Source organism: Myodes glareolus, chromosome 12 (assembly GCF_982192425.1).
Source record: "Myodes glareolus chromosome 12, mMyoGla1.1, whole genome shotgun sequence".
Lineage (NCBI taxonomy): Eukaryota > Metazoa > Chordata > Mammalia > Rodentia > Cricetidae > Myodes > Myodes glareolus.
Genome location: NC_142037.1, coordinates 81,071,927 through 81,144,015, shown reverse-complemented (window position 1 = coordinate 81,144,015; position 72,089 = coordinate 81,071,927). Strand labels below are relative to the sequence as shown.

At 42.9% G+C, this 72,089-nt stretch overlaps 1 protein-coding gene across 3 annotated transcripts; it reads left to right on the top strand.

The window, feature by feature from the left end:
* Positions 1-18,497: 18,497 nt before the first annotated feature.
* On the top strand, positions 18,498-40,306 carry Oxgr1 (oxoglutarate receptor 1). 3 transcript variants are annotated; one of them, XM_085698185.2, is made up of 4 exons: positions 18,498-18,657; positions 30,208-30,328; positions 36,122-36,206; positions 37,357-40,306. In XM_085698185.2, exon 4 carries the CDS (start codon positions 37,415-37,417, stop codon positions 38,441-38,443), a length of 1,029 nt encoding a protein of 342 aa, XP_085554311.1. In that variant the 5' UTR covers positions 18,498-18,657; positions 30,208-30,328; positions 36,122-36,206; positions 37,357-37,414; the 3' UTR covers positions 38,444-40,306. The 3 variants fall into 3 exon arrangements, with proteins under 3 accessions (XP_085554311.1, XP_048278073.1, XP_085554313.1); XM_048422116.3 differs by lacking the exon at positions 30,208-30,328; XM_085698187.2 differs by lacking the exons at positions 30,208-30,328; positions 36,122-36,206.
* Positions 40,307-72,089: the final 31,783 nt, after the last annotated feature.

The following is a 72,089-nucleotide window of genomic DNA, read 5'->3' as shown; positions in this document are numbered from 1 at the left end:
CTCTATTCTGAGCAGAGTTTTCAGGATTGTGCCAAGGCACAATCTCCTTTGGAAATGCTTGTATATGCTGGAGCATGACATTCATGATCTCATGAAGCCGGAGTCAGGACTACTCAGGTCAAGTCCTTTTGGCATTCGCCTCAAAATATCTTTCAGCATAATCTGGCTGAACTCAATGTATGACTAGTAACCAAAGACAGGTAAGGATTAAATGGGAGCAGGCTCTGACCTAAGACAGAAAGGTATTTTGACCTAAAATACTTTTTCCACGACGGGTAAAGAGTCTGCCTGGCCATCACCACCTAAGACAAGGTGCTAATCATCATATTTTATATAAAAGGGGGACTTGTGGGAACCTGTCCTCCCTGATCCTTGAGGCCAAAATACTGAATGCAAATAATGTTTACGCTAACCAGCTAAGCTTCCTGCTAGTTCTGTCCTTGGTTCTGCTACAGCCTGGTACATTAGCCTGAGGGATCTATTTTACTTTAAAATGGTAATTTCTCAACCTGCCTCAAAGAAGCTCAGGCGCCAAGGCCCATCTAACCTGTCTGACATTGCCTTAAACCCTCGACCACCTGCCTGGGGAAAAACTCCCACAGAGGCCAGTTTCCCCAGCCCCCTCTGGGTGGGAGGAGTTTTCCTTTACTGGGGCCAAAGGTATTTTAACCCTGGAGTTAGTTGAATAAAGGGGCATTCTCTTCTTGAGGATGACTGGAACTCTGTATCTGTGTGTGTGCATCTTATGCTTTAACCCCTAGGACAATATGGAACTCAATATGGGATGTGGGTGGCGTGGAAGGACGACCCCTACAAGGGACTCCAATTATAATTGTTGTACCAGATATGGTGTTCTTACGTGTAACCAGAGGTTTCTCTCCTGCCTGACAGTTTCTGAATAACCACTCTGCAGTTCAACGTTTATTGCAAACTGTTCAGTCTATTAGCTCAGGCTTATTATTAACTAGCTCTTACAACTTAAATTAACTCATGTCTATTCTATATTTTACCATGATGCTCTATATTTTATATTCTATATTTTACCATGATACATGGACTGTTATTTCACATCTTGCTTCCCTGGTGACTTCTGACATCTCACTAGTTCTGCCTTCTTTCTCCCTGTATCTTTTCTTGGATTTCCCACCTGGCTCTATTCTGTCTTGCTATTGGACAAATTAGTTTCTTTATTAACCAATGGTATTCAAACATTCACAGCATATAGAGGCGTATCCCACATCACTTACTTGAGCAGATTAATATATCTCCTGACACACGGCATGTAGCTATTGATTTAGCAAAAGCCTTTTTCCTGATATCTGTCTATAAGGAACACCAGAAGCAATTCATATTCAGTTGGAAAGGCCAACAGTATATCTGTAAAGCTTTACCTCAAGATTATATTATCTCTCTATCCCTCTGCCATAATAGTGGGAACAGATCTTGGTAATTTGTTTCGTCCACAAAATATCATATTGCTTCATTCCACTATAGCAATAGCACTATGATGGTTGGATCAAGTGAGAAGGAGGTGGCAGCCACTTTGGACTTGTTGGTAACACACATGTGCATCAGAGGACAGGAAATAAGTCTAACCAAAATTTAAGGGCCTTCTACTTCAGTGTAATTCTTAGTGTCATCCAGTGTTATGGTACATAAAGAGATATTCCTTCTGAAATGAAGAATAAGTTATTGCACCTTGCCCCTCCCACTACCAAGAAAGAAAATTGATGTTTAGTGGGTCTATTTGGATTCTAGAGACAGTACAATCCTATTTTGGGTGTGTTGCTCCCTCCCACATACCCAGTAACTCAGGAAACTTTGTGTGGGGCCTGGAACAGGAGAAAGCTCTTCAACGGATCCAAGACACTGTGTAGGTTGCTCTATCACTTGGACCATATGATTCAGCAGACCCAATGGTACTTGTGGTGTCAGTGGCAGATAGGGATGCTCTTTGGAGCCATTGTGAGTCTCTGATAGGTGAATCACGGAAGAAACCTTTGGAGCAAGGCTCTGTCATCATCTGCAGAGAGCTATTTTCCCTTGGAAAGATAGCTCTTGGCTTGATGTTGGACCTTAGTGGAAACTGAACAATTGACAATGGGTCACTAAGTTACCATGAGACCTGAACTGTCTCCTCAAGTGCTATATTTATTCTACATATATTATGTACGTTTATTTATATTATATATTCATATAATATAAACATATATACAATATACATACACATAAACATATATCTAATTGTAAGTAAATAAAATATAATTCCCAATGACTTTTTCAAATATTCTTAGCAATACTTATCCCTTATCCATATCTTTCCCTTTGTGTTTCCTTCCATCCCATAATCTTTTTAAATGAAAGGTAAATGATTGCTTTGCCATGCATACCATAAAGAGAAAAATCTGAAGGAAAACCTAGCTGGGTGGTGATTGTGCATGTCTTTATCCCAGCATTTGGGAGGCAGAGACAGGCAGATCTCTGTAAGTTCAAGGCCAGCCTGGTCTACAGAGCAAGTCTCAGGACAGGCACCAAAGGTACAGAGTAACCCTGGTCACACACACAAAAAAATCAAACAAAAAAAAGGAAAGAAAAGAAAAAGAAAACCTTTGTAGATATTGGCTAAGCATCTCTAGGAAGAAGAGAACGTACTCGAATTTTTATATTTATCAAAAGGAGGCAAGGATGAAACTATCAAGAAACAATTTTTAAGTGGGGGAGTCGTACATTTGTTTTATATTACATGATTTAAAAACCTTCATTTGATTGACTGTGTTAGAAAGTAGGCTTGTGACACTTTTAGAGAAAATTCTTGAACCACAGAATAATCTTGTATCCAAATTTCCACACTGCACAGAAGTTATTTAATGTTTTACATCATTTCTTCTGTGTTATGCCCTGTTATTGCCTTCTGTCTTAAAACTCATTTTCATGCTTATTTTCTAGGTCAGGTTGATACCTCTCTAAAGGTCACTGTTAAAGAGGCATCTAAAACTACTTCCCATCATAAAGGCAGGCGATAATGAGTATAAAATTTCAGACAGTGAGTTGGAACTATAGCTAAGCAGTGTAGCATTTCCCTAGCATTTGTGAAGTCCCAAGGCATTTTTAGTACCTCAAAACAAAGCAAAGAATAAACAAAAAACAAAAGCAAAACAAGCAAAACCCAGACATTAATAAGGAGGAAAGTGATGCTTTACATGTAATGAAAAGAGTAGCGGTCCAGTCTTGGTGACTGACACACTGTCTCACCATAGTTCCATCAAAAGTGTATGTGCCCAGGCCTAACTGGGAACTCTATATTATACCTCTTCCCAAAGGTCAGGGGGATATCATAGATAATGGAGCAGAAAAATTTAAGAGCCAGAGGATCAAGGGAATTGCCAAGAAACAATGCTTTCTTGGTGTGCCAGGGTCTTTGTGGTCATAAGCCACAGCAGCTGTTGTTGCCTGCAAAAGGCCTGCTCAAGAGTCAGCCAGTCAGTGCTCAAGCATGGTTGGGGTGGGGCTTACCGTCAAGCATGGTTGGGGTGGGGGCTCATCGTCAAGCATGGTTGGGGTAGGAACTAAGTGGGTCCTGTGACACAAGACCGAACTTTAGCTGAGCCGTTATTGGCAGTTGTTGGCTGCTGGAGGGAGAAAGTAAGTTTTATTTAGGCCCCATTACACTCGATTTACATAGGCCCACTCTCATGCACATAACGGTAGCACTAATTAGACCTCATCCATTAAAACAGAAGAGGCCTGAAGTTGGGGAAAACATATGTTGTGGAGGTTCTGGGAGAAATTAGAAGTGATAGTATGATTTCTGTGTGTGTGTGTGTGTGTGTGTGTGTGTGTGTGTGTGTGTGTGTGTGCATACATACACTTTAAAAGGAACACAGAAAAAAATACTATTAAAAATATCCAAAACTTGGGGGAAAAGTTATTTCTGCCAGAATTACAAGACAGCCACAAGGGGGCAGGCAAAGCTTATTTTGCAACTGAACCTTCTGGAACCAGGATTTGTGCTTCAGGTTTTATAGACAGATCTATTAATGGAGCAGAAATAAACCCCCAAACTAACTAAGCAAATAGCAAAAACCCCAATGGCAAAAAAGTCTTCCCTTACCAAAAAACTTCTTAAAATAAGAGCAAGAGAAGAAGAAAAGATTAAGGTCACCATGCAGTTGAGATTCATTCAGTAAAAAACACTGGGCTGTTGACCATTCTTTTATGTATGCAGGGAACAAAACACCCCACCAGAAGTCACATGTTGCCTGGAAATTCCAGCTGAAATAAAGAAGGTGTAATCCCTGACCTTCCAGATGTTACGTACTGGAGAAGGTGACCAGTGAGGACAGAACAATAATACTTTACATAAAAGCATTAAATGTCCATGCATAAATGTAGCTGTCTCTGCAAGGTGGGGTGATTCTATGTGTATGTAATACATGTGTTTAATGTTTAACCTATTTAAATATGTAACTACTCTACTTGCTATGAGTTGTATGCTAGTAATTACATTCAAAAGTTGGAAATCCCCTCCATCACGCTGTGTTGCGTTTATCTAGCCTCCTGTGTATTGTAGAGTATATATTGCTTCCCACTGTGATGCAGTAGCAGACTGTAGGCTGCAGCTTGTTCCCATTGCCTGGCCCGATGAAAGCGTAAGTTATCAGACATCACTAGTCTGGGAATGATTAAGCTTCGTAACCTGAAATCTTGTTTCTATTCAACATGTTCTGCTTCACACTGCCATAAAACACAGATCACAAATAAGACCATTCATAGACAATGTTGCAATAGTTAGCCAGGCTGAAGGGACTGGCAAGGGGGGCATGTCTGGGTATTTATGTCACAACCTCACTGCTCTGCTCCTTGATCAAGCCTCACCTGCTACGAGGGATGGAACCCCATGGAACTGGGAACTAGAATAAATCTTTCTCCTCTTAAGCCGTCTCTGTCGGATATTTTGTCACAATGACAACACAAACATCTATACTGGCAGTTTCCCCACTTAATAGCCCTCAGGAATTATTCATTGGTCTCTATATGTCCAAACTGTCAAACATCGGTAGGGTAATATACTGGATTAGGTTTCATTCTGGCATGGTTTGCAACCTGATAGTAGGGGAAGAGAATGAAACAGTTACATACACACATGTATATTTGCATGTATGTAAACATGTGTGCTTATATAACTCAGATTACTGTGAACAAAATGAGCAAGACACAGTGGGTAGAGAATAATTGGAGAGAAATGCTCTATGTAGTGCAGGAGGGAAGGGCTTTTTGACAGACTTACCTTGTTCCTACCCCGAAGAAAAGGACAGGAGACACCTGAAGGACACTCCGTCGACATGGAGAGGCACCCTGAAGCTGGTGTGGCCAAGACAGTGTCCAGGGACAGAGTACTCATGTAGGCCTGGGGATATTGTCCAAGTCAAATCTAATGGGGTCTTATCATCCAGTGTTACTAACGTTGAAATTCCCATTTTTCCTTCCTGATGCATGGGTGATTTGGTGAGCCTCAGGACACTCCTTTGAGAAAGAGCAGCACAGCATTGGTAATGTGAATGGGAGATCTCTCTGTGGCTGCTGTGGGAGTGAGCAGCCACGGAGCTAGAGAGATGGCTCAGTGGTTAAGAGTGTTGTGCCCCTTCTGAGGACCGGAGTCTGGCACTGGTGTCTGGCAGTTAATGACCACCTGCGACTTCACTGCTAAGGGATCTGGTGCCCCTCTGGCATGTGTATGCACACAGATACTTAAGTGAGAGAGTGAACAGCAGCAAAAAGGAATAAGAAATCTGGTGTAATTATGCTACACCAGTCATAGTCAGACAGTCATCAAGACGGTTGTCATGGCTGCACAGCACACGGACCAGCACCGATGATGTCATCAGCCTACCGAGGTAAGCAAACTTGTGGACTTAAATACCAGATCTTCCAGATGCATAAAGTGAACAGGGCAGGTGATAGGTAATATGAATTCAATAATTAGCAGTACTTTGTTGGAATTTGACAGAACCAGATAAAAAAGTTAGTAAGAAACTTTTAACAACATTGGCCACCTACCCTCACACCCACAGCTTTATCACGGTGGGCCATTTCAGGGTATCAGGATGGAGATGTGAGGGCTGCAGCCTGGCAGCTGAACCTTCTTCTGGTTTGATCCCCAGTGCTGAAAAATCAATACTATAAAATGCTCAACAAACCATATTCAGGTCCTTTGAGTAGTTTCAATGTATTTCAAAAAATTTCATCATACATTTTCTGACTACAATATAATACAATTATAAACCAACAGTAATAATATAAGGAAAGGAAAGGAAAAAAAGCCCTCAGGATTTGGAATCTTCTGATCTTAGAGGAGATCCCAGGAAAAAAAATTATCACAACTGGAAAATAACAGTTTAGAACATCAAAAATTAATAACATAGCCAAAGTCATGCCGAGTTACATTGGGAAAGAAAGATGATGGATTTAAAACCAGGAATTCTGACAGAAGTAGAAACAGAACATATCTAATTCATATTAAGTATAAGAAATGAAAGAGTCAAAAAGCAGAAACCAGTAAAAGGTGAAAATATTAATTGTCTATTTGTTGAAATAAAATAGCTGAGAAAAGTATCTTAAAACAGAAAGGATCTTGTTGGCTTAGATCAAAGGTATGGCTCACCACCATGGGGTGTTGTGGCAACCAGCACTCAACTACTCACATTGGCTTGCTCTTGCAGGTAGGACCGAGCATTACTGTCCAGACATCATTCTGCTTCTGACTCAGTCAGGTCCTCTGAGTGCCCCAGCCCATAGAACAGGCAACACGCACAATTAAGGTCATCCCAACTAATACTAGCCTAATGTAGGGAATCCCTGCAGATCACGTCCAGAGATTCACCTCAATGGTGATTATAGATCCTGTTAGATTGACAAGCAATATTAATCAGCACAGGCAACAACAGAGAAAATTCAAGTCAAAAACCAAACAATGATTTTGTGTGTGTGTGTACACAAACATATTTCGGCATGCATGCATGCATGCATGCATACATGTGGAGTTCAGAGGAAAACTTTTAGGAGTCTCTTCTTCCTTTTCACCATGAATTCTAGGAGGTCATCCCTCCACCACCTCTCCTTTTCTCAACTTTTAAACAGTGCCAGGATTTACTGATTATGTTCCTTATCACTCTTTTAAGGAGAACCTTTTAGTTGCTGCTCTGTTGTTATGAGGAGATACCATGACCAAGGCAACTTATAAAGAAAAACATTTAATTAGGCGTTTGTTTAAAGGTTTGGAGAGTTAGTCCACTACTATCATGATAGGGAGCCCTATCCTGCAGTCAACAGGTGAAGAACGAGAGATGGAAGGCAGGGGGGAGAGAGAGAGAGAGAGAGAGAGAGAGAGAGAGAGAGAGAGAGAATTGAGCCTAGAATTTAAAACCTTAAATCCCACCCTCAGAGAAACACCTCCTCCAACTAGGCCACACCTCCTAATCCTTCTCAAACAGTTCCACTAACAGGGAACTAAGCATTCACAATGCCCTTTGGGGGCCATTCTCATTCAAATCACTACAAGCAGCATAGAGATTTTATCACTTATAGGTCCTTAAGTCTTGTGGCTACACAGAAAGATCAGAAAGATTCCAGAGAGAGTGTGATAGAGAAGAGGAGGGAAGGGGAGAGTGAGAAAGAGATGGGAAAGGCAAGGAGGAGAAGAAGACAGAGACTTGGGTGGGAGGCGTGGCCTCCTAACAAGGCATTTTATTTGTTGCATTCAAGTGGGCACACAGGAGTTGTGCCCTACATCACACCCTCCTCCGTCATGTACTCTGAAGATAATACTTCTCTTTTGTGAAAATATCCAACTGGTATGACCCAGATAACCTAGAATGGTCTTTTTATCTCTGTAAGGAGACATATCTGTGGTCTGTCTGGCTACATGAGGTAGTTAATCCAGAGCTCTTTACAATCAGAACAGTAACATCTTGGGGGATGTTCCTATTCTATTGACCACAGTTTTTGGGGGGGGATTATATGCTACCTGTTTCCTTTTTTAAAATTATTTTTGTCCCTTTATTTTAAACTTTTTATTTCATTTTGTCCCAAGTATGCCTTCGTCATGCTGGTCTTTTAAAATTATTATTCTTTTAAAAGGTTCATTTAGAATTTTTCCCCAAGTAGATAAATTTAATGGCTTTCCAGATTGATTATTTTTAAAGTCATTGTATAGAAATGCCCTTTTCTCTCTAGACAAAGTCTTTCTATTATCATCTTGATTTTCCTAACCTGTTTTCTTCTCTTGGGATTCATGGAAAAGTTCAAGTAGAGAAAATTATAATTTGAAAAAGCATTATCACTTTCTTTTCAGAAAAGGACTAAGTATTTGATAGTTCCCAGGAAATCAGACTCTCTTTTCAGACACCAGATTTTATTTAATCAGACCCTAGATCTGTTTTCTTGTTTATTTTTATAAATATTTCTAAGTGATTCTTTGAGAAGTTCATACATGTATATAATATATTTTGATCATATCTACCTCTCCAATAGCTCCCAGACCCCTCTAAATGTAGCTCATCCCCTTCTTCATGTCCTGTTCTGAGCTTTTCATACCCCACCGTGACTAGTTAGTGCTATGTACATGCTGATGAGTTTAGGGACATCCAGGGGAGTGTGGACAACCTACCAGTGGCCACACCCCCAACAAAAAATTGACTATCTTTTAGCACACAGAAACTGCAAATGGCTCCATGGCTAGAGGTGGGGCCTCCCATACTATTTCCTCTCTATGCTTGTAAGTTTTCTGTCTTAATCTTGTCCAGTCTGGTACAGCTATGTTAGTGTGGCAGTGTGTATGGGAACAACCACCAGAAACTTACGTATTTCAATACATAGTCACCAGGGAATGGAACTGTTTGGGAACAATCAGGGGGCATGAACTTGTTGGAGGGGGTATGCCACTGGGAGTGGGATCTGAGGTTTGAAAAGACCATACCAGGCCTGGTTGTTGTGTTCTCTCTCTCTCTCTCTCTCTCTCTCTCTCCTTCCTACTTTTAGATAAGGATGTAAAGTTCTCAGCTACTGCACCAGCTCCGTGCTTGTGTGTTTCCCACCATGATGGTCACGGACTGACCCTCTGAAACTGTAAACGAGTCTTCAATTGAAGGCTTCCTTATATAAGAGCTGCCATGGTCATGGTGACCTTTCTAGCAGTCGAACAGCAATAATTAAGACAGAAGTTGACGTTAGGAACCGCGGTAATGTTGTGATAGGCCTGAGATCATGATGTTTCTGCTTTTGGAGGACTCTGGAAGACTTTAGGCTTTTTGACCACAAGAGCAATTGATCAGCTTAAGGAGGACTTAGCGGGCCAACCCCAGTGGCAGCATGAATGGCACAGTGCTGAGGGCAGCGTGGACAGCACGGGCCTGGCTCCAGAGGTTTCAGGGTCGAAGAGTATTAGCAGCTCGTGTAGACACCACTTTGTGGTATTTTGGCAAAGAATGTAGCTGGGTTTTTTTGCCCTTGTTCTAAAAATCTTCCAGAGACTAAATTGAAGAGATTTTTGATTAATGGCATTGGCAGAGGAGATTTGATGACAACCTAGAACTGTTTCCTGGGGTTATGAATGGTCTTCTCTTATGTCGATCTGCAAAAAAGGGAGCAAGCAGGGCAAAAGAAATACGAAACGTTCAGTCTGAGGAGAGAAAGAACACCAGGAAATGTAGTGTTGGAACCAAGTCCTGTGCTCAATGAGATAAGAAGTTTAAGAAAAGGCCTGACTTAAAACGTGTCCTCAGGGCAAGACCCCACTCAGCTAAGCTTCCGACTTGTGAAAGGGAAGGATAGGAGAGCTTCAGCGACAAAGGAGCCACGGAAGAACTACAGGCGAGCTGTCAATCAAACACCTTGTCCTATGCGTCCCATGTTGTCTTTCTGCTGCCGTTGAGCAGTGGCTAAGATACTGAATTCCTAAGAACAGCAGGCTTGTCACAGCCACACCACAGCACTCCCAGCAACCCTCCCCATCCTTTGGCTCTAAGTCTCTCTGTTTCCTCTCCAGAGGGAAGGGGCTGATGGATACACATGCCCAGTTAGGGCTGAGCAGTTGTCCACTGCCCAACAGAAACTTCTCCACCCCATGTCGAGACCAGCACCAACCTATGGACAGAGGCATAAATGTGTAAAAGGTAGTTTAACAAACTGATTTTTTTTTTTAAAGAAAAACAACAAAAGCGGATTCCCCATATGTAGTAAGGCTGACGACCTCCCCATCCATGGGCTTTGGGCCAGGTCCCCAGTACCAGACATGAATTTCATACTGTCAGTCAGGTCTGGGATTGAATCAGAAAGTGGCTGGTTACCTGTTTAACTTGACTTTGTTTTTGATACCTTAGGTGTAAACTTTACAAGATACCTGATGAAACTGGCTATCTACTTGAAAAACAAGTAAAACGTGTATAATATAAACTTTCTATATTTGCGAGCGATTTAGAAAGTCATGGGTTCATGCCTAGATAGCATTCAGGGTCATAATACTAGCTGTATTGTCTGTGAGGATGCAGCCTTGGATATGACTGCTTCTCGCACTCAAAGTTCCTTCTCTGAAGGCAGAGAGATGACTCAGTACCTAGAGGTGTTTACTATGTAATCATGAGAACTAGGGTCTGGACCCCTGCATCCACATAGCAAGTCGGTGTCCCATAGACACCAGTAACCACAGTTCTGAGTGGAGCAGAGGTGAGGTGACCTGGAACACAGACAAAATTAATCTCTGTATTGTAACAAAACTTGTCCTTAGATTGCTCTACTCCCACTGATATTGTGTTTTGAATTATTCCATCTTTGTACACAAATTCCCATTGTAACAGGTATATAACTGCTGATTTATATAGTGTCTTTGTAAGTCACACAGTAAAAAGAAGAATTGAAAGAGTTAAGAATAAATGTATACTATGCTATTTATTTATCTGTGCATGTAAGTGAGTATTGATTGGTTAATTCTATTTCCACTTGAATCCAAATTATAGGCATGATAGTTCTAAGCAATATGATAGATCATAATATTGGTTCTGCTTTTTCCCATAGCATTTATGTGAATAATTCATTGATAAGCTGTGTATATACTATATCAAAGAACCATGCATTGGCATCCTGCAAATAGATATTGATGCTCACCCTGGGCATGGAATATTCAGATGCAAACTCTGTGATCAAAGCAGTAACCTGCAGGGAAGAAACCAACAAGCCAGGAAATCCCAGTGTTGTGTGCTAAGCGAATATTTAGGGGTAGAGACAATGCACCATGGGAGCAGACTAACAGCTCTAAATTGTCAGAGACGACTTCCCAGAGAGGGTCCGGAGGGAGAAGAAGGCAGTAAGAGAGAAGCCATTTTCAAAATGATCACCTTGGGAGCTGGGGAGATTGCTCAGTGGTTAAAGTGGTTGCAATGTAGACATGTGGATCAGGGTTTGGACCCCAGAACCCACATCAATGCTGGGTGGGCACACCTTGGAAGTCAGAGATGGGGATCCCCAGAGCCAGGTGTCTAGCAAGACTAGTCATAAACTAGAGCTCTCTGGGTTTGGCTGAGGGGCCTTGCATCTTGAAGACATTGGAAGAGTGAGTGACAGAAATGATTCCCAACATCAGTCTTCATACACACTCATGCACACTCACTCACACACTCACACACTCACACACAAACTCACATGCATACATATTCACATACACATAGACTCACACACACACATTCACATAATACATACTCACACACACAAAGCATATATCCACATATTAATATATATATCCGCACATATACATACATGCACGTACCACACACAAAACATGTATATGCACATTCATATACATGTCACATATATAAACAAAACACATATAAACACACACAAACTGTACATGAAAAATAAGTATATACACACATATATGTATATATCACATAATCACACACAGAGAAATGTAAAAAGCAAAATAAAGCAGACCACTTTGGGTATAAATAGAAACCGGTGCCAAAAATCTAGGTAGGAGAAGGTAGGGAGATGTTCGAATGTTATCCCTGTGGTAGTTGGCAGGAAGATGTTAGCATGCTGTACCTGAGACATGAGGGGAGAGCAAGTGCAGAGACAAAGATGTAGGCAAACACTAGACTGCTCAGACAACAGAAATGCCAGGAGCAACCCTACACGGTGATTGGAGATAGGCAGCAGGAGCCATCAAGAGCAAGGTCTACCAGATGTCTGTCCTGGGCAGGACATGAAGAATACTATCCTCTTTGAGAGAGGTGACTCAGAAGGAGGAACAAACGGAGACATGACAGGGATCATGGTGCAGAATCTGGAGAAGAAGAACAAGCTGTGATGGGCCCACTGCTAATCTGTGGGGCGAGTGGACCGTGTGCCTAGAGGCTTTCATATCGTGCCCTTGTGGTAAAGACGTGTATGTAATTTCCCATGTGTCAGGCTCCCTGGATAGACCCAAAGAACACCAAAGATTCGCTAAGTGTGATTCTTTCCCCTGAGGAATTTAATAGGAAGGGAAAAGCTTTTTAATTTAACCCCAATGACAAACAGACATGATGATAAAACGTATTAAGTGGACTGGGCATATTAAATCCCAGGAAATTTGCTCTTGGGCAGAGGTTTAAATCAAACTGAGTTTTTAAGGAAGCAAGGACTTTCCTTCCTGTCCTTTTGACAAATGAACTTCCAGAATGACAAGACCAACTTAGACAAGTATATTAAAGTGCATTTAAGATGAAAGGGAAGAGGGTTGGGGTGTGAGACCTGCTCCACGTGGTTGGTATTGAAACAGGGTCAAACTACATCTCCAGGGAAGCAGTAGACCCCACAGGAGAAGCTATTGATGGTTTGCTAAGTGGTCATGCTGTCAAAGTGCCTTATAAATATTTATGTTTTCATCCATCGGTTTGTGCTGCTCTCAACTTCGATTATAGAAAGTTCTTAACACAGAGAGAGATGTTCGGTGCACAGACCCATAACCAACCAAGGTGCCGAGAATAGAGAGTGTGGGCACTCAGGCATGGATGAAGCATCTTCATCAACCCTCTCCCCGACATGCCGCAGGGAGTGGATGGGAGGAAGAGGGAGCTGGGGAGTGGGGAAGAGTCATGTGACATGCTGTCTTTGGGATATGACACGGCTCTTGCATACATGAGCTCATATGACATGGCTCTTGCATACATGAGCTCATTGGTTTGTTCACTGGAGTGGTTCAGACCATCGGGGAAAATCATGCTGACATATTAAAGAGCTGTGGAGAAGGGAAGAAAGCGATGCAGTTCTGCACCTCCCTGCCTTCACATTGACTTCAGGACGAAAGGAGGCAGCCTGCCAAAAAGCACCTGCCCTGTCAGGAAAGCCTCAATACATCTGAATGAGCTCCAAGGACACAACTGGATGAGTACCTGATATGTTGGAGTTTGCTCAGCCTTTGCAATATTTCAGACAATGCATGGAAACACAGAGCTTAGTACTTTGCTGTCTTTGTTTCTGTGAGGGGTTTTGTTATTTTTGTCTGCTTTCAATACAAAATATTGTGATTGCATTTGCAAAGTATTTTACAGTAACATACTGAGATCTGTTAGTCTGTGATTTGTTTCTAACGAGACACTCTCAAACGGGGACAAGGAGGCAGAGAGCTGCAGAGAGACCAGCAGCAAATGCTGCCTAGAAAGTTCAGTGGTTGCTGCTTCATCCAGCAGAAACTCTCTTCATTTTGTAGGATGTTAAGTGGCTGATAAACGTTGATCAGTTTATGAAAACATTTTCTATAGTAAATAAAATTATCCCTAAGTGAAATGCTTGCCTATGTACAGGCTTCCGGTGCCTCTGAACATCTAGATAGACCACAAGACGCCTCAAGAGAGACGAGAGACATGGTGGTAAAGGCAGCTTTCAGTGTTGAGAATGTCTGCTCCTCTTGAATTCCTAATAGTTGCTTTGGGCAACTCACAAGTAGCTGTAACTCCAGCCCCAGGGATCTGACACCATCTACTGGCCATCATGGGTACTGCAGGCTCCTGCTACAACTACTACTGGGGCTCACACAACACACAAATGATAATAATTATATATATTATATATAATGATATCTATAATGATATATATGAGATAAAATATACTGGTAGTAGGTACAAATACATTAATGAATTATTTAAAAAATAATAGTCAAAACAGTAACAGAGATCCTAAAGTTTTGCATGTATATGTTTTAAATCATCATAAACTGAAAAAATTAGATGTCAAAGATACATTTCCTGCAAAACTGATAATAAAAACCTGAAATGGAAAGCTCAAATGAGCCCAAAGCTACCTGGAAAATTGATGCTGTAATAACCAGAAGCCTCGGGCCAAAACATACAGAGTTATGTCTCAGAAAGTTTCTAAGGAGCGCATAGTCACCATCCCTCATAGATGAGAACCAGCATGCCTTTCACAGGACCATAGGGCCACCTTTGGACCTCTGCTAGAAATCACAAATGATACAAAGTATAAGCCTCGTGGAAGGCTACTACAGTTTCCTCTCCAGCTGACACATCTGGATGGGAGAGGCTGAGGTCATTCTGGACCACACTGGGCTGGCCAGTAGCTGAGCCCACAGCAGGGTTTGATCCTCCTACCTTACCAACCTGCAGTGGGGAGATGTCAGGAAGTTGCCCGGAGGAAAGACTTCGCTTATATGCTCTGGCTTCTCTTGCTGACTGTGCCAGCTCCGCCAGCCTTTCCAAATATATAGCAGCAGGCATACTTGGCAGGCTTGTCGGCTGAATTCTTAGTAATTCCCTTGCGGATCAATACAGGCAATTTTCAAGTGGTCTTTGATATGAAAGAGGCACACCACCTAAACTATCTGTGGCCACAAAAGATGTTCTCCATTGTCTGCTACAGACAATTTTCTCATTACAGGATTGCCCTCGGACCTGGTATGGAAGATAATGTGTGTTATTACTATCCATTAAGAAGCTTTCGAAGTTACAAACACTAGCTCATTCAAGCCACAGTCTTCTGCATCCCCAGTCTTAGACTGCAGAGAAAAGTTCAAGAAGCCAGGGGGAAATGGATGGGCTCCTCGGGAAAGGTTCTTTTACCTTGGACATTTACATCTTAATGGAAGAAGGGAAGTGAGCTTACCTACTAGCACAACTTCAGCTAATGCACAAAGTAAAGAGAAGACACAGGGCAATCAGAGAGCGACGCGGTGCGAGTTAGAGGCAGTGGGTCAGGAAGAGAGAGGACAAGAAATATCTCAGAGATGGAGGGCGGATCAGTGACACAGGCCTTGTCACAAGCAATGCTGTGAGAGACTGCACTCTTCACTCTGTGCGTGTCACACACACACACACGTACGCACACACACACACCCTTCACCTACTGAGCCCATGTAGTATCATTCCTAGGTACATGTGTTTAGGGATCACCACTTGGAACTGGGTAATCTATCTGCAAAGTCCTGTTACTTGGGTTAGTTTCCTTAAAATCAGACGAGGAACAAAGATGACGCCAGTCGAAATTCCAGCGTGGACAGGCGTGGGACCTCAGAGGACCTCCTGTCAGTGATGGCTGCACTGAGCGAGAGGGTGACCGGCGTGGCCACCGATAGGTGATTCATGCCCCTTGTGCTTATGGACAGCATTAATTGGACTCAGATGATCCAATTAATGAAAGCAAAACAGCATAGTTAGTTAACGCCTTTAAGTGAACAAGTGTTTAATCCATAAAGCAAACAATTGTGTTAATATGATTAATTTTCTTTAGTCGATGTCTTTGGTCTCAATGATATATATCAATAGTCTCTGTAACTTAAAAATAATTTTACAAACCTTTTAAGCATTATTCAGATCAAATTGCTTTTTTATAAAGTCCTGAAATCCACTTAATGGGCACAAACACAGAGATTTCCCTTATATTTCTGGGTACCTATTGCTGTACTTTTCCTAACAGCTGGCAATATTAGTCGAACTGTTAATCTTCTCAAGCGTCCAGAACAGCGCTCCTATATGCGAAGGTTCTTATTAAACCCTGAAAGGAGATCAATGGCTTCAATGTCAGCTCCCTTTTCAGGGCTAACAAACACAAGAGATACAATTCAGTCTTTCTGCAGAGATCCGAGCGGCAGAGAGCGCCTAGAAAGCAACACGATACAATGATACAATTCCCATTTGAAGGAAAACCAGCTGCTGTCTGTGAAGAGGTCATTCACAGTCTCAGGGGAAGGCAGGGAAGCCTGGCAAGAGATTCTGGGAGCTGATGGAAAGACAGGTAGGGTGGCTCCTAGGTGGAGGTGGAGATGAGGGAAGAGATCAGATTTGGACAATAGAGTGAAATTTGAGTCAATGGGGCTTTAGGAAGGACTGGACCGGCATGGGGCAGCAGGTTCAAAGAGTGGAAGCAAAAATAAATCCTACATTTGCAGCTTGAGCATTGAATGGATGCTGTTGCCTACCAATGAAATGGAGAAAATTTTGTAGGTATGGAGAAAAATTAGAAAATATTCTTTTTAGATATCTGAAGGTAAAAGTGAATGCTGACACATGACAGTGGAGAGGATAAATATAAATCCCATGTGCCCAGTGATTAACAACGCCTCCGCAGAAACGTGCATTCACATAGAGTGAGATTCCCCTGGACCAGAGTACTGATAAAGAAGAGGGCTGAAGAGTGAACCCTGAGACCTGTCAGCGGTTAAGGAGCCTCTGAGGGACCAAAGAGAAGTTAGTGAGGCTGAAGGGCCACTCGGAAGGCACACTGTGTCAGAGGACAAATGAGCGAGCTGTGGGAGACTGTGAGTCTGGAGGGTTCAAAGGCTCACCGGCCCTGTGTGCTCATGAGGACAAGCAGGTGTGTTGCTGAAACAGCAGGCAGGTGTGGCCTTCCGTCTCCATGTTCTGTGCAGACAGGGAGAGTCCTACTCCCCGTAATCTCTTGGGGGAGTGTACTCAGGTTCTCCTTAGACTTTGCTTTAGTGTTGATAAGACAGGAAAATATACATAGTCACTTGTTAGACTTTCCGGTTGGAAAGCACACACTATTCCTACCTACTTCATGAGCCAAAGACAGCCATGACGTCAGTGAGCGTCAGAACAGGAATCCCTGGCATTGGTAGCCTTGCCCAGAGGGAGTGGGAACCCGTCACTCATGCCGCTGGTGAGAGAGTGGTCGTGTTTGTAAGACCTGGGATGTCCATAGCAATCGCGCAGGGCTCTTAAGGAAGCACTCCCAACTTAGCTGATTTGTTTTGCTTCCACATTCACGGGGCTATTTTCATGTCATTTGCCAGTGTGCTTTTGATGTGACAAGGAAGCAGATCTCAGGTGCATGGATATGGGTTCCCACTTCACGACTCTTGTCTAATCAGTGTTTGCCTTTAAAATCTTCTTCCCTAAAATTTGATTAATTTGAAGAAATATACTACATGGAAATATGATACAAATGATCATTGATAGATGATAGGTGTTGTAAACCTCAGAAGGTGACACTGTCTGAACATCGCTCGGACTTGATCTTTTGGTGGCAAGAATGCCGTGCTAAGAATTGTTAACAGTGTCATGGTTGACTACGTATCAGAAGGAGAGTGTGAACCATTAACAGGGCTACCTGACCGCAAGCAGGGGAGACAGGGGCCAAAACAAGATAAAAAGCTGAGCGGAGTGTGGTATTCCAGCACTCGATACCTGACGCCACCTGCGTGACCAGCGTCACCTGCGTGACCAGCGTCACCTGCGTGACCAGCGTCACCCGCGTGACCAGCGTCACTGGGTTCGCTGCCTCGGCACTGGGCTTGCTGCCTCGGCACTGGGCTTGCTGCCTCGGCACTGGGCTCTCCACCCTGTGCAATATCTTGGTAACCTCTGTGCCTCCCAGAGGTGTTCTGAAAAGTAAAAAGGAAGCGCATATCGTTTGCTTGCACTTGTACCTGTGGGCAGACAACACAGAGAACGATGCTGTCCCAGATGCCCGCTGTTTCCACAGAGTTGAAACCAAAGAGGAATTTTGCTGACCCCCTGAGGAGATAAGATCAGACATCTACCTTTCTTTAGGGGAAAAGAATGGCATCAATGATTTTCCTACTCTGGAGATGAGAAAGGGAGTATGTAGCCCCATAAATGCACCCAGGCGAGAGACTCTACTTTTAATACGCCCCCAACTGAAATCCTGATAATCATAAATGCTTAATCTCTCCAGCACTAGCATCCTTTGAAACACGTCGAGTTAGAGGGGGGAAAACAGAACACACAATAAAAAGGAATGTTATACCACAGTGTTCTCTACCAATCATCAACAGCACCAGTACCAAAACACTGGACGCCGGGGCCGCAAGCGCTTTCTGCCGCCTCTAACCTGTCTGCGTTGGAAATTTTTATTGCTCTCTGGCCACACCAATTCAAGGGTCATCAGGGGCAATTTATGCCATTTGTGTTAACAGGCTAGGTTTTAAAATGAAAATAAGAAACTGAATATAAACCAGGACCCATTCTAGAAGATAGCCAGCGTGAACCGGAGTCTGCCGCTCCAGGAAACGCGCTTAGGAGGCTGCGGAGATGCAGGGCAGCCACCTCTTTCTAAACATAGGAGTCTTCAGAATTCACAAGACTTGATCAGAAGGAGAGGAGCAGCAGTGTGAAAGGCCAGAAGACTGCCAAGGTACTGTTCAAATTACAAGGCAGTTGATGAGTTCTATTGATGCTTCAGTCGGTCTGATCCCCAAAGATGCCCCTTGACTTCCTGCGTTCACTACCCCACCTTTACAGCTAGTTAATGCCAAATATTAGAACGGGAACAGGAAAAAGACTCACAGGTTAGTATGTCCCACAAATCCTCACTGATCATAACAGAATATCCTAATCAGATCTATTTTCATCTCCCTTTTCTCCACCTCCTCCTCCTCCTCCTTCTTCCTCTCTGTCTCTGTCTCTCTCTCTCTCCCTCCTTCCCTTCCTCTCTTTTTCTCCTCTCTGCATGTTTATATGGGTAAATACACATATATGTGGCTGTGCATGCATCATGTATGACCGTAGAGGTCAGGAATAAATCTTAGTTGTTATTTTTTGGGGGAACCCCTCTGTTCATTTTTTGGAGCCAGTGTCTCTCACTGGGATCTTGGGCTTCCTGATTAGATTGGACTTCTTGGGCCAAGAGCCCCAGGGATTCACCAGTTGCTGCTTCCCAAGGTCTGGAATTACAAGAGATCACTGCCTGGCTGGCTTTTAGAAGCATGGATTCTGGGAATCACACTAAGGTTCTTGTTCTTGCGTAGCACATTACTGAGCATCTTCCCTCTGCATCATAATTTGTTGAGACCATTCATGGAAATGCTGACCTTCTGGTCTTCCAGGGCCACACTTGTGGTTCTTTGCTAGATCCTAAAAGGACCTGTTTTTGTTTAGACTATATTCTTGCAGAGCACAGAGCCACAGATCTCAGCATGCACACTCCAGCTGGTGTCTACACAAGCCTGCAGAAAGGTATCTGATCTATGCTAGCCTCTGTGGATGCCAAGCATCCATGTGCTCCCGATTCCCTAGAGAGTCACCTAAGGGCTCTGAGAAGGATGGACTCCTGGTTACCCTGTGGTGATGTTCAGTTCTAAGTAAGCACTTGGCCAAAGACAAGCTACTTTACAGGGCAAGAGAATTGTGATGACCCAAGTAGAGACACAGTTGCACAAGTTGGGGCCCGTTAAAGAGTTCTGAGAGCCTGATTAGACAGAACTGTCTTCAGCATTTCAGTGATAAATGAAAGCTCACAATAAATCTCACAAACACGTTTGGGGAAAAACATCCCACTTTCTGATATCGGGAGCTTTACAGGGTTTCAGCATTGCTCTCCAAGTTCTTAGAACTTTGCCCTGGTGACCCACTCGGAAGGGTGATGGAGCTGAGATGCAGACAGTCGTCAGAGGAAGAAATCTGAAATGGGGCACTCACGTCCAGACTGTGTTCTTTTCAGCAGAAGTTACCGAAAGACATAGAGTGTTGTTACATCCTCCTCCAGAAGAGTCTTTTACTAGGTCAACTGACATTTTCTTTCTTTCTTTTGTAAACGCTTATTTATTTTACTTTATGTGTGTGAGCGATTGGCCTCTGAATAGATATGTGTACCACATGAGTAACTAGTGTCCTCAGAGGCTAGAAGAGAGCGTTGGGTTCCCTGGAACTAAAGTTACAGAGGTTGTGAGCCACTGTATGGGCGCTGGGACCTGAACCTGGGTCCTCTGCAAGAGTGAGCAAGTGCTCTTAACCATTTAGCCATCTCTCTAGCCCCAGGTCCTCTGTTCTTCCTTGTATGACTATTGTGTTCAACTCCTTCCTATTGCCCGATCCTCTGCTCCAGGCCTGGATGCTTGTTTCCATTCCATGCGTGAGACCAATTTCTGCTTCACAGGATCTGTGCAATGAACCAAGACCTGAGCAAGAACTCATGATAAAGCAGAGGCCCCATAGGATATTCTACTAAATACACTACAAGTTGACTGAGCAGCCACAAACAGCATAGCCGAGCAGCTGTCTGTGTCACGTGATTTGAGTCAGCCTTAGAGACGTCACCTCTGGCAGGTGTCACACTATTTCAGTGTTACATGAAGGCCCTCACAGAGAACCACACGCATAGACAGAGATCTTGCAGAGGGGAACACATTAGTGAGGTGTAGCTCTTGTGCTTGAGCTATCACAGTGTCTTAGCTTGCAGCTAGGAAAAGGCTCCGAGGGGAACACACTGCACAGAAGCCAGGAAGAATTACCATATTGATTTCTTCAGAAGTAAGCCTGGTGGCCATTGTCTGGAGCACACATTTCACGACAAGGGGAGAGGTCAGGATGCCAAGGGGAAGTCTGAGCTCTGTGCCTGGTCTTCATGGGTTTCGTAGGTTGGAGTTGTCCTTTTCTTTTCCAGTGTGAGGTTTAGTCAAGTTCTTTGTGTCTCATTACCCCACATGTAATATGAACCCAAGGATAGACTGATTTTCACAGTATAAAGTATATTTGTCATTAATAACATATACTATAATGATCGGAAATAAAATTTGATCAGGTATTAGGTCTTTCTGGACGACTAAGTTTCATGTTTATTTTAGGTAGGCGTGGAGTCTTGGCTACTTTGACTCTCTTTAGTGTGGCATGATTGTGGGCACAGGGTGGCAGTACTTCCTATCACAATTACAGTGGTCCTTAGGCTGGGTTATACTGTATATGACTTTAAGCTTCTTCCATCTCTCTACACACAGAAAGGAAATATTTTCCTTAAGAAAATAGAGACCTCCAGGATCGACAGACTTGTCTAAGGTCATTCCATTAGCAGGACAGAGTCAAACTCAGCAGTATGGTAGTCATTACGTTTAACTCAGTGGCTCCCTTGCTCGCGTTACTTGGCTATTCTTTAGTCAGACCCCCTTCAATAGCCGTGACCCACTTTATCTGATGAGACACTAGGCAAGTAAATATCAGGCGTCTGAGAAGTTTCTCCCAGAGGGGTTCAGGAGATAGAAAGTAGACACAGTGCCTTTCTACCATGTCATGGACTTGGTCCTGCCTACTGAACTCACTTCAGGCATAGAGCTTTTGGTACCCTGCCACATGCAAGGCATGGTTCACAGAGCGAGACTTGCCAAGGACGGTGGGTCCAAACTGGTCTATGTTGATCCTTGCATGCACATGCAATTGGGGTCAGTGCACAAGAGTAAAGAGGGAAGGGTGGTTACTAGGACTTTCACCCGGGAACCTCCTCTCCTGTGCTCCTGAGAGTGTACTGGGCTGTCTCAGGGAGTGAGATTCCATGTCCCCAGGCTGTCCACAGCGCTCAGAGAGAAAGATGCAGTTGGGGAAACATGCACATATTATTCCTGATTATTTCTATTGACATGCAGTGAAGGCCTTATGGAAAGACTCACTAAGCCCTGAGTCCACGGTGACTGTGCTCTTCTGTCTGAGGACCAATTGTTTATTAAGTGATGGCACCATCCTTGTGTTGAGGCATTTAGGTTTTAAAAGTCTTGGATCACCAGTTGGGCTTGATGGTCCATACTTACAACCTCAGAACTTCAGGGGCTGGGAAACAAGGATCAATAGTTCATATCTGTCACTGATACAGATGGGTTCCAGGGCAGGCTGAGCCGTGTGAGACTGTGTCTCTGTGTATATTCGTAGTGCAATGGAAGGACTATAAAATTTGATTGTGAGGCCTTTCAAAGATTTCACGTGTTATGTCTCTACATCTCAGGTCATAATTATCTATGTTAACTGCGAGTTGAGAGGCATCCATTACAGAGAAAGAACACCTTTATGAACAGATGACTTTGCCATAGCCCCTAAACAGTTATCAGTCATCCAAGGTTCTGGCCTGCCGGGAAGGGCATCAGCTTTTCAGTCCGAGATAAGAGGGCTTCTTCAGCGTTGTACTCAGTTGCTGAGTGAGACACCCAGACTGGAAACAAGTGGACATCCAAATAGGTCAAATGTTTTGGAGTCATTCTGTAACTTAAGGCAGGGAACCAGGGGTGACAGAGGTCATCTCGACAATCTCAGAGATAACCAATTTGGATGTATTTTATGGTCTACAACTTTAGAAACAGTGATATAAATGGTTTCCCTAATTGACATTTGTGAAAATGTGCTTAATTTTGATAGATTCACTCAGATTCAACCCGAATCAGTCAAACATAGGATTTTTTAACTCAAGCCCAGGGCTAATTTATTGGCTGTGCAGCCTGAGCCCACAGTGCTACCATTAAAATGGTTTCTCGCTTGATTTAATGATCTGATACTGTTGTCTGGAAATTCTCGATGACGTCATCTCAGGCTTGTAAGTGTAATGCTGGGGGACAGTGGAGCTTGAGTAGAGGGAGCAGGTTATACAGTGTGCACATCTAGCCCTTTCTTTGCAGCCCTGTTCTCAAGTGTGCTCACTGCGGCCAGCGAGTCAAGAGTGCTGACGCCGCAATGCTCTACAAGGAGACCCAAAGCAATTCCTAGGTAAAGTGTGAGTTGAGAAGATCAACTGACAGTCCCTACAAGATAAACTTTCTGTCTAAGTGCTTTCTTCGTATATAGAAAGAAGCTAATGTCATCCTAAGAAACCTGTGTGAGCAAGGATCCATACTGTAGTACGTCTTACTTGTGTGTTTCTTTACAGGACTGGTCATTCATTTACAATGTTAATGGCAGTGCAGAAGAAAAGGGAGCCGTGGAGCAATCCATAGCTCATGCTGCTTTCAGATTTTCTTGACTCTTTAATAAGAAAGCAAAGACAGTTTTAGTAGGGGATGCAAATATGGAAAATAAAAAGAATAGTGAGTTAATTTTGCATAGCCTTTTCATTATTTTGGTGAAAACGAAAGAAACCTTCACGCATAGGTCTTGGAATAAGACCTGCTGTGATGGGAACAGGGAGGCTCCATTGGTCAAATGCTTGCTTGACAAGCACAAGGACCTGAGTTCGATCCTCAGAACCCAGAAAAGATCAAGTGTGGTGCATGCTTGAGGTACCAGAGAGGTAGAGACCGGAGGATCCCTGGAGTTCTCTAGAATGCAGTCTAGCCTCACTGGTGAGCTTTTGACCAACAGGAAACCCTCTGCCAAAGGAGGTGCATAGCATTCCTGAGGATTGTTATCTGAGGTCAGGCCTCCACATGCATGCATACATGCAACCAGACATTTATGTGCAACTGCTCATAAATATATATGTGCTAGGAATGCAGCACACACACACACACACACACACTCACACTGACAAAAAGAACATGACTCGTATAATTTTGAGAACACTTCCTGTAAATTAAACAAATGTTCTCTTATTTGCATTTAAAGACAGCACAGCACAATAAAAAGCTGGAAGGTAAATTGAATGTTAATAATTTAGAAGGCTAACTTTTCTTTAATTTAGAATTGCATAAAATAAACTAAAATGGGGGGAAACACACAATGATGGATGCTGAGACAGATCGTGAAGAAGGGGGAAGTTCTATATTTTAATTCCATGGAGGCATGCTTTCTGATTTTGTGTAATCTAAGAGCTTCATTTTCATTTCGCAGTCATTTGGTTGACCTTGCTCAAGGCCTAAGTCGGTGCACAAAGTACGCGGTGAGCTGCGGGTTTAATGTCAGAAAAGAACACTGTCCAGAGTTCAGCTCTTTTGAAGGGAAAGTGACTGAAAGCCCAGGTGTCGGCATCACAAACCCATGGCTCCCCCGAAGCTGCTCTTTCATCCTAATTGGTCTGGGAGGTTGGTTTCAGGAGGATGCTCTTGCCACACACCCTTCCACCCGCACACGCTCTGGTCCCCACTGCGGTCCTCCCGTCCTCCCGTGTGAGCATCACGGTGGCACAACCCCTGAGGCTACGGAAAGTCAGGCTTGAAAGCCGCTCCGAGGGAACGGAGTGTCACTGTGATCGTTCTCAAATAAGTATATAATATGATAACAAATAGGGATCTGCTTCTTCAAAGATCAACGCCTGGAGAGTTGGCGACCCATTTGCCCTTAGTTAAAAATAAAGTAGGACTGAGCACCCAGGTGCCAAGGCTGGAAGGACTTCAGAGAGCACAGGTCATAGGTATGCTTTGACATGGAGGAAGGGTGAGGGAGGTTTGCAGTGGCCGGAAATAAACCCCCTTTGAAAATGGGAGAGAGCCAGTGTTCTCAGAGCGTAGATTAGCCAAATGGAGCACATGCCAGGTCTTCAGTTATCACTACACGGTCATGAGAATTTAACAAAAGTCTGGATCCAGTTAACTCATAATTTGGATCAAAGCAAGATTTACAGTTAAAAAGAAGGTCTTTTAAAAATTCCAATTTAGTGAAATACCAATAAGATAGAATAATAGAGGAGGAGTAAACAGCTTAATGATTATAATTAACAATCATATGTCAGTATAAAAAGCAGAAAAGAGGTAGATTCTGGAGACCTATGTGAGAAGTCAGAGAGAGCTATAAATAGTGGCTACTAAAATTAAATTACTTGTGTTTTTATTTTAGTTTTTTTCTACAAGGAAACATCCAGGCAAACTGCTTGGAGATTGAACCTGATGCTATCCTTATTTCTGAGTTATATGACTGCCTAGTTCAGTCTGCTCATTTTCACAGTTGTTTGTCCACATTCAAACCCCGTCCATCACATTGACGGACTTGTTCCCTTTCTTGTTCATAAACTCCAGGCTAGTTGAAAACTATTTGGGGTTTCTTACTCAAATCAGATTTTGACTCTGATTTTTCAAAGGTTAATAGGTTAGTACAGTGGCCTGTTATGTCAACACAGCCCTGGGAAAAAATTAATCATCAAGGTTATGCAAAAGGTCAAAGGGAAGAGATTGAGAATCCTTTGACAAAGAAATCCCAGAGCGGGTTCTGCACATCTTAAGGCATTTTTATCCAAATGGAAGTGAGGCAGAGGAAGGAAGTGATGGTGGTCGTACTCATGACGCCCAGCTGTGGCCACTGAGAGACAAAATGACTGAATGGGGGACAGAGGCGAACATGTCAACAGCCCGTGTTCTCCAAAGAGGCCAATGCAGTAGAAACAGAGGTGGAATTCTTGTCAACAATTCTTCTTTCAGTGTTAGGTGGAGTTCATGTAGTAGGCATTGGCTACTGTGGAAAGTACAACAAACGCTGATTACTCTCCACTGGAGAACCTAAAGTACTGAGCTTCTCAAGGCACAGAAGCACACCTGGTGGTCTGTTGCTATAGCGACAGGACAAATGGGGCTACAGAAGCTAGAACGGGGCCAGAACCAATTTTCTTGATTCACCTTTGCCTTTGTTATCTTGGGCTGTGTGAGCGATGTAATTTGATGCCAACAAAAGCCACCCAGAAAATGGAGGCAGAAGGACATTGATGAATAGCCAGTGTGTAGGTGCATGGAGAGGAGGGTTCTAGAGGCAAAACAAAGACTAAGATTTGAGTGTTTATCATATAGGATAAACTTTCCATATAGGAGGCAGATTTAGCATTGGCTCTTGAATCTGTTTCTTTTCAATTAAACCAGGTTTAATGAATCCAGATCATTCATGTCTAAAGTGATTGCTATATGTTCAAATATCTAAGAAAGAAAGTAAGTAGAAAAAAACTTAACTAGAACAGTAGAAAATGATAAACTTAACAGAAAACCAAAATGCAATATATAATTTATGTGACTTAAAGTACAAGAATGAAAGTATTTGTATGAAAGTGTAAGGATAGAAAAATCATCTTCAAGAGATGAGCAGATCTTAGCTCCCTTCTTTATTTTCTAGTACACCCTTGCTTCTCAGTGGAAACTGATTATAACGATTTGAATTAAGAGCATATTCAATGTATACTCCACTGGATAGTAAGGTGCTAAACACGTTTAAGATGATTTGTTACACGTTTCCATGCCTTCGTTTCCAAGGCGTCTTGAAAGCCTATGTAACTAGATGCACATGCCTGGTTCAAATCTTCCTGCTGCTAAGGAACAGGCCACCAGCATCTTGTTGGTTTCAAAGAGTCACACTGGTGATGTTACGGTTTCTGTGAATCCAGGGCCAGGGCCTGATGCTGACTTTACTGTTTCTCTGGGTCACCCGGGGCTACGGAGGGCTCTCTGCCTGTTAATGCTCTCTAGGTGTTGTGGAGAATGCATGACGATTTGGTTCTTACTGCCAGCATGAGGACAGAGAATATTAGTCTCTCTTCAAGCTTTCATTGTAGTTTTTAGAACTTGCCTATCCCTCCTTGTCTCCTAAATGGACTTCTTTGAACTATTTCAGGAAAACATTTCCTTAATTTTAAGATTCTGTGTTTTTGCATAAACCAATATTATACCCAAATCTGTCTGTCTGTTTATCTATCTATCTATCTATCTATCTATCTATCTATCTATCTATCTATCTATCTATCTGAGACAAAGTTTCTCTGTTCAGCTCTGACTGTCCCGGAACACACAATGTACTGATCTCAAACTCACAGAGACCCACCTGCCTCTGCCTCCTGAGTGTACCACCACACCTGCCTCTGAAATGGCTTCCTTAAAAGTCACTTTCACTTGTCCAAAGCCTCATCAAGGCCCATCATCTCCAGGGCATGTGAAGTTCTACTCGGACAGGCAACATCTTGGCAATTTTTCTCACGAAAGTTGTCAATCTGCCCATCTATTTTTGGTCCATTTCAAAATAATCATTTTTCAAAAGCACCAGAGGCTACCTAAAAAGCACACATGGGTCCATTCATTGACCTTAGACTCCATGCTTCTCTCTCTTTCCCTTGATTTCTCAAGTTGGTTTGTTTCACATTACAGCGGTACATCCTCTCTCCTCAGCTTCACGTGGATGCTTGTATGTTCTGGTTGTCACATGATTTTCCAACCTCTGTTTTTCTCAAAATTATAATTGCCCTCAAAGTCTGTGATTCTCTTATGCCTGATCTCCTGCCCTTTACTGACAGGAGAGGGTTTCACCTTCAGGTGAGTCTTTCTCTCTGCAAGTTCCCTAATGTTAGAGTAGGGGATAAACAGAGGAGATCATTGATATGCAAATCCCTGGACTTTATTCTGTGGGTCTGCAGACAGCCATAAGAACTGACTTTTATTTCAAGCACCGGGTGTGCACTGAAGCCTACAATCTACAATTATGCCCCAAGAGACAAAGTTCTACCTAGTTAATCTCACTTTCTATTTCCAACCCTTTATCGGTTTTTGCAAATTTCCCTTCGCATGCTGTCTCTGCAGATGATTTTGTAGTTCTTAAACCTCTATTCACCTACCTGGAAAGCTGTAGAAATCCCAGTACCCATATTAATTAATTCAAATCTTTCTTGGAGTTAATTATTCTTTAATCATCATATAATTACATACAGTAGGCACACAGACATTGAGTACCTGGTTCAATGAGTACCGACAACTGCATGTTGTTGTTGTTGTTGTTTCTGAGTAACATGTACCATAAGCAAGCCATAGGACGTTTATATCAACCTAGAAAGTTTTCTCTTGTCCCTTCTGGTTAACTTCTCTCCTCTCCCAGAAGTTACCAGTGTGTTCATGCTTAACTTCCCTTGCCCCTCACCCCACATCATGACAGAATTGAGATAGAATCACACTATATGAGCTGCTTTGCTTCTGACTTCTTATGTTCAACATAATGTTTTTAACGTTTGTCAATGTCTGACATCAGTAGCCTTTTAAACGTGCAAATCCATAGTATGTATAATATGTAGTGCATCCGAACGCTTTTTCTCAGCTTGGCCTGTCAATTTGTGATTAGGTGGCTGACTGAAAACAGTTGTTGAGATCATGCCCACCTTCAAAGGTTCTGATTAATAGTTTTCTGCAGGGATCTAAGCATTTGATATTTTCCAATTTTTTGATATTTTTTAAAGCTTCTCAACTAATTCTGATATTGACATTTTGTGAGGGCAAAGCATCTCTGGAATGGAAATGCACCCCCTCCCCCCCGTTCTTATAGACCTTCGCTCTTCTTTCTCTCCAGTCTTGAAGGATACCCCTCCCCTTCCCATTTTGCCCCTGACCTAGCGAAGGCCCTGCATTGTGAGTGTGATCTGCATGCTACTGAACTTCGCTGGTTTCAGGTGGTCTTAGAACATCCACATCTGACTGTGTCTGTAAGAGTCAGAGGTGGGTGTATTGGAGCCCAGGGAGGTGGGAGTCAGGATTTGGGCACAAGCTTTGGATTCCAGGAGCTGGAGTTCTCTTCCTACTGTTTCCTCCCCTTCATCCTCTAATGGCCCCCTTCAGTCTTCCAACCTCTGTTGGCCTACCTGATTGCCCTCTATAGAATAATGCTGAACTTTCTTCTACTCAGAGGAAAGAATAAACTGACTTCTTTCTTTTAAACACGTCAGCCACAAAGCAACCTGTCTACTTGTTTCACCTTTCCCCACAAGTTGTAGCTTCCCATTTCATCCTTCATGCAACTTCCTGGAGAGACTGACTTCAGTTTATAGCATGTGACTGATTGGTCTCAAGATCATTGATGACTTCTTAATCACCTGAATCAGATGTGTCAATTTAATGTTTCTTCCCTTCTTTCTTCCTCCTTTCACTCCATCCTCCCTTCCTTCTCTCCTGCATTTTCTTTCCCACCTTTTTCTCTCCCTCTCCCTCCCCCTCCCACCCCTGCTTTCCTTGCCTTCTCATACTTGAATTGAACCAAGAGTCTAGTACTCCCGAGGCAAGTTGCCCTACTGACAAGCTAGATCTCCAGTATCCAATGTCATTTTTAGTCTGTTTTATTTCTTTTATATTTATTTTATTTTGGGTATTTTGAGACAGGGTTTCTCTGTGTATCCTGGGCTGTATTGGAACTCACTTCATAGACCAGGTTGTCCTTGAACTCACAGAGTTCCACCTGCCTCTACCTCCCTAAAGCTGGGATTAAAGGCATATACCACCACACATGGTTGAATTTCTTTTATTTAATAAAGTAATCTTTTTAAAAAATATATTAGGCTATATAAAGTTGCTTCCAGTTTTTTCTCTGGCAACTAATATAGAGAATGGTTTGTCCAACCATTGGCTTTCCTACATGGATTCAAGAATGTTAAAATAGAAAATATTCTCCCCAAGTAGTAGAACTGTTTTCCAATCTAAAATCAGGCCTTATCTTCTAACACCTCTACCCTCATCAAAGAAATATCACAGGAATTTGGAAGCCATCATAAAGGGTGCACTTATTCCCTGAGATGCTGTACTGTAGATTAAAAAAAAAACTTAATTTTTAACCAGTACATTTTCATTTAGCATCCACCGTAAAGAATAAATGCCAGTCATTTTCTTTAGATCCTGACACTTCAGCTCCTGAGGGAATTTCTTCTTCATCGAACGTGGCAAAGGCTACAAATACAAGGCAGGACTGCAAATGGCCAGGCACAGCTGGGTCACTGGGAATGTGTTTGAAGGTCCCGTGAAAGTTGGGTAGTAACAACTAGAGGACAGAGAAGAAGAACTGTGTGATCCACGTGATCAGAGTGAAGGGTTTATGTGAGGGTAGACTTCAGCTCATCTTTCCACTTGTAAAATCTCTTGTCCTGATTCAGAGTGTACTCTCTTCTGAAAATGAAGCCCCAGTGATGCAGGACTCTGGCGCTTAACCTCACCACTTTCTCTTACAAAACTCCGGATAAAAGCTGAGACTATTTCTCATAGATTAGTCTCTGTTCTCCCCCTACCAAGCCCAGATTGATAATTAATGACCCTTGAGAGAAGGTTACTTAACTTTGCCTTTTCTGCAGAGTTTGGGGAACAGAGGACACGAAGGTTCCCTTCTCTCTAATTAGAGAGGTTGGCGCCTATTGATCAGCACGGAGATAAGCCTGTGACCTACTTCAAAGGAGCAATTGCAGCACATGACAGGTGAGACCTGGGTTTTTACATGGCTCTGACTGTCAGTGCACGAATCCTGGACCACTGGGGCCTCACTTCAAGAAGAGAGTGCACTGTAAATCAGGGCAAGAGACCAATTTGAAACAGGAGCTGGAGTCTACCCTCACATAAATCCTTCACGTTGATCCTCCAGTGTTAAGCTTTGCATCTAGTTTAAAGAGCAAGATGGTTTTTAAAAGCATTTAAATCATATTTTTCCTCTTTCAATTTGTATTGATTAATTCTTTCTCCCTGCAAAGCATTGTGGTAGTTTGGGAATTTCCAGTTATAGTGAGAAGTAATATTTATAAACATTAAGAGTTTTGTTTTTTAAAAAATCTCTGACAAGTAGCTTTAAGTGATTGTTTTGTTGATGGAACTAGTTTAGAGTATGGGATTGCAATGCATCATTTTTTGATAAAGCACTTACAATAGCCCAGATGTACCCAGAAGCTGTATCATAAGAACAGGGGCTTGGCACATTGGTTTTACATGAGCCTGTATGTTGGCCTGTTTGAATTCTCAATATCCTTTATTAAGTGATACCAAAACAGGAAATTTTAAAAACAGTTAAAAAAATTATGACAAAATGCATGTAACATAAAATTTTATCTCAACTCTCTGAAAAAATCAGTTAAACCAGCTTTGCTGTTGTCTTTACCCCCACAGTCTCAGGATTGTGGGATTCAGTACTACCTATTCATTGATAATATTTTCCAGGCACAGACCACCACCTCTTGACTGTCTACCTCTATGTGTGTGAACCCTCGGGGACCTGAAACAGCAGAACCAGGCAGTATTTGTCGTCTCATGACCCCTTGACTTCCATCTGTGTTGTAATGTGTCCGTTCTTTGGATCTTTAGGCCAAAACACATCTCCGCGAAGCTCAGAGTGGTTCAGCATTACCTCTCAACCCTGTACTCTGTACAAGAGAATGTGGGCTCTTCGGGATTCAGGGGGAAAGTTCATCTTTGATTCCTGTTGACCACAAGAATCCAGGGTACACCTCCAAACTCAGTGCTGTATGGTTCTGGACTTGGTGTCAGGTCCAGCTAAGGACACTGCCCATGTCTCCACTCCTAAGAAGATAACAACTTTTCCCCTTTAAATGTCTTGCTGCCTTGCTGCCCTCTCTTGTTCCTTTGTAAATTTAGCTAACTAGCATGAAGATGTTCTGACCTTACAGATTGTATACATAAGTACATTTTTCTGAAGAAAATGTCCATATATTTAATTCGAATCACCCAAAGATCAAACAGCTAAAACCACGACTTTGGGTTCCATCAGTTCGCCAAGTCTAACCGCTACTAGGGCTGGAAGGTTTGATTCGAAAATGGGAACTGAGAGAAGAGAGTAGAGACATCGCAAGAGTTAAGGAGACAGATTCCTTCTGGGATTAAGGAGGATAACAACTCCTCCATGCCACACATTTCGTGAGGGGATTAAAACTTGTTCTTTTGCCGGGTTCCCAATGTGTAGAGGAGAAAACCAAGGTGTGTGTGTGTGTGTGTGTGTGTGTGTGTGTGTGTATGTGTGAGAGAGTCCTGTGTACTGTGTATTCCTTCCTTCCTTCCTTTCTTCCTTCCTTCCTTCCTTTCTTTCTTTCTTTCTTTCTTTCTTTCTTTCTTTCTTTCTTTCTTCTTTCTGTTTTCTTTCTTTCTTTTTTTTTCTTTTTTTGAGACAGGTTTCTCTGTAGCTTTGGAGTCTGTCCTGGAACTCGCTCTTATAGACCAGGTTGGCCTCAAGCTCACAGAGATCAGCCTGCCTCTGCCTCCAGAGTGCTGAAATTAAAGGCATGTGTCACTACTACCTGGCTAAAAATGTATAGCCCAGGCTGGTCTCTAACTCATGATCCTCCTGCCTCTGTGTCCTTCAGTAAATCCTACTGGTGTGCATCACCACAACCGGTAATGTGTGTGTCTTCTTTTTGTAACCAACAGTGACCCTAGCAGCAGGGTTTCTGAGCCCTCTTGGAATCCTCATTTGTGGGGTCAGGGGTGGGGCATGAAGACAGCAGTCCCCAAACTGTGTCTCCCTTAAATGTATCCTTCAATCAGCCTCCTAGAGTGAAGTATTTTTCTGATCTCACAGGGGGGTAAAGACTCGAAAAATATGATTCATCTTCATAAGATTGGGTCCTGCCTTTGGTGTTGGCTTTCACTCCCCAACGCTCATCCACACTTGGCATAATTTGCACTGCACTGACACTCACAGCATCACTAGTGCCTGGGAATAAAGAGCCCGTTAGTTCCGGGTGGCCAGCAGCCTACTCAAGTTTGGGAATCGCCACTGCGGCACAGGACAGGCTGACACATGGCAAACTGTCGTGCCATTTTCCTGTGTCTCTGAGTTTGACCAGCAGGATGCGGATGACCAGACACTAGAGATCGTGGCGGTGCAGTGTGCAGGACTCTGGGCTTTGGGGGTGGGCAGAGGATGCGGGAGAAATTGCATCTCCTCACCCTGCTCACAGCCTGAACTGGTTTCTGTGAGCTGCTGTAAATGTACCACATGTTTTGTAAACTTGGGTCATAATTTCGGTCAGGTTTTATGGAAGAGTTCCAGTTTTGCAGTCAACCCCCACTCTCTTGCAATTAATCAGTCTCCATTAAATGCCGAGTTGAGCTGCTGTTTTTCAAAACACGAAGGTGGTTGTGTCTACCTACAACTTGCCTTTCCCTGATATGGCTGGTGTTTAAGATGTCCTCATAACATCACCAGGGGGTTATTTGGCAAAGACGAAAGTTGTAATTTTGTTCCTTACTCTAAGTTATAAAAGAATCAATTTTTGCTTTTTTGGCAATAGTCACTGTCTCTCTCATTCTTCTTCCCCTTCTTCCTTTTTCCCTTTCTCTCTTTCTCTTCCTCTCTCATCCCCTTCCTTTTCAGCCAAATTCCACTGAGGATGAAATATCCCGGGAGATTCTTTGCATATTTATGAATGAGGGCCTGCAGGGACTCCATGACAGGCTCATTTTCTCTCAGGTTTAGGTAACTCCCTGTTCTTTGCGCACAGACCTGTACAGGGTATTTGGCTAAGGGGAATCTCCCACAGTGTCTTAGCGGCCAGCATCCTTGCTCTTCTATAGGATTTGATTTCAGAATTGAGGTGCTGGCTCTACGAGGGCCTCTGTATTTAGGTTGAGTTTCCCTTCTGAGAAGAATCCTTCCTTTTCCACTGACAGTGCACACCCACTGGGTCCTAGTGCCTAGCAAGTGCCCTGCTGACTGTTCTCTTTCCATCAGAACACAAAATGGAGCTAAAAATGCTTTCTGTTCTCCCTTGGACTAAATAGTCTGTGAGAGTGTAATTGAGACTAGGTAATGAGGAAGGATACTGCTAATCCTTCCTTTTGTTAAGTGGGCCAGTTTTAACACATTTACACAGAAGGATGAAGAAATGGCTGATGGAGTTGACTCAATATAAGATTACAGTGGCATCAAAAACTTGACCCTAGTTAGCAAATCGAGTTATGGGTTTACCCACAGCCAGGTGCCCTACTGGAACGTAGCCTAGAGAAACAGGTAGCCCAGTTACTTATATTCAGTGCTAAGTCACACAGTTTCCGTGTTTGAATTACCAAGCACTTCTGCAGTAACATCTGTCTCATCATTGTTCTATGGCATTTAGGATTTGGCTCGTGCCTACTGACTGAGAGAGAAGGTCAAGGCCCGAAACTAGTCTGTCTTGGTGTAGATCTTGGTTTACCATCAGTTAGCGGGGACCTTGACACATCACTGCCTTCTCTAGGTGTCAGCTTCCCCATTCACAGACCATCACAGACCATCATAGACCATCATAAACCATCCCATACTGTCCCAGACTGTCCCAGACCACCTCAGACCATCGCAGACCATCGCAGACCATCCCAGACTATCCCAGACCATCCCATATCATCCCAGACCATCCCAGACCATCCCAGACCATCACAGACCATCACAGACCATCACAGACCGTCCCAGACCATCCCATCATCCCATATCATCACAGACCATCCCAGACCATCCCAGACCATCACAGACCATCACAGACCGTCCAAGACCATCACAGACCGTCCAAGACCATCACAGACCATCCCAGACCATCACAGACCATCACAGACCGTCACAGACCGTCCCAGACCATCCCAGACCATCCCAGACCATCCCATATCATCACAGACCATCCCAGATCATCCCAGACCATCCCATATCATCACAGACCATCCCAGACCATCACAGACCATCACAGACCATCCAGACCGTCCAAGATCATCCCAGACCGTCCCAGACCATCCCAGACCATCCCATATCATCACAGACCATCACAGACCACCCAGACCGTCCCAGACCATCCCAGACCATCCCAGACCGTCACAGGACTAGCTGTTGGTGCTAACAACTCTGCAACCATACTTTTCTAATCTGCCATTCATTTTTAAAAATATTTATTTTATTTTTAAATTGTGTATTTGTGTGTACATGTGTGTTCATGAGTGTGCTCATATGCACAGAATCATCCAAATGTCCCCTAAATAAAGCAGCCTGTCTTAGTTAGGACTTCTTTTTGAGGATAAAACACCATGACCAAAAGTAACATGGGAAGGAATAAGTTTGTTTGACTTATGTATCCTTGATCCCAGTCCACTGAGGGAAGCCAACGTAGGATCTCAAACTGAGCAGGAACCTGGAGGCAAGAGCTTATGCAAAGGCCAGGGAAGAGGAATACTTACTGGCTTGCCCTCCATGGCTTGCTTAGCCTGCTTGCTTATACATCCCAGAACCTCCAGCTCTGGGTGGCACCACCTACCTGAGCTGGGCCCTCTCTTATGGTTCACTAATTAAGAAAATGTCCTATAGGCTTGTACGCAGCCAGTCCTTCGGAGGCGTTTTCTCAGTTGAGGTTCCCTCCTCTCAGATGACTCTAGCTCGTATCTACTTGACATAATAACCAGCTAGCATGCAGCCATTCTGAGCTACAAGGATTCTGTGACTCCTGAAGTCTGCTGCATCTTGGTACCTCTGCATGTGTCGTCTCACTCCCATTATTCCTTCATCCTCAGGGTGGTGGTTTGATTATAATGGCTCCTAGAGACCCATATGTTTGAAAATTGTCTCCTAATTGACTAGAAGTTGTGAGTTTGTCAGAGGAGGCGTGTCCCTGGGTGAGGCCTCTGAGGTTCAACAGCCTCGAAAGAAGTCGTTCCAAGCTAGCACGAGAGTTCCCCAACCACTCACCCCTACCTCCAACTTTTAGATCAAAATGTGAGCTCTTAGATTGTTTTTGCCACCATTCCTTTACTCTGACATCGTGAACTCTAACCTTTTGAAACCATAAGCCTCAAATTATACATAGTTAGGATGTGCCTTAGTCATGGTGATTTATCACAGCAATAGAAATCCTAACTAAGACATTCAGTTGGAAAAAAATCCTCCGTCTTCCTATGTTCAGGTAAAATATCCCCACATCAGCAACCTTTCTGTAGCGGTCCCCTCTTTCTGTCTCTTTGCCATCTCAGTATCCTTGAACTATGATCTACCAACTGATTTACTGGTTAGCCATTTAACCTTACTGGGTGCTTATTATATTCCTGGATATACATCAAACGTTAGTGTATATATTTGTTTGTATTCTTCTTTTGGATCTGGAAAACTGCTTAATCAGCACACAGTGGTGCCCTACAAACGTGTAAGTGGATATATTTTACAGCCACAATACGTACATTCAAATAATATGCTCAAAATAACTTAATTTTTTCATAGTCATAATGCTATAATAAATTTGCTGTCAAACCTTGTTTTAGGAAAGACAGAGAAACAAGAAGAATGAGGATAAAATGGTGTCGTACCTAGACTTCAAGAGCTAAAGAAACTTAGCTGAAGACTAAGGTGGGCAACATCCATGTGACTTTAGAGCTTAAGCCTTTAACTATGGCATTGCACTGCTGACCCCACCCCAAAACACACAGTAACACACTTCTATGAGGAAATTAAAATAGGTGGAGAGAGCTGATATTTGACCTTGAGTCAACCTCCACAAACACGACTGCCATTCATGACAGCTTCATTTTTTGTAATTCTGTATTTGTGTACTTGTGTGGAAGTGGGGTCTAAGTGTGTATGTATGCATGTGTTTGCCTGTGCCTGTGCATGTGGAAGGCAGAGGTTAATCTTGGGTGTCCTACCTCAGGCACCATGGAGATGAAGAGCAGCCTAGATTGACTGGCCAGCAAGTCCCTAAGGGAACCCCCCTCCTCCGGCTATGCTTTCCCAGGGTGAGGTTGCAAGCCTGTGCTACTCTGCCTGGGCTCTGTATGCGAGCTCTGGGGATTGAACTCAGGTCCCTGTGCCTGAGAGGAAAATACTTCAGCAAAGGAACCATCTCTCCAGTCCCAAAAATATGCAATTTAAAAAATGTCCAGTGCTGTTTTTTTAGATAATCACACTTTTAGTTTTCTCCAGTAAATTAAGGAAATTCTGATAAGAAACAAGCAAAAATACAATTGGTAATGTAGAAAGAGAATGGTTCTAAATCAGACAAGCATGGCTCGAACCCAGCTAGGTCCCCGGATGTGCAGCCAGGCTTAGGTAGCACAACTTCTCCTGGCTTTATTGTCTTCTGTAGACCAAACGTAATAAGAAACATGGGCAGCTTTGTGAGGGGGTTAGTGGCGATATTGTGCTGACACACAGAGGACTTGATTAATGCCAAAGTTCTACTCTTAAGTCCCCGAAGATGATTGTGACCCCCCACCCTCGCGCGCGCCATGATCTGCTAAACAGCAGCCACAACAAACTTTTCCATAGCTTCACGTGGCTTTTTGTCTCAATCCTTTATTCTCGTTCTCATGAAAATTGGGCTTCAGTAGGATTGTTATTTAGGTGCTTTATAGTCGTTCCCTGGAGTTTGACATCTTCTCCACAGAGTCTCTCTTGAGATGAAAGAGAAAGGAAGCAGTGACAATGGCACATGTAGGATATTAGAGCTATCCTCACCAGTTGACTGCTGTTTTTATTCATGTTTTCTCTTCTTGATCAGCTAGCTTATTTTCATTGGACTCCCATGGCCCAGCGGTCCTCTTCCAATATCTTGCAAGATGACAGGAACCATAAGAGAGCCACTGGACGGTCTAATCAACGAATCCGATTTCCTAGACTATGTCGCTGTTTTGGAAAACTGCACCGATGAGCACCAAATCTTATTCAAGACGCAGTACCTCCCTGCGATCTACAGCATCATCTTCCTTGTGGGCTTCCCGGGGAACACCGTGGCGATTTCCATCTACATTTTCAAGATGCGACCCTGGAAGAGCAGTACCGTCATCATGCTGAACTTGGCCTTGACCGACCTGCTGTACCTGACGAGTCTTCCTTTCCTCATCCATTACTACGCGAGCGGTGAAAACTGGATCTTTGGGGACTTCATGTGCAAATTCATCCGGTTCGGCTTCCACTTCAACCTCTACAGCAGCATCCTCTTCCTCACCTGCTTCAGCATCTTCCGGTACATCGTCATCATTCACCCCATGAGCTGTTTGTCTATTCAGAAGACGCGGTGGGCGGTGGTAGCTTGTGCAGGGGTGTGGGTCATCTCATTGGTGGCCGTCTCGCCTATCACTTTCCTGATCACATCAACCACCAGGACCAACAGGTCTGCTTGTCTTGACCTCACCAGTTCGGATGACCTCACTACTATCAAATGGTACAATCTCATTTTGACTGCCACCACCTTCTGCTTGCCCTTGGTGATAGTGACACTTTGCTACACAACAATTATCAGCACCCTGACTCATGGGCCTCAGACCCACAGCTGCTTTAAGCAGAAAGCCCGGAGACTGACCATTCTGCTGCTCCTCGTGTTTTATATATGTTTTTTACCCTTCCACATCCTGAGGGTCATTCGGATTGAATCTCGCCTGCTTTCCATCAGCTGCTCCATCGAGAGTCACATTCACGAAGCTTACATTGTTTCTAGGCCATTAGCGGCCCTCAACACCTTTGGAAACCTGCTGCTATATGTCGTGGTCAGCAATAACTTCCAGCAGGCATTCTGCTCCATAGTGAGTTGCAGAGCCAGTGGGGACCTTGAACAAGAAAAGAAAGACAGTTGCTCAAATAACCCTTGAGTCAACGTCAATTAGTGGAGGCTAGGGAGATGTCTCAGCGGGCACAGACAGTTTTTGACACGCAAATGCCGGGATCTGAAAAAGAATCCTCATAATCTACTTAAGTTGGCAGTGGTAGCAAGAACCTGCAATCCCAGGACTCCTGTGGTAAGATGGACCTGGGGCAGGAGAATTCCTACAGGCTCAAGGGCCAGCTAGTCAACTGTATACTGAGACTAACCTCAAAGAGACCTTGTTTCCAACAAGATAGAAGACAGGGCTGATCGTTACACATGTATTTACTCCCCTCCCCCACAACCGGGAACATATCAATCACACATACACAGACACTCATCAAATATTGAACAATCAATAAATCAATCAGTGCCTCCTGATAATTTGTACAGAGCTTCCAAGAGGTCTTCCCTCAGTAGAACATTTAGTAACTACAGTATATTCAGGTCATTATGAGCCAAAGCCATAGACAGGACTCTTAGGAGATCTTTGCAATATTTTTATTTAGATCTTTGGATAGAGAATGAGACACATGAGTGTCCTGGACGTCCCAGAGTTTTAGAGTGAGGATGGGACACCAAATACAACGGAAGTCAAGGGTCTTCTTTCACAACTCGCTGCCTGTCTTTCGTACCTTGAGGCCCATGTTTACTGAAATCCTAGATTATACTAAGATTCACTTGTGCCTTCCACAATACCTTCACATCTAGGGTATTTATGACTTCCTTTCCTTTCCTTTTTCCTTGAGATTATTGCTCTGAGTGTTGCTTTCAGTTCTAGTTAGGTCTTTAGATGGAAGGAAGACATTAGGACACACTTGAAACAGGCCCAGGGACCCGGCTCAGTCGGTGAGCGCCTGCTGCACATGCCTGAAGGCTTGAGCTTGGTCTCTAGAACCTAGAGGTAAAAGCCAGGTGCCAGTGGCATGCACTTGGAATCCCAGCTCTGGGCAGGCATTGTAACATGAGGGCCGGCTTGTTGGGGTATCTGTCCCTCCCAGTACCCCACAACCGGCAAGCCACAAAGAAAATCACACATAGTCTACATTAGGTTATAAACTGATTGGCCCATTAGGTCAGGTTTCTTATTAGTCCTTGTAACTTATATTGATCCATTATCATTATCTATGTTAGCCATAATGGCACAGTACCTTTTTCAGCGGGGGCAGCTTACATGCTGCCTCTTCAGTGGTCTGCGCAGGAATGGCTGAGAGAGCTTCTGCTTCCAGAATACTCCCAGTCTCTTTGCTCCACCCCTACTTCCTGTCTGGCTTTCCCGCCTATACTGCCTGCCTGGCCAATCAGTGTTTTATTAAAATATGATTGACAGAACACAGATAATTCTCCCGCATCAAGGCATAAATAGGTCCCTAGGACCTACTGGCCAGCCAGTTTAGTCTCCTTGGTGAGTCCCAGCACAATGAGAGATCCTAACTCAAAAACTGTGGGATATTGCTCTTGGTGAACCAGAACCGGGTTGTCCTCTGGTTCTGGTCTGTCTTCTCGGTTGTCAAATTTAGAAATCACATTAAGTTTTATAGGGAATTGTCAACACCTCTCAGAGAAAGAGGAGACAAACAGAGAAACCGAAATTCTTTCAGATATCACGGAGGCAGTAGGTACTATGTCAAATCTAACGCGGCGTTGGTTTCTAGGGAGACTTCTCCAGGAGACACTGTCTTTGACTTCCTTTCTTTGAGAACGATAATTGAAAATAATGCCTGCAGAAACAGCGAAAGTTATTCTTGGATTATGTGTATTCTTAATTATCAGTAAATATAAATATTTGAGAAAATACCTGGGCTAGATATTTTAAATCCCAATGAATGTGTTGATATAATAATAAACTTTAAAAAACCATTCTCTGAAATGTTTTTCCACAAGAAGATGCAATTTATTTATTGCTTTATTGACAACCAAGTTATTTTCTTCATGATTAGTGAGCAGGAGGATGTTTGAGAATCAGATGTAGAGTATGGCTGGAAGACAGGGCTTCTGCATAGGAAAGGGGGCATCAGATTCCACGGACCTTCGGGCTTTCTGGGACAGCAAGTCTGAGCTAGACCAAAGAGATGTTTATCCAGATCCTGTGCTGGGCAAGTGGGATGGGACAGGGGCGGAAGAAGGCCTGGGCCCTAACGTGAACTTCTCTGGGTGAAAGCACCCCAGAGTCACTTTTGAGCCATTCGCGTGCAGCGTTCCTGTAATTCCTGGAACAAGCTATCTGGATAGAAGCCCTGACTTAGCTCTTCACGGTGGCTGCATAGCTTGGAGCAGCGACCAGCAGTCCACTGGGAACTCGGCGCCACACAGATTTCCGCCTCTGCTCCTGGCCTTTCGTGCCAGCCTGGCTGCTGGACCATCGCTAACTTGCAGCTGTGTGACAGTTGTTAGTTTTTCACTTTTTAAATTTTTCAATTGATTCTTGAGCCGCATCAGGATGGTTTCTAGGATAAGGGGTGAGTGGAGACCATCCAAAGCTGTTTCTGACCCTGGACACTTTAAACTCCTTCCCTTCCTCTCCATCTTCATTCTTCTTTATGTCAAAGATCTCTTCCATCAGGGCAAAGCAACCTTATCTCTGTTCATGCTTGTTTTCACACATTTTTCACACACACACACACACACACACACACACACACACACAGAGAGAGAGAGAGAGAGAGAGAGAGAGAGAGAGAGAGAGAGAGAGAAACACATTAATTTCTTTGGTCCCTTTCTTTCTTCCAACCAAAGTACAGGGAAATAAATAATTTTTCTTCGGTTACAGACTAGCCCACTGTGTCTGTGGCCTTATTTTGTAACGTTAGGTACCCAACACCAACACTTAATCCCACTTTCTCCAATTTTTAACATTTTTATTTCCCTGGATAATTGACCTTCGCTCTGGAGCATGCATGATTTTCTATTCTTCCCACAACATGTTGCGTGATCCGGCTTCCTGCCACTCTCTCACCTGACCTGCTTCCCTAGGGACCGGCAGACGCTGATCACTGTCTGCCCTCGAACGCCCTGTTGATTGAACATAATCACAACGATCCAAGCTAAATTGAACTAAAGGGTTATTTTTATTTTCCAAAGCATAGAGTTGTGGAATAATTGGGCTAGAGGTTGCATTTTGAACTGAAGCCTCTCCTTTCAAAGTGACAGAGGATGTTCAGAGGATGATATACAGGTTTTAGGCTACTGGGGACCCTCAAGACCTTGCCACTTACAGACATCCATGGACAGAGAAAAGGTACGAACAGAGAGTAGGGATCAAACTGTGGACACTGCAAGGAAACCGCCTATGCCTGCTGAACACAAGAGGCGGAGCACTCAAGTCTGGCTGCACCTGAGAAAACCCAGAGAAAAGCTATTGTGATCCTTGAGACACAATAGCACCCCCACTTTGATTGTGACTATGCCTCACAGAAATGTTCAGACTCACAACGTTAGAGAGAACAAAATGACAATGTACCCTAAATGTACCCTTCACATTGATGAATGCCCCACCATGCTTGTTTAGATCTGACTCTGCCTTTGCAGATGCATTTAGATTTCAGAAGAATATTTAAGGGAAGTTCTGGACAACAAACAGTTTCACCTATACATGCTTTAATAGTGGTGTCTTGCAAGGTCTAATAAAAACCTTTCTTTTAAAAGTAAGTAGTAGACGCTGGGCATGGCGGTACCCATCTCTAATTCATGCACCTTTTATCTTAGGCAGAGGCAGATGGATTTCTGAGTTTGAGTCTAGTCTGGACTACACAGCAAGTTCCAGGCCAAGCAAGGCTGCATATATCTATATCTCTATTTATATCTACTGACATACTGACAGGTATCTCTCTCTACACACACACACACACACACACACACACACACACACACACACACACACACAGAGTTAGTTAGTTAGTGATAGAGAATTGCCTGCCATATGTGAGGCCCTGGATTCCATCTCAAGACCATAAAGAAGTTCTAATTTTATTTATTACCAATCCATATTTTAGTCAAAAGTGTGTTTTACTGTTACTAACCCAAACAAAATTCAGAATGCAAACAAGCTCTAAAGGTGTGTTTGGTAGTTTATTTACTCGTGTGTGTGTGTGTGTGTGTGTGTGTGTGTGTGTGTGTGTGTGTGACTCATGTGGGCAGGTGCTCCCGGAGGCCAGAAGCTATTCATTCTCCTGAAAGCAGGAGTTGTGCACAGCTGTGAGACACCTGGGTTCGGGTGCTAGGAACTGAACTCAGGTCTGCTGGAAGCAGGAAGTTCCCTTAGCCACTGCACTTATGCCAGCCCCTCTTGCATTCATTTAACCAGTTCTCCCTAGGGCTGCAGAGATGGCTCAGAGGTTACGAAGGCTTCCTGCTCTGGCAGAGGACCCAGATTTGGTTCCCAGCACCAGCTTGGTGGCCCCCACTCCCTGTAGCTCTCACTCTAGGGACTATGACATTCTCTCCTGGCTTGCCCAGACTTTGCAGGAGAAAACACACACAAGCCGCACACAAATATAAATGAGTAGTTTCTCCTTCCTTTATAACTATGTTTTTAATAAAGATATCATTTCATGTGTCCTGCCGGGAATTCCACACTCAGCACCTGCTTTGAATTCCTTGCTTCTCTATTCCTTTCTGTTGTTATTTAGAAAACAGAGCTTGAAGTTAAATTAGACACAATCTCTCACTCTCTCCCTTTCTCTCCCCCCTCTTAGTTTTTTCATTTATGGGGATCCGAATCCATAGTAGAAGATGTACAGGCTGATTGCCAGCTAAGCCAGGGCTCAGGATGTACCGTGCTAACACTTCAAGCCTACGTTCCTTTGCCCTTATTGATTTATGTCTGCTTTTATTGGTTGTTTGTTATTGTTTGATCCACTGGCTGATTATTTTGTAGTAAGCTTTGCTGTCAGCCACCAGCTCACAAATAATGACAGGGAGACTTCTTATTAATTATGAAAGCTTGGCCTTAGCTTAGGCTTGTCCCACTAGCTTTTATAACTTAAATTAACCCATTTATATTAATCTATATTTTCCCTCGCGGTTTTTCACCTTTCTCTCATTCTGTATATCTGACTTCCTCCATGTCTCCTTGGCATCTGATGTATGCTTAGGTTCATCTCTTACTGCCTTTCTCTCTATCCAGAAGTCCCGCCTATACCCCCTGCCTTGCTATTGGCCATTTAGCTCTTAATTAAACCAATCACAGTAATAGATTTTCACACAATGGGATATATATATCCCGCATCAATTTTTAAAATGACTAACATTTTCCTGCTTCTATTAGACGTGGTTTGTCTATAAGCAAAACCTCATATCAGATATGCTTTATTCTGCTCTTCCCCTCGTTCCTTCCCAACTACAGTTAGCTACAATTTCTTTCTTGGAAAGCAGAAGGAAAAGATGCAAACAGACTGGGAAATTGTCTCCAAGGACTTGCTCAATGAGAGTAAGTGATGAGAGAAAATCTGACATTTCCTTCCCCTTATGGGCCAAGTTCTTCCTATCCTGGGGTTAATAGCCAAGCTTATGACCCTGTGGAGGGAGATTACCATCTTTCTGCTGCATGTGCCTACACATCCCCCTGAGTGGGGCTTTTAGCATCTTCTTCAATCAGTAAAGGCCGTTTTGATTTTCCTCCACATGACTCTGAGCAGGAGTGAAACAAGGTATCAATTATCCACAAGGCCGTGAAGCGCTGGAGTCTAAACATTCACGTCCAGGTTCAATTTGTCTGCTATGCAATGAACCCTGAATGTGGTGAAGCTAGAAACACAAATGTGTTCAGAAGAGGAGCAGTCCTCCCCACACCGATATCCTGGAAGGAAAACACATCGTAATATGTATTGACATGCTTTTAAAGCCCACTTTCCTTCCTGGGCTTACATTGTAAATAAGGACACAAATTGCAACTGAGTATTTTCTACTCATCTGTCTTCCTTTCCTCACCCAGTCTCTTATTCCAGCTAAAGACTTCCTCTGAGGTCTTACTTCCAGATACTGTGGTGTTCCTTGTCTAGACTGTAGAGGCTTTTCTTTCTGTTTAACTGAGTGGATTTTTTTCTCTTTTAAGCTGTTTTGACTACTTCCTGTGTTTTCCAGAAGTAGGTTTTGCTATTTTAAAACACTCATCTGTTCTAAGAACTGGGCTACTTTCAGGTCGGCCTTCCACTCTGCATGTTTTCCCTCAAATGGATTGGTCATATGGAGTGGTTTTGTACAACTATACATTTTTCTATTGATTAATGGATTTGACTATTAACCCCAAGAAGTTTATATTAAGTCAATCAGGAAGTCTGCTACTGTAGTAGGAGGCTGCTTGTTTGTTTCCCGGCTGCCAAGACTCCCATAATAATCACACAGAAACCATATTATTTAAATCACTGCTTGGTCAATTACTTAAGTGTATTGCTAGCTAGCTCTTACACCTAGAATTAACCCATCTCCATTATTTTATATATTTACCATGAGGATGGTGGCCTACCGGCAAGGTTTTACCATGTCTGTTTCTGGTGGTAGCTCCATGGCTTCTCACTGACTGTGCCTTTTTTCTCCCAGCATTCAGTTTATTCTCCCCCTACCCCCTGCATCTACCTTTATTCTGTGTGTAGGCTCAAGATAGTTCCTTTATTAACCAATGGCATTTGCAGCATACAGAGGGGAATCCTACATGCTACATTTTGTATGTGGGATATCTCCCAAAGACCTATGTGTTAAATGCTCTGCCACTAGCCTGTTACAGTCCTGTCACCAGATAGTAGAATCTTGGGTAAGTAAAGACTCCTAGAAGTAGCAGAGTCGTGTGCCCTTGAAGGATACTGGGACCTTGGCTCCTCTATCTTTCCATGTCAGGAAAGTAGTGAGCCAAAAGAAAGGCAACAAGATTAACATAACAAGAAACCAATTGGCAGAAAGACTGGAAATCCCTGCCCATCAGGCCTACCTGTAAAGGGTAGAGCATGTGCCCATAAAAGCATTCAAGGGACATTGTGGAGAATGTGGACGTTATATCAAGAATCTACAGAACTGTGAGTCAGGAGCTTGCGAGCCCAGGACCTGTCTCAGCTCTCTAAACCAGTGTTCTTCTCTTTCTTTATAAATGGTCTCTCTATTTCTATTAATATCCATGCATTCCCAGCCCATTTTTTTTTAATTCGAGGACATAAGAACCTGGAAATCTCAGTGGGCACCCCAGGAGTGGGATCCATGCATCAACAATTCAGCTCATAGTCCAGCTTCTCATTATCCTCTTAAGAAAATGCTCAGGGTCAAGAATAACAGCACAACTGAACAAAGTCAGTGGTACAAATTAGAGATTGCAAAATGAAAACAAAGGAAAGAAAAATAAAATGATAAAAACAAGAGACATAAGATACCACAGGAACCAAAAAGTAGTAATTAACACTGTCTGGGTTACTGGGCAGGGGAGACTTGGAGTCCTGAAAATGACCTCTGCTGATTGCCTTGAGTTGGATGGTGCATGTCTCTGCACTGGGGAGCTGACGCCTCTGCACAGCTCTTGCCCATTTTTTCTGGTTGACATCTGGAAAGGTATCTTAGAATCTAGTGGTAGATGATGGTGCTGTCATTTCCAGACTTCATTCAGAGGAACCACTCTGGTTTGTATTATTTTCTTTGCATGTCAGGATTTAAGAGGAATGCAGTTCTTTTGGAAATGCGCTTAACTACTGACAGGTTTTGGAGCCCCTCTGTCTTCTTACCTTCATCTCTGTGATTACTGTACTATATGGGCTAAGAATATATGCCATACATAACAACTTATAATTCATATTTCACAATTTAGAGTCATACCTATCACCTAAACACATCTAAAAATGGTCATTCACACAATAGTAAAACTTTTAAATAATTCTTTGAGTAATCATGACACCTTGGAACATTTAAAAATAATGAAAACATGGAAGCAGGTGATCTTTGGTTTGTGTCAAGCTTTTTCCACCCCAGGGTTTATAGAACAGAGGGATGCATGAACTGCAAGCTTAGAATAATAATACCTGCTCTAACTCCTGGTCACATAAACGAGTATCCGCAGCTTTAAAATGCCTACTCTGTACAAAGAACTGTGGTACACCCTGGAGATGCGATCCACGATAAGACACAGGTCTACTTTCCAAACATGTTCTCTCAAACACTGCATTGTTTGTCCCTGCCTTTCAGGCCGGGCTCTTGCTGCACAGCATTCGCGAATCAAAAGTCAATGAGCTGTTTATCCGGTTCCTTCTGCTATGGTGCTTCATCATGTTTCCAGTTGTCTCCCAAGGAGCTCTCCCAAAGGGCGCATTGCAGACACATCCTGCTTTATCTAAACCCTCTCATCAATAGCTAAGGTGTGCGCGGAAACACACAGACTGCTGATTGTATACGACTAAACCGTCCCGTTTAAATGTTAAACTTACGTAGGAGATGAACAATAAGGGAGTGTTTGAAATTACACATGTCATATTAGCCCATTATTAGAAGCAAGGTGGACAAATTTTGAATCCTACCAAAAATATCTACTTATGTACCACAAGCAGTACTCAAGCAAGGGACTCTCTCCTGTGTTAGCTGGGGTTCCTATTGCTGTGATGAAACACCATGACCATAAAGCAAGTTGGAGAGGAAAGAGTTTATTTGACTTACACTTCTGCCTTGCTGTTCATCACTAAGGGAAGTCAGGACAGGAACTCAATCAGAACAGGATCCTTGCTGCCAGAGGCTGCTGGTTTATTCCCGGCTACCCAGACTCTCGAAATAATCACACAGAAATCTGTATTAATTGCAATACTGTTTGGCCAAGAGCTTAAGTGTATTTCTAGCTAGCTCTTATATCTTAAATTAACCCATTTCTATTAATCTGTGTGTCACCACATGACTGTGGCTTACCCGGTAAAGTTCTGTTGGGTGTCTGTCTCTGATGGGGCTATGTGACTTCTCACTGACTTCACCTGCTTTCTCCCAGCAATCAGTTTAGTTTTACCTACCTAGCTCTATTCTGCTCTGAGTAGGCCCAGTGCAGCTTCTTTATTAGTCAATGGTAATAAAACATATTCATAGCATACAGAGAGGAATCCCACATCAGATCCTGGAGGCAGGAGCTGATGCAGAGGCCATGGAGGAGTGTTACTTTCTTGCTTGCTTCCCATGGCTTGCTCAGTTTGTTTTTCTATAGAGTCCAGGTGTAGCATGAATTCTAATTGGTCTTAATAATAAAAATCCAGAGTCAGATATTAGGGGGTGAAAGTTGAAAGATCAGAGAAGCAGAGCGGCCAGCTACTAATTTTTACCTTTACGAAATCCTCAGACTGATGGGATATCCTGTCTCAACAAGTCTTCAGACTGAATGCGCTGAGATCCCATCCCTACCTCCCTAGTGCAGGGATTAAAGGTGTGTGTCACCACTGCCTGGCCTCTATGGTTAACTGGTGGTTAGCTACACCCTCTGATTTCCAGGCAAGCTTTATTTGTCAGAAACAAACGAAATATCGCCACACCCAGGACCACCAGCCCAGAGATAGCACCACCACCATGGGCTGGGCCCTCCCACACTGATCACTGATTGAGAAAATGCCTGACAGGTGGCGTTCATAGAGGCATTTCATTAGCTGAGGCTCCTTGCTCTCTGACGACTCCAGCTTGTGTCAAGTTGACACAAAATCAGCCGGTATCAGTGCCTTCTTCCTTGCAAAGTTTTCTCAGTTTCTCATGGTGCATTGAAAAGCTTCCAGAGTGGTGCTGGGCTTTTCCGTTTCTTTGAATTTCAGGGAACACCAAAACAATTTATACTAGAGAGTTAAAAGTGGGCTGGATCTAGAATTCTTATTGCTGTTCTAGTTGTTCATGAAAGCAGTGCTAAGGTTCAGCTTTTTCTACAGCAATGTAGTTCAGAGTTCACACAGAACACTTCTTTTTCTCACTTAGGTTGCATTTAGGGGTGCTTAGCATGCAGAACTGGGGGTCATCACTGTCCCAACTCTCCGTGTTCCCTGCCCTCTTATTGTTAATCCTGAGATTCTTGAAAGAAAGGCTAGTTCCATAATTTTGAGCCAAATTACTTGAAGAAAACTTTAATTAAATACTGGCCAGAAAAACTGGACACTAGCCAGGTCCACCACCGGGTTTCCAGTGAGTGGCCCCAAGTCACTGTCTAATTTTGCAGGGGCTTAGAAAGGGCATACCCATAGTTCCTTGCATTTCCTATCAGGTCCAATCTGTGGCGATTATGGTTAACTTTTGCTCTTACAATGTGATTTCAACATATCTAATGTGTGATCACATTTATTCTTCTTCCTTGCACATTGCAAAATCTTGGGAGCCATCCCACATAGAAGCACAACGAAGACGAGCCTCTGTAGATTTCGAAATACCTGCACCTAATCGCAGTTTTTACTTTACCAATTCTTTGATCAGGAACACTCACACTTAAGTCAATTATTGCCCTTGATGATAAAAGAAGGTATTTCTGCTTCTGGTAACGTCCTAGATTAAATCTGCTGTGTACCCTTTCAGTTGGAAAATGAGAATAGCTAAGTAAAATATTTTTTATAAACATGGATAAAAATGCTCACTGAGCTGGTAAGAAATAAAGTAATCCATGCAGGGAGAAACAAAGGCGGGAACTGAAAAATCAGCAGGCAGCAGAAACAGTGATTCTCCCCCACCCTGTCGCAGCAGGATCAGCAAAATTCTACTAACTGCAAAATTAGGCATTCTTTGTGCCTAAGTTTCAGCACCTATCGTTATATATAGGACGATGATACACTCTGATTTACCTAGGATGGCATTTGTCAGTACTACGTTCTTTGGCGTAAGTAACAATAGGGCGCACACGTATGCCCAAGTGGCTAGAATGATGTCTTCTCATGCTGGTGCTGTATACAGAGAATTGTCTTAGGAAACTCACGTGTGAACTGACTGCATTCTCCTTTTCTGGGAGAATGACAAAGTTTCAAGTAGAAAATGTTTGGAAAAAAGAGTCTCCACTGATTTGAGATTGGAGCAAAATCTACTAGAGAGAAATCCGAGAGACTCCATTAACATTGGATAGAGGGGAAATGAATTTACCCCTTGAGAAATCATAGCGTGAAGCTAACATGTGAATGTGTTGTTACTTCATTTGATTTTTAGACGAATTCTGCCACAAGGTAACCATAGAAGCCTCTACAAAGCCTCTTTAAGGGAACACAACTTAACCTCAAAGAATTCCCACTGCGAATGTTTCCAAGTATAACTAGAAGTAAACATTAATAAAGAACAAAACATCAGGGTTGGAGATGTAGCTCATTTGATAGAGTTCTCACTTAGTATGTGCATGAAATCCTAGTTTTGAGTTCCAACACTGCATATACTGGGGATAGGAGTGTACTGGTACATGGCTGTAACTCCAGCATTTAAGAAGTGCAGGCAGGAGGATCAGAAGCCCAAAGTCACGCTAAATTATGCATAGTGGAGCACACTTTTAATGTCAGCACTCTGGAGGCAGAGGAGGAGGACGACTTTGAGTTTGAGGTCAGACTGGTTATCTACATAGAAAGTAGCAAGGTTTCGGTCAGCCTGGGCTGTCTAATATGTCCCTGTCCCAAACAAAACAAAACAAAACAAAACAAAACAAAACAAAACAAAACAAGATACCAAAACTATGAAGAGAAGAAGTCTAGTGAGGGAAATACAGTAGGAATTGGGAGAATATTAGAACCAGCCCCTAGAGTGGCTCAGGAATAAGAAACGGTGGCAAAGCAGGATAACCATTATATTAGAAAGGAAGAGAGAGAAGCTTGGCAAAACAAGCAAATATAATAAGTCTTTACAATGGTTAAGGAACTTGAGAAACAAGATTTATGGAAACACCAAATATAATAAATAGAAATGCAATTTAATAGATCAACAAAGCAGATTTAATACAGAAAACAAAGAATTAATGAGCTGGCAGAAAGATCAGTAAAAATGGTCTGAAATCCTGTTAAATTAAAAGCGAGAAAAAGAACCATCAGCAAGAATGTGGAAAGAATAGAAAACAAGAGAACCCAACACACACGCACAAGCAGATTTTCAGGTGATACAAGAGAAAATGAGGTTGGGGTGGTCGTTTCTTTCCTGTTGCAACGAGGAGGTAGGTTGACAGAGCAACTTAAGGGAGAAGGGGGATATTTGGCTCAGAGTTCCAGGGATATTACAGCAGCAGGGTCTTGAAGGAAGCAGTCATGAACAGAGAGCCATGAGTGTATGCACAGTTGCACTGTGTCCAGTTTTCTGTCAGTCCACAGTCCACTGCTTAGGGAATGGCACCGCTCACAGTGGGCAAGTCTTCTCACACCAGTTATTGCAATCAAGGTAACTATTAATTAGCATATTCAGAAGCTCATTTCCCAGGCAATTTCAAGTTTGCAAAATTGACAGCTAGCACTCATATAAGATGTCACCTGCAGGCTCTTGTTTCTGAACACGTGGAACTGTTGATGTTGGTTGAGACAGTTATGGAACCATTAGGAAGTGGAAATGGGCATTGAGATTTTATAATCTGGTCTCACATCCTATTCCCTCTCTGTTTTTTTACTATGGATGTAGGGTGATCAGTTGGCTTCCTGCTTCTGTTGCCTGTCTTTGCTGTCATGATGGGCACGTCTCATGGAGTGGAACGTGTAATGGACCTTTCCTTACTTAATGTTTCAGATGCTTTAACACAGCAGCAAAGCAAACCAATAATACAGCTCACACAGTATTTGAAGAGATAAATGCCTGGTAATTTCCCAGACTTACTGAAAGTACCCTGGGTTCTTTTTCAAAGTCCAATAAATACATGTAGGGTAGTTCAAAACAAATGGATTGCTGAATACACCAGTCACAACTCCATACGATTAAAGACAGATATAAAGACCACCAAGGGGAAATGTTTAGGATTTTATGGGTGAGTGTATTCAACACTAAATGCAGATTTTCAAGTTTAAAACTGTGTCATAAGATGGTACAATAATCTCTTCAAAGGATGAGAGAAAGGATTTGGTTACCTAGAATTCTAGCTACATACACACACACACACAAATTATTTGACAAGGTAGACAAAACAGTCACCCCACACAGACTTCTAAAGTATAAAATTCCACAGTCTGTACTTTAGGGAAAACGACACATATCAAATAGATAGTCTCTGAGATAAAAACATTGAGTGTCTGATGATTGTATTTATCTATGTAAGCATGAGCAAACATGGATGAAATGGAGCAATATTGCTCATGTCTGCACTGTGGGTTTAAAATAAAAGTTCAAGGAAAGCACACAGTTGTCAGAGTTGCCTGGGAATAGTGACATGGGGATTAGCGTGAGATTTTCCTGTTGCTTTCAAGGAGTAAACATGCCAAAGACATCAAGGGTGGTAAATTTCAGTGTGAAAAAGATCAAGCATTTTCCAAAACTCTGAAAGAATAGACTTGACTTGAAATATGCAGAGCACAAAACAAGGAGAAAGCAGGGAGCAATCCAGAGTGTGGGGAGTTACTTATGGATAGGGTTCTTCAGACGGTATAGACCTTGAGTGTCTACTATCCTAATAGACAAGCGAAGATGTCAAGAAAACAAAGGAACATTTTGTAAAAAAAAAAAAAAAAAGGGATGATGTAAATCACCACACATCAAGAATTATAATTAATTTAATTTGTCCTCTTGAAGGTAGTAAATGATGAATGGTTTAACCAATAAAAAAACCAAAACCAAACCAAAACAAAAAACAAACTATAAATTAGTCATCAAGAAGAGAGAAAAGGAAACAGAAGTAGAGCAAACAGAAACCATAGAGTAAGTTGGAGAATCAGCTGCAAATATGCCACTGTGATCATAATAAAGGGAAAAGGAATAAATATTGGCTTAAAATGGCTTTAAGCTACTCTTTAAGTACAGAGTTACATAGATGTGTAGATTTTTTTCTATTGACACATCTAAAGTATAAAATAACTAACTTGGGAAGAAATAAAAATTCAAACACGCCAACAATAATGGAAGAAAATCAAAGTTCAAACAAACTCAAAAGCAAACTCTGGCAGATATCCAAAAAGCTTTATTTTTTCATTTATGCTCCAAATATTATGAACAGAAAAATAGGGGGCAGGTATTAGTTAAGAATAGAAGAAAAGATGTAAAAAGGAAAACATAAGTTAAACTAACTCTTAAAGACCAACGTCAGAGGGGAAAGCTGAATTCCGTAACATAGTGTGCAGTTTTGAAAGGCGATACTATAATACAACCAGAATAAGATTAATATCAAGAAGTCAAGATTTGGGTTAAGATTTGAAGTATACACTCATATAATTCATTTTGTTACTGAGAAAATAGTAGAAGCTGTTCAATAACTATAAAAATCAATAACTGTAGCATGCATTCATTGTACGAGCTCTTAGCACACAAGAAATAGGAGCGACCTTCCTCAGCTCGGCTCTCTACTGAGAAACCTGCCATCTGCTGGACTTTGGGTCATACCACTTACGGGCTATTATGCTTGGGGTTTGTATGAACCTTTTAGTATAATATTTGTGTGAATATGTGTCTTATTTTTTTCCTGGAGTAAATGACAAGACAATGATTCCTGTGATAAAGATGCAGCTTTTATTAGAAACTGGCAACTGTTTCAAAGCATCCTTCTGTTTATTCCATGTACCTGTGCTATGTGGTCTGCATGGTGGGCCGACCAACGCCATGTGGATCTACTTGAGGCTGCCCCTCTTTCTTCTGTGGTTCTGGGAATTAAACACTGCATTCTATGCTAGGCAAACACCTACCAACAATCTGTGTCTTTGTTCCTCTTTCAATTTTAATTTTTGAGGTGCAGTCTCAGCAGCAATTTGCCCAGGCGAGCCTTGAGTTTGCCATCTCTCTGCCTCAGCCTCCTGACCTGTTAGGATCACAGGCCTGTATCAGAAGGCCTGATTCTTGTTTTATATATGAGTCAGTTAATTGTGCATCTTACTTTTCAAAGCTTTTCTAGTTGTGGCAAAAAAATTTTGACCTTTCCATCTCTTTCTACTGAGTCAAACTGCTAATGATATATCCCTTGGAAAAGAAAACTTTTAATTTTGATGCAGTTTAATTGGCAGGTGTAATATGTGTTTCTAGTTCCCTTAAGGAATCAGGGGTTACAAAGATATTTTTCCAGTGTTTTCTTCTAGAATGTCTAGATTTAACCCTTACGCTTAATTAAGCCTAATTGGCACTTACATCTAATGATTCTATTCTAGTAAATTTTTATATACGGTGAGCTAAGGGTCAAGGTTCCTTGTTTGGTACACAGAATCAAAACGTGAGGTCAAAACTAATGAATGTACTACCTGCTTCTCACTTAGTTACCCAGGCATCTTTGTAAATAAGTAATTGTCCTTCCAGATCTGTCAGCCACCTATCTATTTTCAGCCTATCTATCTGTCATATTTGGTCAAGAAGCATATTGACACATTACACAGCTTTGTAGAAAGTCCTAGAATTTCTTAAGGCCTTCCTAATTTGTTGCATAAAACTCCATGTCCCCCTCATCTCTCCATATAAATATTTGGATGACCTTGTCAAATTCTTTAAAAGTTTTTAGTAACATTTTAGATGAGATTCCATTTAATTAATTAACTAAGAAAGATCAACACCCTTGGCAATATCTGTGTGATTTTCCTTTTATGTAAGTCATGTTTAATTTCTTCCTGAGACTTTTATTTTGAAGTTTTCAGAATCCGTGTCTGCTGCTCTATCCTGAATATATATTGAAGAGACAATGTATACACTTGCATAGCAGAATAAAACAAAGGTTGTAGAAGATGAAAACAGCCAGGTGATACCTGGGGAACATAACTAGGTAGGGATGATCCATCCTTGCTGCAAAACTATATAGATCACCACAGCCCTGCCTTGGTTCAGGGATATAAAAAAAAAATGAAACATTAGAATAGTATGGAAAATCTGGGGCCAGATCTCTAGATCTCTATGTATTTGGAAACACAATTTGCATTGTAAATATGTATTATTTGTTGTTTAAGAACTGAAATTGTGTGTCCATCCAGTGGATGTAAATGGCTAAAGACAGCTATGAATGAAGGCCAGTGCAAAATATAAATTTTAAATATTATTAGATATTTTGCAGGTTATTGTTATTATTATTTTTGTAACTCAATTGGGTGATTTTCCATTGTGAGCTTTAGAGATGACAATGATGTATTACAATGTCAAAAGGCTGGTCGGGCCTAAAATAAGGCTTGTGCTCCCAGCTCTAACACAAACGCTAATACACTTAGGATAATCACAGTATAAGTCGTGCTTTCAAAGAGAGGAAAGCAAAGGATACAAGAGTCACGGGAATTTCCCAAGTCTGCGTCATAGGCGTTTTGAAGACCTTGCTCCCTTGTTCTATGGCTGTGCTGGAAAGTGACATGAATTAGAGACCCTGTTCCTACTTTCTTTTCTCAGCTTTCCGCCTTGCAGGAGGCTCTTGCTAACCCTCGTCTAAAGCAGTGGTTCAGTAGATGCTTCTGAGCTCTGTGTCAACAGATTGCCAGACCCCTTTCCTAGAGCCTTGGAGATCTCTAAGGACCTTGCTGCTTTGGGGCCACACTTGCAGTGCCGCACCCCAATCGGAAATAAACTCTGGGAATTATGCCCTCGTGGAGTTTGTGCCGTTTTCCGTTACCTCCTCGTTAGGACCAGTTTGGCCATGTGGAGCGATTTTATCCTCCAAGGCTCTTTAACATTGCAGTTCATGAAACAGCGCCATTCCTGCATCAGCTCAGCAGATTTCTCATCTATTTGTTTCTAGTGAATTCCATGTGTGAACAGCCAGAATTCTCTCACCATAATTCTCACTTGATCCATACCTTCGTTTTCTGCTCTCTATATCCTACTGGCTCCTCTTTCAGTATGGCGCAGGTCCCTTACGGGCATCTCACAAAATAGCCCTCAGTTGGAAAGAAATCACCCGGATTCGATCTTAGCCACACAACCCCATTCTTCCCTGTCGCCAAGTGCTCCTCAGGTGCCTCTGTTGGTATTTCATTCAAACTCGAGGGTGTTGGTTTAGAGGGATAAAAATAGTCTTGATAATTTTTTAATCTCTAAATTTCTGGTATTTCTCCTTTCCGCTCCACCTCTTCGTGCTTGGAAACAGCTTCTCTTCGTGCTTGGAAACAGCTTCGTATGCTTTGGTATAAGCAGCGGGTAGAAGCCAGTGCGGGGGATCCTGCTCCCGTGGCTGACTTCCTGCAGAGACCCGTCTTCACGACGTGTGGTCTGCTTTCAAAAGTACAGGAAGCAACATTTTCCGCCACTGCACAATAGATCTCTCCATGTTCCTGCATTTCTCTTTGTCTTTGTCCAGTCCTATCCACTCTGGCAGTGGCACACATTTTAAGAAATTTCTACCGATTTCCATATTTTCACAGTTAAAGAAACAAAACACCCACCCACCCCCAAATTAGTGGTTAACACACAGAAGAGTACTTCTCTTGTTCAACTGGTTGCTGATCCAGGAAGTCCTGGTGGATAGTGTCTTATAATAGGGGATGTCACAAAAGACTATAGACTGGAAACTTGGCAATTGCAGATTTATGTTTCTCCCCATTCCAGAGGCTCAAAGTCTAAACCAGGGAGTCAACATGGTCGAGTTCTACACGACCTTGTTTTCTGGTGATAAGTGACCATCTTCTTGCTGGGTGTTCTTGAGAATCTTTTAAAATATGTATGTATGTATGTATGAATATGTATGTATGTAAACGTGTGTGTATATGTATGTATATATTATCTGTCTATCTTTCTATCATAATAAATCTATCCAATTATCTATCTATCTATCTATCTATCTATCTATCTATCTCCCAGGCATGCCTGAACTCAGCCTTCCAATGCTGGAATTGCAGGTCTGAGCCACCTACCTGGTTGGAAGTCTCTGTTATAAGGACATAGATAAGACCTTATGACCTAATGATCTCTAATAAGACTCCCCTCCATGTTGTTGGGAGTTAACATATAGATTTTGGGAGCTGTTTCTAACTGTGGCTCTACCAGCTCTTCTGATCTCAGAATGATTACCTATTTATGGACAAGAGAGCAAAACACAAACACATGCTTCTTTTGTAAATTCAATATCACTTAAATTTAGGTTCTGTGGGCAAGAATTAGCCACATGGCCCCTTGGAGATGCCAGGGAGGTTTAACTGCATCAGTGGCTAAATAGCTAATTCTCACAGCCCTATATTCAGAAGTACAGTGGCAGGGGTGGAAAGAGTAACAGTTACTAATAAATACTAATACTAAAAATACTAATAAATAAATAATAAATAACATGACAGCAAACTGATACTCAGGTGATGGAAGAGACTGCCTGAAAGAATTCTGTAAAATTTTTTTTATAACAAACCACAGTAAGTAAATATTGAGAAATTCAGCAGCATAAAAATATTAAGAATTTATATTCTTCAAAACATACCACTAAGAAGATAAAAGGGCCTCAAGTTGGCCCTACTGATATAGAAAATGCAAAGTTTTCTTACAACTAAGTGAAAAACCATGGAGTCCAGAGGAAAGCACAGGTAAAAATCATCAAGCAAAGGAAATCAGGAAACATAAGAAATAAGAAAAAAATGTAAGCAGCTGTTCATGCTCATTCAAAGTCATAGAAACGCACAGCAGAGCCAGAGCCACTGCCTCGAAAGAGAAAAGTGTTTAAAAGTCCACTAGAGGCCAAGCAAAAGTCAACCAGGCTACAAACACAACCCAGAGAAGCTAGGTGGCAAGGAGAGTCATAAGAGGGACATACATGGAGGGTCCCAGGAAGAGGAAATAGTTAAGATCTCCTTGGTAAACTCGGAGGAGGGGGTAGAAGGGAGGGAATAGGGGAAGGGAATGTGAGGGATCAAGATGGCAGAGTTGGGGGAAGGGTAGAGAGGGAGAGCAATGAAAGAAATATATTGGTAGAGGGAGCCATTGTGTGGGTAGGGAGAAACCTGGTGCTAGGGAAATTCCCAGGAAAACACAACGATGACTCCAGCTAAGACTGCTAGTAACAGGAAGAGGGTGCCTGAACTGGCCTTCCCCTATAGTCAGATTGGTGACTACCCTAATTCTCATCATAGAACCTTCATCCAGTAACTGATGGAAGCAGATGCAGAGATTCACAGCCAAGTAGTGGGCTGAGCTCCCAGAGCTGAGATGAAGAAAGGGAGGAGGGATCATATGAGCAACGGGGGTCAAGGTCATGATGGGGAACAGAGACTGCTGACCTGAACTAGTGAGATCTCAGGGACTCTGGACTGACAGCTGGGGAACCTGAATGAGGCCAAACTAGGCCCTCTGAGTGTGGGTGATAGTTCTGTGATGAGGGGGCAGGAGCGGAGGGGGGCTGGCAATGGGACTAGAACTTATCTCGGGTGCATGACTTAGCTTTTTGGAGCCCGTTACCTATGGTGGGATACCTTGCTCAGTCTTGAAACTGGAGGGAGGGTCTTGGTCCTGCCTCAGTTTGGTATGCCAGACTTCATTAAAACCCCCCAAAGGAGGCCTTACCCCCTCTGAAGAGTGGAAGGGAGAGTGAGATGGGGTTTAGTGGTATGGGAAGTCCTTCTGTATATGTGTTGCTTTCATTGGTTAATGAATAAAGAAACTGCATTAAGCCTATAGCAGAGCAGAACAGAGCTAGGCAGGGAAAAATAAACTGAATGCTGGGAGAAAAAAAGGCTGAATCAGGGAGATACCATGTAGCAACCTCTGGGAACAGGTAAGCTGGAACCTTGCAGGTAAAGACACAGCCATGTGGCAATAAACAGGTTAGTAGAAATGGGTTAAATTAAGCTGTAAGAGCTAGCCAATAAGAAGCTAGAGCTAATAGGCCAAGCAGTGATCTAATTAATACAGTTTCTGTGCGGTTATTTTGGGAGTCTGGGCAGCTGGGAAACAATCAAGCAGACTCCTACTACAGGTTAGGTGTGGGGAGGGGTGAGAAAAGGGAAGGAGGGAAACTGGGGTTGGTATGTAAAATGAAAAAAAATTAAATTAAAAACAGAAGAAAAAAAAGATAAATCAAAGAATTGGGTAGGTGGTGTTGCCAAGTGAAGGAATGTCTACAGTTAGGAGGACATCTTGGTATTATGAAGGCAATAGATACAAGGGCATTTGTATTCTCGTTACTTTTAACACACACACTCACATACATAAACACACACACACACACAGACACAGACAAACACACACCACGATGGGATCAGTTCCAAAATATGAACAGTAAAGAAAGCAATCTTTTAATTGCTTTTTAATCTTTTATGATTCAAGAACTGTAGAAAATCTTTCTGGGCGTGGGGGGAGGGGTCAAACTGTCCCTGCCCTAGATCCATTCTGTGACTTCCGCTGCTGCCCCCTCCCCACTGCCTGTGCAGCTTTGCTCCATTGCATGAATATCTTAGCTCTGATCAGCGTGGAATACCAGCTCTGAATGTGCCCACATCACCGTTTCAATCTTTCAAGTGTTGCCAAGAGAGGTTGGGAGTGCAGAGCCACAGAATTTACTCCACGCCACCACCCAGGCCTCTGGAGGAAGCACACACCTTCTGTTTGTGTCAGAGGGGTTAATTAATAAGAGCTGATGTCACTTCCAATAATTACTAGAAATCAAAAATTCACGAGGGCACCAACAGAATCTGGCAGCTACACCAAAATAAATCTCCCTCTGACTATGTAGTGCAGCTGTTCCCTCTCAGGATGTTTCTCAAATCACCTTGGGTTTTAGAAACCTGGCTCTAAGAATCAGTGGATTCCTAGAGGGCTTGGGACAGCGGCAGCAGCAGCAGCAGCAGCAGCAGCAGCAGCAGCAGCAGCAGCAGCAGCAGCAGAAGAAGAAGAAGAAGAAGAAGAAGAAGAAGAAGAAGAAGAAAAACAAAAAGAAGAAGAAGAAAAGTAGTCTGACTATGCCATGTAGGTCTCCCTGTGGCTTCCTTCACAGACACGACTATTTCTGTTTCCCTTAGGAGTTCATTTCTAAAACTCTTCTCCAATAGCCAAAATGTAAGGGGGAAAATCCCTTTCTGCTAACTCTCTAATGGAAATAATCCTTTCTCGTAATGGAGTATAAAACAGAGCCGAAAGGGAGAGAGCTTCAAGCAACCTCCTGGACACGGGAGGAGAATGAAGAAACCAAAGCTGGCCCTACACCTGCCTTCCCGGAGCTGCAATCTTCTTTGTCCTTCCTTGATGCTCTCCAGAAACCTCTGCAAGCATTGCAGTCAGAGGCCTCCATTCTTCCTTTTCCCCTTCCAGCAAAAGTTGCTCCCCAACTGTATATTACTTTAGCTCAAAAATCAGAAACAGATGACCACCAGAGGGCACAGAAAACCTTCCTAGCAATGCAAGTGCATCACTAGCCATCACTTCCAGAGAAACAAGAGTTTGAAGAGCTGTCTTAGATACAGCGGGGAAGGCAAGAAGAGCAAGCGTCCTCTCTGCCCTCTCTCTCTGAAATGCATCTCTCCATCTGGAATAGGATTAATATAGGCAAAGTTAGTAAACTTAATATACACCTTAGGCTGGCCCACAGTCATCAGGGCTTTTATATTGCTGTTGTTTAAATCTTTACCTATGAATGTCATTCATGAAAAGTCTTCTAGGGCTGGCAAGATAGCTTAATTGATAAAAGCACTTGCTGCCAAGCCTGAAAAACTTGAGTTCTCTACCAGGGGTCCCCAGAGTGGGAGGGAAGGCTGACTCCCGCAAACTGTCTTCCGGCTTACACATATGTGTTATGGAATGAGTGGGCACACATACACCCAGAAATGCGTCTGTAAGTAAACGAATATAATGAAAAAATATAATATTTATAGTAACCCTTGAAGACACTTTAAGGTTACCACCACCACTTTTCTAGCATACTTTGCTTGGCAAAGAATCTGAGGGAGACAACGTAGGTTCTGGGATGTCCTGTTTTGAGGTTTGCTTTGAGAGAATAGCCGCATGCCCGGGCTCCTGAGGCCTCCTGGGGCCTAGGCTGTTGGGATATGAGGCAAGGAGTCTCCATGGTTTGCTAGTCTGGTCAGTTTCTGGCTCCTGTTTGCACTGACGCAAGGGTCGCTATTGGGGTCCTGTTTGCCTTGAATTCTCATGTGTCTTCCCAGAATCAGAGAAACAGGAACCTGCGTCATGGGCAGGGGTAGAGTCCGACGGCATGACGGGAACGGATTGCCAGAAGTGTTACAAATTTCTTTGCCAGAAGCGTTCCCTCTGTGTCTGCTGAAGTATGAAATGCCTCCATATGACCGAAAGCTCCGTGAGCTACTGTGAACTGCTGGCTTGTGAACTCCACTAAGCATCGGTGCATAAAGAGAAAACAACCTTCCCCGAGGGTGCACCTGCCTGACAAAAAGGTAGAGCAGAGCGCGTGGACTGCAAAGGAGAAGCTGAGGGCAGGTTTCGTTTTCTTCTAGCCCACCGCCTTTACTTCAAATCTTTAGGAAGAACAGAAGTCAAGAGAGAACAGAATAGAAATTATCTTGTGAGTTATTCGGTTCAGTGGAGCTTGTGACAAATTGGAAGCAAAAACAAGACTGGAGAACGAACTAGAAGAGGCCAGCCCATTTTAATAGTGTGCATGGTGCGAGATCTCATTGTGGAAATAGCTGTTATTTTTGTCCTCATGAGCAGGAACAGAGATGGATTCAGCAGGGAGATTTTGGAAGAGGTAATGTTTCAGGACCAAGAAATTTAGGGACTCTTAGTTACCATTCAAAGCGGTAAGAAATTACAAAGGATTAAATCCCAGTGAAAGGAACAGCCAATGTGTCTAATTCTTTACTTGTGCGTGACTTCGCACCTACTACAGTAAAGACATTCCAAATCAGAACTCGCTGAGAGCTGTGCACTAGGTAGTGATGACAATGGCCACAAGTGTGGTCACAGCAGGCATACGAGCAGTGCTTGGTGTGGGCATATTGCATATATGTGAGGCGTTAATCTTTACAACAGCAGGCCTCTCTGTGGAACTGGACGGTCTGATCACGATCCCATTCACAGATGGAGCTAAAACACAAAGACGCAGGGGGACCTGTCCATGTCGGCACGTGGAAGAACGCGGCGGAACGCCAATGCTCAGGGCCTACGATTTTAATTACAGGTTGAGCTGTTTCTGTAAAACAGAAGCTATCCTTTACAAGCATTCCATTGTTCTAGCCCACTGGTGTGCATTATGGGAAACAGGGAAATCACCTGGAAGCCCGTGTTTTTCAGATGGAACCACCTAGCTGGCCTGGGTCCCCTGAAGAAGTTAAGAAGAGTGCTCTGCACAAAACCAATGTTAAAGAGACGCCCACTCTCATTATCTGCGTATCTTACTTACCAGGACGGGCATCTGAGAATATATCACAGTGCCTCAGGTAAATTATTTTAGGGAAACAGACATCTATGACAATCCTCTCGGTATTAAAAGGAGCCCTCTGTCCCTTAGCAGATTCTAGCCCCTGGAAGGTGTTGTGTGGAGCCATGGCGGGAAGTAACCTTCAGCTGCTGAGCTGATGAACTCAGTGCTTTAGTTCCTTGACTGCCTGCTTGCCCCTCGCTTCTGCTTCACAACCTCTTAGATGTTTTCTTATACTAAGAGATCATAGAAAACCGTTTTCACTCAGACTTCCCGGACAGTGCTGAGTGTTTCTGCCAAGGTAACTTTTTCTCCTATTACTCTATTTACAATTAGAGTTTAATTAAAAACTCTGTGTTTTCCATCATGAATCAAACCCAAAGAAACTCCTCAACCAGAAAAGATTGTGGGTGGGCCCTGGCAACAGTGTTTGCACGCACATAATTTCCTCATTACAGTGCCCTACTCCCTACGTTAAACACTTGGAAACATTCTCAGATTGAGCCAAACCATATGCGTTTGTCCCTGAGCTTACCTAGCTTATTGGAGCAGCGGCCCGAAACAGTTTAACGATTTATTTATGATGATCCCTTAAGCCTTGGCTCTTAGGCTGTGATCCGCAGGTCTCGGTGTCTTTAAGACATCGTTTCCGGGAGTTTGGAGGTCAAATCTATTTTCATGATGTCGCTTGCCATTTCCAGCGTCTGTCATTTGTTCTGCAACTATGAATGGAGTGGATGTAGCTGTGGCAATGAGCTATGCATAAACATGCTGTTTCTATGTCCTTACGGACTTGAGAGAGGGGCAGTTCCAGGCTCATTAAGAATGTCCCTAACAAAGCAAAACATTTTCTTCTTCTTTTTTTTAAACATCAGTCCTAAACTGCACCTTTTAAAAAAATGCTGTGCGGAATAAATTGGGGAGAATACCGAAATTACGTCAGCATTCTGAAAGCCGAAGCTGTCATCTGTGTAAAAGCGCGTGTGCAAACGCCTCAGTTGCACGCTGAGCTAGCTGCTTCCCACTGAACACACTGAACCTACTTTCCCCCAGATAGGATGACTGACAGACAAATTGCAGTTATTCAGACTTCAGCATTTGTTAGACATTTCCTGAAACTACCAGAATGCACCTGTCGTTTTCAGAAACCCAACTGACAATCCTTGCTTCCAGTGATAAAGTTCATGCTTTCATATGAAAATGAGAATATAGATGAGTTACATTTAACAATGTCTTGATTCAAAAAGGCTGTTTTTGAGATTTGTAGCAATATTAATGCATACTAGCTTATTGTAGAGAATAACAAATTGTATCAATGTCAGGAAACTGTATAAATTAGTGAATTTCCAAATGATTGGCATCTGACATTATGAAATCAAAGGTGAAGATCCAGTTTGGTCAAAGACAGACTACTAGGCTTTAATGTAAAAGAAATGAAAAGTTTATTGATATGACTACAGAGTCTTTATAACAAACACATCTTTAAAGAGCTATTATCCACGGAGTTTGGGTATGATATCCAATAGGAACATACAAAATTACTTGAAAAGACTCCCAAAACACTGCTCTCTTTCCTAGTGACATGTGTGTGTAGAAGGATGTCCTTTATAAAGTTCCAGCAAAGCAATGTTAACCAGATCAGACTGTAGCCTACTGACATCCACAAACCCAGGCATGAAAGATTTTACAAAACCACGCAACAGGCACTAGTTACAGTATGTCCTTTCATTATTATGATCATTGTGCATAAAATGGATTATTGGTGTCGATGTGTGATAGATTCCTAATGGCCATCCTAAATAAATTAATAAATGAAAAATGTTTTCAGTTTTAATATCTGAGGGATTTTATCTACACTAACATTGTTTAAAATCTAAATGCCACTTTTATGAGACTAAAGGTTTGGACTTCTTTAGCTACCTGGCCTTGAGGACTGTGACAGTCATATTTTGTCATGATAGAGGACCAGGTTGTATTTTCTCACAAGCATCTTCCAGCCAAGCCAATGATTGGCATTTAGAGCATCCTTGTTGTGTGCCGAGTCTGTTCTTATGCATGTCTTCAGTATTAATTCACATAATCCACAGCAAAACAGAGCGAGAAACATGTATCTCTGTGTGTGTGCGATTGTGCATGTGCACACATGTGTGCCATGTATGCTCGCCTTTCTGCCCATCTGTCTAGGCGATCCTTATAAGTAGTAAGTGGTCGAAGCAACATGTGAACTCATGCTGGGATTCTGTGCTGACCTATGCTGGTTCCAGGAACATCCATGTAATACATGACGGATAACTAACTAAACCACCTCAAAGTCACTGTAGAACCGCTAGCCATTCCCTTCTTCCCTTGACTGTCACCTAGACGGGTGGGGTCCAGGCAGCCTCTGACTCTTTTTTTACTCTTTGTGAATGAAGTTACTTAAACACAATCAGATAATTGCTTCTGGCAAATAATCAGAAACAACTCAATATTTTCTTTCCAAATAATTGCATGCTAATCAATTGATTGGAGCAATTTCTCAACATCAATAATTCCTTGACAGCCCATGTTAACTGTCTTCAAAGCCAGGTTCGGGGAGAAGTTGAAGTTGCTCTCGTGGCTTGCGGCAGCATGCTTGCATCCATAGGCACTGGGGGCAGCTGATTGCTTGGTTTGTTTTGCTGTATTTTAAAAATAATGTAATAACATAAATGTCCCAAATGCTTGTATCTAGCCTTAGTAGTAATCTCAAAACACATTATAATTTTTAGAACATATGCTACAAAATTGCCAGAGGAATATGAACAAGCCGTTGTTTGCTGCCCTAAGAACGGCTCTCTGAATTTGCTTTTTTTCCCTGAGTTAGGTGCTAAATGGGTATCATTATTTGTGTGTTCCCCTGTGTGTACATAATCAATCAAATTAATCCATGTCACCAAAGATTTTTCTACAAGACATAACTTATTGTTTCTTCCACCTCAGGGTAAGGCTTAGATTCATAGAATATCAATACAGGAAGAGTCCTGAGGAACCATGGAGGCAACCTGAGTTTCACAGGATTGGGGTGGGGAAATCACGCGTGAGTGATCCACTGTAGTGGGCAGAGGTAAGGATCTGGGATGGGGAACATTCTTTGTCAATTCCACTGATCCTGTTTCTGCAGAGTTTTGTTTCTCCATCTCTTTTCTTTTGTCTGTGTCCCCTTTTCCCAGACCGTATGTTAACTGACGTTTGGTAGAAGAGATTTCTCTTTGTGTTTCAGAAGTTCCGCTTCTCATAAGAAGAATCTTATGAGATGCCAACATAAGGTGGACTTCCGGGAGGGTACGTTGGGACAGTGACACACAGTGACTGTGTCTTTACAAAGGCTGAATATTAGATTTTTCATCTCATATAAAACTCTCAGCCAATTCTAGAAACTCCCTCCTTCTGGAAGCTTCCACCACCTTCCCTGTGTTCTCAGCATATTTCCCAACTCGTATTTCCTCTTTGTCCCTCACGTTCCTTTCTGCAGAGCCCCATGGTGTTCTTTTGGGGATATGAGCATGAACTTGTTCCTGTGTGGTTTCTGCTAAACCATTACCCTCAGAAGTCTTCATTTCTGTTAACTTCAGCTTTTCTGTATATTTTTCTAATTAAAAACAGTTCTTTCCTTACCAGGAACTCTGGTGTCGATGACAACATTATGCATTTTTAACCATATTACATTAACAAGTAAAATATGTTTAATTAAAAATAAAACTACAATTGGAGCAAGTGCTTGACTCTGCAAGGAAAGGGTCATTTGCTTCACCAGTTTGAGCTGATCTTATGTAATTATCACAGATGGGGCGACTTAAGCGATAACCATTTTCTTTCACAGCACTAGGGCTGAGACCACCCACGGTCAAGGTAAAGAAGATCTGGTGTCTGGTGAGAGCCTCTCCCTGGTTTTCAGACGTCCATCTTCTGTGTCCTCACCACTGGGAGAGACAGCTCTCTTCACAAGACCACTGATCTCAATCCTGGAAATTCCACAAGGGTTCGTCTTTGTATAACCTGTTCATCTTCCTGGTGCCTTAGCCCCAAATACCACTGTGTTGGGGATCGGCTAAAACATATAAATCTGGACAGGCAGGGGCCACATTCTCTCCACAAGAGTCAGGGAAGGAAATAGCTTATTTTTTGTTGTTGTTGTTGTTGTTGTTATTCTTGTTTGTTTGCTTTTCCTATGGAAAATAAAGGAGGCAAGATAGGGGAAAACAAAGTATTAGGGAAATAAAGCCAGGAGCTGGTAAACTAAAATAAATGGCCTTCTTTAGGGGTATATACCCTTCTGTTGCTATAATATCTAATAAAAGCCAGCCTAAGGGAGGAAGCAGAGGTTTATTTTGTGTTACCGTTGGAGTAGATGCAGTCTGTTCTGTGAGGAAATCAGAGCAGCAGGAGGAGTGTGAAGCAGCTGGTGTGTGAGTGTGCTGTGTCTGCAATCGAACCGGAAGCTCTACGAACCTAGAACCCCCCCCCCAAAAAAAACCCTGTTTCCTCATCAAGGCTCCACTTCTAAAGTGTCCATGACAACTGGGTAGAAGGTGCTGCGAGTTCCTGGTTCCTACAGCTGATTATTAGTTCAAGGACACAGGAGTAGAGAAGCAGGGGCATTTTATGTCACGCTGGAGGATTTAGTGGGAGCACATACAGCATGTGCCCCCCCCCCTTTCTTTTCCCCTCTCCCTAAGCAGATCCACTCTCTGTCTGCTTTGGCCCAACCTTCCTTGACCTGCTGTGTTTTTCTCCCTCTTGATCTCTTGCATAGCTCTGGAGCCTGTCCTGGAACCAGCTCTTGTAGACCAGGCTGGCCTCGAACTCACAGAGATCCACCCGCCTCTGCCTCCCGAGTGCTGGGATTAAAGGCATGAGCCACCACTGCCTGGCTTCTTGCATGGTTTTAATGAACTGAGACAAATAAGGACACAATGTACGGGGCAAATGAGCTGTCATTACAAAGTGGACAGCGTGAGGATCATGGAGGAGTGGCAGGAGACTATACCTAGTCTCGGTGGGGTCAAAGGTCTTGCTCTGTTATTCACACAGCTTCCTCAGGCTGCAGGAACTCGCGATCTATCCAGATTCCTTCATTCCGACTGTAGGAGCGAATGCTGTCACTACAAAAGCCTCTCCACTTCTCTCTGTAAGGAACATGAGCAATTCACAGATCCAGCTCACTCTCAGTGTAGCGAAAAGTTTATTACAAAAACCAATATCGAAATAACAATATTTTATTGATAGAGATCAGAGAATCTAGTTGAGAAGCTCCACATTTATGAGAATGGGCTGTAATAACGTTTAGTTATCCCAGACCATCTGTGCGAACATGGAAATGGCCTCATTATATGTAAACACATAATAATAGTAGTTATTAAAATTTGATTCTCTTTGTGCTGTACTCGAACAAAAGGGGAGGCAGAGAAGCTAAAGTGCATTCCTTCTGAATTCAGAATCAAAGAAATAATAAGACATAAAAAGAAACTGTTGAGTTTAAAAATTCTTTTCTAAACACCTAATTTCTTTGTAAAAAATAAATGATAATTCAAGATGCCCAGGGATAGAAAAAGCTAGTGGTCTTAGCTTCATCGCCCAGCGTTGATAGCGTCTGAAGGAGACAGAGCAGTCCCGCTGCAATCAGTGGCCCTAGAAAGTGCTTGCTGTCCTGGCCTGCCTGCCACACCACTGCACTGATGAGTGAGATTGTACCTGTCAAAGGCCCGACGTCTCCTAGGCCCCTAGCGAACTCTAGCATTCATCCCTTGATTGGGCACACCAGATTTCCACATTTACGTGTTCCTCTTTGATTCTTTCCTCTTCTTCCGCAGCTGTAAAAGTGAGATTGCCGGTTTGTTCAGGCCCTAGTACCCAACAGGCACTTGTACAACGGCCTGCATGCTCACTCACGTATGTGTGTATGTTTGCTCACACACCTGGGTTCAGCCAAGCAGGTTTTATCATCTTCATTTTATAGGCGAGGTCAAAGATAGTACTCAAGACTAGACACAGGTCAGTTCCTTAGGTCATGTTCTGTCCAGTCTTGAAGAATGATCTATGATAGCCTTATGTTTTTTATTTTAAATGAGCAAACTTATGAAGTATATAGCACGTAAAAGTAAAAGAATAAATAGGAAATAGTAAGTACACACAACCAAATAGGATACTCAAAACATCCTGCGGAAAACTGACTGGGGAATCCCCTTAAGGCAGTCACCTGGAGTCCCAACAGAGCACAGTACCTCCCCAACACCCACTTCGCCAGTGAGGCTTCTAAGTAAAAGAACACAAAATACTACCAAGATGACATCAAAATTAAGGTTTAAAAAAATCCAGAGTAACAGACTCAGGAACTTGAGGCACTCAGCTGGAGTTCCAGACTGAACTTGCTGCAGGACTGAATTTCCCATGAGTGAACTTGAAGCTTTGTTTTCCCACAGTGACACTGGTGTCAATGGTGGCCTCTGTGGGAAACTGTTCACCTCCTAGCCGTTGCCAAAGGTTGTAGGCTGATAAGACATATTGTATTCACTGGGCAAAGGTTGCCACACAGACCTGTAGGCAGGCACCCAGACTCATGCCAGCACACACAGGCTGCATGGAGAGAGGTTCAGGAACCCAAGGAGAAAATCAATCATACAGGCCTACACACGTTTACACACATGGGCTGGTAAAGCTGGAGGTGAAGACTGAATGTCTGTGACCTCAGGGCCGTATTTATATAGAATGACACCAACTGGCATTCTACCAGAAAAGCTTATCAGCCACTTTGTGCTAGTTCATCAACCCCCCAGATGTACAGTAGCAGCCCTGCTTGCCCATGTTGGTTACCTATGTGAGTTCAATGTCTAGGCATAGACTGACCTCTGTTTGTATGACCCTCTGTTTCTCACTGTTTTGTCCAGCGCTCCTTCTCCTTTCTTTGTCTGGGTCAACTTCAGTGTTGTGGTCTTTGTGCCTTCAGCATTATGCTATATGTGTGAGAATCCACTCAGTGTGAAATTCATTTGCCGGCTTCACTTCTGTTAAAACCCTGCTTCTTAAACCTGCATGACTTGGTGCGAGGTTCCAGTGCTGAACGTGTGAATTGTAGAAATTTCCAGAAAGTAAAAGGTTTCTCGGTGTGCAACCACCAAGAAGTCATTCAAAGTCTAATGTGGTGTCGTTCTGAGCGGTTTCTGCCATTACCTGCCCGTGTTGCATTGCAGTGCTTCCCTGTGTAATCGGTTCTGAACACGCACTCTGCAGTGTGCATGTGCTCGTGCCGTGCAATGCAGCAAACACCGGCTGGAATGCTACAGCTCAGGTTCAAGGCTGCTGCATGTTATGACTCCTTGTTTTCAGTCTACACGCGAACCCGTCTGCTCTTACAGGAACACGACGATAAAATTGCAGAAAGTAAATATTTCATATTTTTAACCTTTGTTCCTTAACATCAACAGGTTCATCTATAGATTGATTATATTAAAATGTTTGGTTTTAAAAATTGCTACTTGATTTCACAAAAAAGTTAAATAAATTTTGATTTGGAATTTGAACAGAATTTCTAATAATTGGTGAAATGGACCCAAAATATTCCTTCCTTCCTTTCTTTTTTTCTTTCTTCCTATCTATCCACATAATATATATACATAATTTCAAAATAAAACTTTCTGGGACTAAGACAAAACTCTGCTTACTGCTCACCTTGAGGACCTGAGTTCAGTTCCCAGAACCCATGTAAAGTGACTCACAGGTGCCTATAATTCCTCATGGGCACCCCCACATGTGTGGTAGATAACACACATGCACAAAAATAAATATAAATCTATAAAATTATTTTTTTTTCTTTTAGTTATCATTAATTGTTGACTTCGTGCAGTATGTGTGTGTAACTGGAGTTGCACAAACACCTTTCTGCCTAAAGGTGGTGTTCGTGAGAAACCGGAACGCCTTGCTCCAGAACACCGCATCCATTGCCTCATAGTCGGTCCCTTTCTGGAAAAGCTGCTAAGTTCATCTTCCTTGTACACCGAGTCCTCCCCTCACCCCGCCCCATGCAATAGCATCAGCATTTCTCTGGCCAGCTACTGCCTCTTCTCCTCCAATGAATTTGAATTCACACTCAACACTATTGATTTTCACTTCTTGGGTGGACAGTTCTGCCAGCCAGTTCCCTCCTCGGGTACTTATGCTTTAGTGTCTCATAGCTTTGCCATGGAATGGAAGAAAGTGACGTCCTGTAAGCCTTGCAGTCAGCCTGGGTGTGAGTGGGACAGCAGAGTGACTGTCACTGGTGCACTAGGAAGAAGCTGGCTACGTTGGTTAGTGACCACAACCTCTGATCATCACGGCTGGTTTTAGAAACGCAGAGCTCACAGTGACACTCCTGCTTCATGTCATTCCATAGGCACTGTAACACGGCTGTGGAACCCAGCTACTCAGAGGTTGAGGTAGGTGGACTGCAAGCTCATTGCTGTTGTAGCGAGCTTAAGGCTAGTCTGGAGGGGGCCTGTTTCAGGATTAAAATCAAGGCCTGGAGGGTTGGTTCAGTGGTTAATAGCACTGGCTGTTCTGGCTGCCTTCCCACAGGGCTGGGGTTCAATTCCCAGCACCCACATGACAGTTTACAACTATCTATAACTCAAGTCCTGGCAGATCTGATGCTCTCTTCCGGTCTGCAGTGATTCACAATGCATAGACACACATTTATGCAGACACTCAGATGCATGCGATAAAATAAGTAAAATCTCAAGAAAGTAAGAAATAGATGAAGTGAGTTTAAAAAGCTAAGCACAGGATATGAAAAATGGATTCCTGGAGTCTCTCGAATCTTTGCCCTGCCCTCGGTATCACGAAAAAAGAGTCACCTTTAGTTTTCCCAAGACTGCAAAGCGGCTCTTTGTAGCCCTATCTCCCTGATCGTGTGTTTGCCCAGTCCCTGAAGTCAAAGGAATAACTGCATTCCCTAATATTTGCTCACTGCTGGTAGCAGATCTAAATGTTGAACAGCAGTTGGCAACCTCACTACCCACCGGGAGCTTTTATCTTCCTTTAGAGATGGGTTTGTTTGACTGTGTTATCTCAGGCTTCCTTCATAATAAGTGAAGGTATTTGCTCATATAAATATTTCAGGACACAATCTGAGGAGTCTTGGAAGAAACGCTTGAAGGGAGGTAGATTTGTGTCCAGATTTTCTTCCTCCAACACTTAATTTGGTTCTTCCTGCTCTTTGAACACAAACCAAAAAGCTGAATTCTAAAAATATGTTGGGCCCGCAGTCTCCCAGATCTGCGGTGTGTTTTAGAGAGGGCCCAACACGGTTCCCAGCAGGGGGCTGACGGGTAAGCTTTAGAAGTGCCCAAGGGAGGGTGCCTGGCTCTTGTACTGTGCGGTGGCTGCTGGACCGTGGGAGAGGCACGCACAATGAGTAACTTGACTTTTTGAAGAACACCAATCATGGCCAAAGGTGTTTTTTTTTTTTTTTTTTCTCCTGGTAATTTAGGGAATGTTGTGGAGGAAAGGAGACTGGAGAGTCGGATGGCTTCCTCTGCTGATTATTCTAAACTCTCTGCGGGAGGAGGGTGCCCCAGCAGAACGCCGGGCATCCAAGACAAGGGGGTGGTTCTGAGCCCCACAAGAAAGCTGTTATAAAGGGAACTTCGTGAGCCGGACCACGCCGCAATGGTCGCGGACTGTGCTTCCAAAGTCCCTCAAACTTTGGGAGAGAGGAAGTGCCTGCTGGAGGCTTGCTGAGCAACAGCAAGGGAGCTGTTGAGTTTGTACCTCTGTCCCTCATTCTTTTACTGAAGCCGGAGCAGGGGATAGGTTTCAGATCAAATTCCATCTGTTTTTGTGGATCAGGTGGGCATCTAGGGGAAGGGGGTGTGTGATGTGGCAAGCTTCTATTTCTTTTTGAGAAATAGTATTGAAATCATTTTTAGAGAAATTAGTATATAGCGAATGCTTTAAAACACTAAAAAATAAAAAAATTAAAAGAGAGAAAAATTAAGGAGTTAATTTTATAGTTGAGTTTATTCTACATGCTTTTGTGAACATTTCATGCATATCAACAAAATACCGTGATCATATTTCTCCCTCCACCTCCTTTTAATTCTCTTCTCACTGCTGCTGGGCTCATTGTTCTTCCTAACTCGTGCCTCTTCCTGCTTTTGTGTTACATGTGTTGAAGCATGTATGCACATGTGAATATGTGTGTATGTATGTGGTGCATGTGTCTGTGCTCAAGTATCTGCATGTGTTCATGCCTGTGTGTATATGTATGTGTGTGTGTGTATATATGTGCATGTGTTTGTACTTGGGTGTCTACATGTGTGTGTGTGTGTGC

What these genes read in the sequence shown, in the direction of transcription:
- Oxgr1 (XM_085698187.2), top strand. Translation starts at nt 37,415, where the DNA reads ATGACAGGAACCATAAGAGAGCCACTGGACGGTCTAATCAACGAATCC.